The 72,089-nt window shown below is 39.4% G+C and overlaps 1 protein-coding gene across 1 annotated transcript; it reads right to left on the bottom strand.

Moving 5' to 3' along the window:
• Positions 1-17,424: 17,424 nt before the first annotated feature.
• On the bottom strand, positions 17,425-66,990 carry YES1 (YES proto-oncogene 1, Src family tyrosine kinase). Its single transcript, XM_058820765.1, has 12 exons — positions 66,654-66,990; positions 33,182-33,454; positions 28,880-28,979; positions 28,188-28,286; positions 25,086-25,189; positions 24,759-24,908; positions 24,389-24,544; positions 23,936-24,115; positions 21,648-21,724; positions 21,157-21,310; positions 20,496-20,627; positions 17,425-19,723 (listed from the first exon to the last, which is right to left on the bottom strand). Exons 2-12 carry the CDS (start codon positions 33,444-33,446, stop codon positions 19,515-19,517), a joined length of 1,626 nt encoding a protein of 541 aa, XP_058676748.1. The 5' UTR covers positions 33,447-33,454; positions 66,654-66,990; the 3' UTR covers positions 17,425-19,514.
• Positions 66,991-72,089: the final 5,099 nt, after the last annotated feature.

The raw sequence follows: 72,089 nt of genomic DNA, 5'->3' as shown, positions 1-72,089 counted from the left end.
AACATCACAGCAGAATTGGCCAGGTCCAAAAGAGATCTTAAAGATCTCCCAGAAGACTGTGATGATGAAATTACACATTGGTCCCATTCCAAAACCGTCGCTTTTACCATTCTGTTGCCGTGGGTATCAGTGGCGAAGTCTCTAGGTGAATTGGGCCGCCTAGAGTGTTGGGTGGTTAAGCAAGCCAATTTGACTTCGGCTGCTATATACGACCTCCTCACAGACGAGGAAATAACAAGGAAGGCGACACTCCAGAACAGGGCAGCAATAGATTTCCTATTGCTGCTCCATCATCATCAATGTGAGGAGTTTGAGGGCCTCTGCTGCATGAATTTGTCATCAAGAGCTGAGAACGTCAGACACACCATCCTGAAGATGAAAGACCAAGTCCATCGGATGGAGCAAGAAACATCAGATTGGCTGAGGGACATTTTTAAGGGCTGGGGCTTGGGCAGTTGGGCCAGTTCTGTTCTAGAATCGGTTATGAAAGTTGTTTTAGTTTTATTTTTACTTTTGATTTGCTTTTCGCTGGTCCGTGGGCTGGTCCAAAGACTCGTTAATAAGATCACAGCTCCAAGTGTCAACCAGGTGGTAGCGGGAGAATCTGCAGAGGGAGACACCTATCCTTCGGAGGCAGAGGAAACCGCAGATGAAGAAGAGCTCGCTGCGCCTCCCTTATACCACCAGGAGCTGTGTTTCGAAGAAGAAGACGCCTGGACTGATCAGCCCCGGAATCCAGCCTTTTGAACCTTTTAGTACAGATTTTTCCGTTCTTTTCAATTTTATTTAACAAAAAACGGGGAGATGTTGTGGTGTGTTGGTATGTTCTGTTTCTTCCCCCCCTTTGTTACGATGGTTCTGTCCTCCCAGTTTTCCCCACCCTAGTTTCTGTCTATTACTTAGTTGCTATGGTTGCCCCCATGTCATGTAATTTCCCCACCCTGTATCTCCTAATATGTATTATTTTCCCTCCTCCCTGGGCCCAGTCAATCACTCCCCACCACTCCCAGTCTTCCAGAATGTTCCTCTCAGTGGGAGTAGTGATTGGCTGAGGTCCCGGGGCCCCTCCTTTATAATGTATCGATTAGTTCTCCCTTACAGTCTATTATGTTAAGCACGTCCCCTGACTTCCCCTGATTGGTTTTTTGTAAATCCCACCTCCAGTTACCACCTCCCTTTATAATCCCATGCCCAACTTTTTTTTCTCGCGCGGTCACTCCCTGCTGGTCGCCCCCCGGGACATTAAACTCGTTTGACCCCAGAGAGTGTCCGGCTCTTTTCTGCTCCGCCCTATTCAGCAGCTCTACCCCGAGACCTCGTCCTGCAGGCACAGCCCAAGGCTATTACCGCCGAGGGGTGCTTGAAGCTGCCAGTCCTGGGGCCTTGCCACCGGGGCTGACACCCCCTGCTGCAGTGGGACTGTTGGCCACCTTCTCAGCTAGCCAGGTCACAGGGTCTCTGGCCAGTCATCGCTGCACTGTGTTCAGCACAAATCCAAAACACATCCATTGTAAAAAAATGAACTCTAGCCCGGCCAAAACCAGCACACCCTCCCAGCACAGGCCTTTGCCCAAACACTGAGTGTGACTGACCCCCTCACAAGGGGGACTTGATGATCTTCAGGGGCCATCTGAGGATCCCCACTTTGATCCCCACCCATAAGTCTGCCAAGGCTCTGGGGCTATAGTCTGCCTGAGCCCTCCACTTGGCTCCAACAATCCTTGTCCCTTTCCCATTTTCATGTCCCTGCCCTGGCTCTGTGTCCCCTACACCCCACAGCAACTGAATTCCCCTTCAGAGGAATCCCATCAGAGCCCCCTTACTTCTCTGTTGGGTGAGAGGATACATCTGTCTGGGAGGGAGCTCCAGGCAGGAGCAGCCCTGCTGCCCTGCCCAGCCTCGCTACAAGCCATCCCCCACCAACCCTGCCCTCAGACCCATCTCAGCTCAGGACATGGCCCCACATGGTCCCTGCCTGAGCTATCCCAGCTGTGATGGCAGCTGTGCAGTGCCATGGGCCTCACTGCTCTGGGCCCTGAGCCACAGGCTGAGCCCTGCCTGAGCTGGGCTTGACCTCATCACCATGGACAGGCTGGCAGTCCCTGGGCTCTGTCTGACCCTGGTCCCTGTCACTGGGACAGAGCTTGCCCTCAGAGCTGTCTTGGCAGCACAACCTTGTCTGGTAACCTTCCCAGTTCTGACTGTTCCCTCAGACCTGCCCTGCCAGCCATGCTCCTGGCTCCCCAGCCCTCCTGCACCCCTGGCAGTGCCTCTGGTACCACCGAGAGTACGACAGCATGATTTCCTGGAATGCTGATATTTACAGCTGAGTTAGGGCAGCACAAATAGAGCTGGTGCAGTTAGAGGAGCCTGGAACCTCCCCCCTCTAAACCCCGCTCTTTCATATAGCCACTGCAGAGTCGTGTCTACACATGTGCTGCTGTGCAGTGTTTTGCTTCAGCCAAACACTGGCTGCAGCACCAAAGCCGCAGAGCAAAATGAAAATGGGAGCTGGGTAATCATCCTTGTGCGACAGGGGATATCACTTTCATCAGCTCTACAGACCACACTGTCCAGCCTGCACTGCTCTGCACAGGTGTTATCCAGACTGTCTCATGGACCTGCAGTTTGCTCCACAGAGCAGCATGGACTTCATCTTTGTACCTTGCTTCTCTACCCTTCGTATGGGCAATCACAATCACAGGATGCATTCTTTCATATTTCTCACTGGTGTAGGAATATAAAATTTTAGCAATTACTTTCATAATAATAATGAAATCCCCCCCCTCCCCGCAGTTGTTTCCAGGTTGTTCACAGAAATTGTGTGAGAAGAATGAACCAGGGAGATAAGGTGAAGACAATCTTGGTAGGAAATAGCTGAAATAGAGACCAAGTAATTTTCAGCTTTAGTGTTTAACTTCACACAAAAGAGTTTTGGCACATACTCCAATAGTTATGCAGTAGATTCATTAAGCAAACAGTAATTAGGAAAAAGCCCAAAGCACTTACACATATACTCACATGTTCTCTGGTTGCTGCACCACTTCCTAGCACTGTTAAGGCCTGCAAGGAAATAAACATTCAAGACTTGCTTCTGGTTTTCTGAATTCCCAGTGGAGTTGCTCAGTAGCACAAAGGATGGAATATCAGGAATATGTTTTCTATGTGTTTTATAGAAAATGCAATACATGTTATAAAACTTTTTATTGATTTTTTTTTCTGCTTTCTCTTTTCCACAAGCAATGTTAAGAATTATATAACAGGGTGTGTGCAGCAGTAAAGAAATACACATACAGTAGATCTGGGGTTTTAACAGCACTGCTAAGTATAGCATGTTGAGAACAAAAATTCTGAATCAAACTTCCAATTTCACTGGAAACCACACATTAAAAAAAAAAGTCCATTCCCATTTCATACTAAATGTTGGCTGCCTTCCTTATGCAAGCATTGCAGTCCTTCAACATTTTTTTAGAAAGGAGCTATTTATTTAAACTTAAGGGAATACAGATGCAGAATATGTATTAAGATCCTGTAGGAAACACAATATTCTGAATCACTAGTTCAAAATGAACTCTGAATATGTGAAGGAACAGTATCAACATTACATCAGTACTGGAGTCACTGTATTATTATTGAAATAAAATATTAAATCTCGAGGCTTTGAAACAGTTGCATGTCCCATCTGGATATGTATATCCTCATTTGGAAAAGTTGGCTTCTTAATACATGAGGGTTTAAACCCAGCTGGTTCAGTGACCCACTGTATTGCTTCCTTTATTTCCCTGTTTTGCTTTGCATTCAGCATCTGGGATAAGAAAAATAATAATCAAATACAGTGAGGGTTTCTAGAGAGTTATTTTTTCCTGACAAACTGCAAAATTTTTATGAAGTGGTAGAAATTCAGGAAATAGAAAGCAAATGAAAACTTGGAATTGCTGTTCTGTCTGTATTGTAGTTTTGGCTATACTTATGCAGTGTTGCAATGACTATGTCAGTATCCAGACTAGGTTCAAACTAAGCAGATCAGGACCTGTAGGAAGTCGAGCAGTCTTCTGTGGGAATGAGTATATCTTTGGCAGCATATATTTAAGTAAAGCACTCTAAAATATAGTCATGGCTGCCTGAAATTTTCAGCAGAAAAGCTTCCTGACAAAAAAAAAAGTGCAATAGTTTAAATAAGATGAGTTTTTGAAGCAGCATTTCTCTCCCACACAAGGGAAATTTTTTTTCTATAAAAAATGAATCATCTGAAAATTACATCATAATTCCTCTGCCGGCTCTTCAGGTCCTTGCCATTCTATATTGACAGAGTTCGTGGTTCAGCATTCCATGATTTATGGCATCCCATGAAAGCTTTGTGCTGCACTGCAGCACCCAGAGTAGGTCAGCAGCTGTAGTGTCTCAGTGAACATATGGGGCAAAGAATCTGACCCACAGCAGTCAGCAAAGTAACCTTTCAAAGTAAAAATGAGTGGCTTCCATCTACTTTTTCATTTTCACTCAAATATTTTAGTTTGAATAACTTCTTTTTCAGCTTATTTTTGGCCAAATATCCGTTAAAAATTATTAACAGGCTTTACTCTGGTAGCCTCTCTGGATATAAAAGCCACTTTACATATTTTAGAAGACAATCCTGGTAGTGGGGCTCCCCCACAGACTCAAATTGCTGGCACAAAAATACAGGTTAAAATAGTAATACATCTACTTCAGTCATATCCAATATTGCTGTTTGTTGAAATATATCAACATTTGTTGATATCATTATTCAGGATTTGAAGAAGGAAAAACTCAATATTTGTCAATAAATGCATATAAGAGCTATTTAATTTAAAGGTTTTAAATAGAAAAATAACATAGTATAGTAGCAAAAAGTGATATTCACAGTTTTTATTCTGGCCAATCATTTCTTGCATAGATCTCAATCTGTAAATGTTATCCTGTAATAATCACCCACTTTTACTTTGAATGTATACGCATACTTGGAACATGGAATAGATCACTCCTGAATGATTAATGGGGCCATAAACTGGAACCCATAAAGTAGATTTTATAATTATAGCATGAGTGTCTTACAGAAAGAACTTCCTGGTTACTTCTCCTCCCTTGTGAGTGAGCTTCATCCTGCTCTGGCCATAAAGCGCCGATGGCATTTTGTAAGTCAGTGGGAGCGCGTTAATCTCCACTGGTGATCAGCCCTCAGCTTTCCCAAAAGCACCACTCCTGTTTTCCTGCAATGCAGCATCATGCAGCAGTGGAAGGGGGGAGTGTCTGGGAGAGATACAGAAGCAAAGTCATCACTGCCCGTGTCACAGACCTGCCCTGCAAGAATTAGACTAAGCCCAGTTTGTCCTTCCAAAGCATAAAACACAGAAGTAGAATACCCAATTCCAGCATTTATTGTATGTTATCCAGCCTTCTCTCAAGGCCTGTGTGTGCAACTGCAAGCAAAGTTAGGTCACTTGATTATGCATCTCCAAATAACTCCACCGCACTGCATCTAGAATAATATTAATTTACATGTAATTAGAATAAGCTTTTTATTTCTTCCTCACAAGTAGCTAGAAGAAACCATCAGAAAATGAGATCAGATATATCAGTAACATACAGCTGAACCAAACTCCTCATCCCAGCTAACTGTAACAAATAATACATTTTTCTAATCCATAACTTGGCAACAGTATTTCTAGGTATACCAAGGTGTATATTTTATGAAGGAAAAATACCCGCTATATTAACTTGATCTGACACCAATGAACTGAGACAGGGAGTCAAGCGCATGCAGCTCTCTCTGGCAATAGGCATGCTGTTTATGAAGGAAGCCAAGGGAAGCCAAGGGCCCTCTGCTGCTGACAGTTCCAAAGTATCCCTCAAAGAGATGGCAACCAGAATTTCTAGATTGAACCAGCATTTATCAAATTTTGAGGTTCATGTTGACTCTGAAGAAGATATCCTCATTTCTCATCCATGAAGTTACTGTGCTTCTCAATGTATCCATCCAAGCACGGATTTTATATACTTTCATTAACAGTCCTAATGATCATACTTTTGTAGCACTCCCCTGAGAATCCCTATGTACATAAGCCCCTTGCATAAACCAACAACAGCTGTAGCCATGCAAACTCACTGTTACACACAATATACCACAATTTCCATTTCTATGTTAGTTCTGTGGATATATCTTCGTTCATAAACACTCTGCCTAACTGGGAAAATCACTGAAATGCTACTAAGCCTACTTTTTTACCTCCCCAAATGGTAATGAGAGATTTTCAGTCAGTCCAGCAAAACTTGTAAGTGTTTAGGAGCAAGCAGTGAGAATTGATCGTCATCTGTTAGCATTTCCCACTTCACATACTATTTAAAACCTTATGGCTGTAAAATTGAACATTCAAGCCTGTTTTAACTGCTGATCTGGTTCTAGCCAGAAATAGGATCCTGAATAATCCAGATATCCATACTTTAACATTTTCTGGTCTGAAGCAGATAAGAATAATTATAAGTCAGGCTGTATTTTAGTCAACAGCATATTATTTTGTTAAATAATGCATCAAAGAATGTTATTTGCGAAAACTGAAGGATTGGAGATGTTTTTACTTCTTTATTTTTTCCCAAAACTTGGAATTTTAATCAAATAGATCAATTTGGCCAAATGAGCCCTTCCCTCTTCTCCCTAGCTATTTTATTGCAAAAGAACTGCAAGGCAGATAAATCCTTGGAAGAAGCTGAGGTCAGCGCAAGCTCCTTGCTAACCCAATGCAAAGAGTCACATGGCAAAACATCACCACTGTGGCACAAACCTGGTGTTTGACATTGCACTCCTGGGAAACACAAGAAGATGCCAGCAAACAACAGGCTTTGTCTCACACAGTCCCTTCCCACTCTCTGAGAGATGCAAAGAAACTGTTCCCATCAGGTGCAGATGTATTTAAGATCACACTTTTCTTTTTTTTCCCAAGCAAACCATTTTGGAGTATTCCTGTAGGGGAACAAGAATGAATATCAAATTACACATTGGATCAAATTCTCCTCACACTCCAGGTTTCATCATTACCATTGTTCCTCCAGCTTGTCAGTCTCACAGGCTGATGGTGTGTTCCTGACAGAGTTACTCCCATCAAAACTGATGAGACAAGTCCAGGATTGGGAAAATGGAGGGCACCAAAACTCCAGCTTTGAAGGAAAGATGACTTACCACAAGCTTCCTTCTCTGGTACCACACCAGTAATCTATCTGTGTTCCATGCAGAATAGCAAATGCTGGCAGCCTCCTTCAAGCATGACATATAAAATTAAAAAAAAGCCCATAGCATGATAAAACAGTATGATGAAGAAAAGATTGAGTAATGCTAGTCAGTTGGGTATTAGCTGGCAATCTTTCCCCCATTTTTCTGAAGCAAGCAGGGAGTGAAACAGCAGATATTCTAAACCTTCACACCCCCCTCCCTCATCAGCTTGTGTTGCACTGCCAAATGTGAGTTTGCCTAATTTCATGGCTGTGAGTAGTTGATAAAAAGCCCTTTTCAGCTTCTTTTTAAACTATATCCAAGCAGGAGTAAAAGATTAAACAGGAAAGCCAAGTCACACTATTTTAGCTGTCAAATTAAAACAGAGAAGCACCCCTATTCTCATATACCTCCTGCTCTCAGAAAAGGAAATACCTAGTTATTTTAGAACAGGATCTTTTAGATCTTAATACTGAAGGGAGTTACCCCCCAAAATGACAGTGATCACTTCAGCACTTCACAATGATCACTTCAGCAAACAGATCAACACATGAAGGCCAAGTGTTTACTAGCAGACCATGGTAGCACAGGCAATTAAATTACCAAGTTTGTAGTTTTCAGTGCGAAGTTGTTTTTGTGAAAAAGCGCCCAGCCATTAAAAAAATGAAAACAAACTCCCAATTATCCAGACTGAGAAAAAAGCAGCTTCTCGTCCAAACCCTAAACGAGGACCTACAGATTAAAGCACATTCTTTAAGTACTCAGCTTCCTTCAGCTGCAGACATCAGTCCTCACTGGCTGCGATGCAAGAGAGGGCAAAGACAGGCTGTAGAGTCTCCCCAGGAGAGGGGCTGGTTTGCATCTCTGCTCGAGATCAGACACTGGAAGAGGGAATGTTGGGAGGGAAGGACTTCCCTGTGCAGAAAGCAGCACTCCCTGCCAGTGACACAGCTTCTGTAAGACCATTTTAGTTTGGGTGCCAGGTGAAACATGTACTCTTCTAAAGGGGCCCAGTTACTTTTGACTTTCTGACCATGTCAACCTCCAACTTTCACATAAACTAGAAAACAAAACAAATTAAATAACTGGAGCAACAGTGATGCCTTAACACACAGAGGCTTTTTTCTTCATGATGAAATGTCACAAAATGCAAGTAACATTTACATTTGGCATGCAAAGTTAATTCCTGACACCAAAGCAAATTGGTTCTCAACACCAAGCAAGAACATTTGACACTTTCTCCTGAAAATCATTAAGGATTCAGTATCCTTCTTAACCTGGTTTCATTATGGAAGCAGTATTGGGAGAGTGATTATTAAAAAAGGTGAGGAGAGATAATGACTGTGGGTTTGTGGGAATCTGTAATTCAAGAGGACATGAAAGCTTTGCCCACTAAATTTCTTTCCTTTATTACAGATTACCACAAATATGACAAATATTGCCACTAGAAAACATATCTATGGTCAATAAAATGAACGAATATATATCAAGTTATTACAAATTTATATCTGCCATCAATAACACATATTATCAAACAAGAGCATGGTATCAATTAATAATTACATAAATTGGTACTGTGGTACAACCAATGACAGCAGCAGCCAATATTATCTATTATATATGATATATAGTACATTTATATACTATTTTAGATTACTGTTTATCACAAATGAAGCAAATTTATCAATGATACAACAGCAGAAATTTTTATTATTACTTATATTAATATTTATGCTATTGATATGAAGTGAACGAGCCAGAGTTCAAAAGCAGCAAAACCATCTCAAAAGGTGGGAACAACCTGGGGGACCAATCCTTCCTGAAAGAGAGGAGGACAGACCTAGACAGTAAGAGAACTGGTAGAGTCCCATTTTCAAAATGATCCATTTCACAGACTCTGTTTCAGCCAGCTGTCCCTGGGGAGAGCCCAAACGCTTATAGAAAGGTTGTGTGGGATTCAACCAAAAAGTTCTGAGGCTCAATTTTGGATAAACATAAGGTGTTTTAATAGAAGATAGTCATAAAAAGGAGTGGGACATTGATCAGCCAACAGATCCTGTTTAATTTCTATTTTTCACAGACAGTTAGGGATCCTGTTATCTGTTCCTTCAGAGCTATTATTTTTTTCAGACTGTTTTCCACCTTCATGTGACAAATTCTTGTTACAGTCTCATTGTTTGGTGCTTATCAGTGGTATCTGTGGATGTTTCTGGTTTCTAGGTACCTCAGCTGCACTTCAAAGAGGCCAGCTGCCCTTTTCAAGGGTGTTTTTCACTAGTGCACAGGGCTGGTTCCCAGGCTCGCAATTCCAGGGAGCTCTTTCTATGTCAGTCTTTTTTGAGCAGACATATATCTTTTGTTCACTAATTTGCCTTTCTAACCAGGCTGTCTTTATGGCACATCTCTACCTTAAAAGGCTATTTTTAATAAATAGTAACATGTTAAGTATGCAAGATTTGGTTCCCAGATCCACAGTATATTCAGCAGAGAAGGGCCTAAAAGGTGAAAATCTCAGATTAAAATATGTGAGGAAGAAAGATGAAATCAAGAGAGGGATATACAAAGAAACAGGACTTAGCAAAAATATTTTCTTCCAGAAATGCCAGAGCTCTACAAAATTACTCTGTAATGTTCCAACCAATTCCACCACTAAGCATTGTGCAGTGGCCTCAATTTTCCATCCTGCAAAAATGAAGCATCGGCAGAGTCTCCAAGAACTCAGCAATGATTGTATTTTATTTGATATTTTAATGCCAATCGTATGTACAGATTATTTCTAGATCAAGACCACGTGCAAATGTGGGCAACCAGGATCTCTCTGAGTTAATGAGCATTCTTACACTGAGGTCCCATGGGCATCACCTTTCCCTCTTGTTTGGCCCAGAGAACTTTCAGAACAGCAGCTATAGCCAGGTGAACAGTGCCCTTCTCTGGTCCAATCTACTGAACAAAAAGATGTAGAGCCCTCAGTGTCCTCCACAGTGGTTTGATACTCAGCTTCTGTTAAATGATATTTTGTTCTCCACGGTTTGAAAGATTGCATTGTTGATAACACAGCAAGGGAAAATGTCACTGATACTGGGGAAAAAACCCCAAAACAATTCACATTGTTTAAAAATTAGAAAAAAAGAAAAGGTGCAGAAATGTGCAACTTGTATAAAATACCTCCCTAGAATTCTGCTTGGTCACTTTCACACTGGCTTGTCTGAGAATCACATGTTCCCAATTTCTAAGAATGCAAATGGAATTATTTTGTGAAAATTCACAACTTACATGTTTGTTACAATCCTTTTCACAACTGCACCCTAAAATGTGTCTTACAGCAGAGTTGCCTGTTGCTGGTTAGCTCTCTGGAGAAGCCTTCAAAGTTGTTGACAATTTCTCCTGTGTCTCTATTGACCACATGAATAAAGAAAGCCTTGACAGCACATATGACTGCCAAACATAGCCGAATTTACTGCCTCATTACATCCAAATGCCTATAACAGAAGGACTGTGGGCCCTTTCCTCAGCTGGTACTTTGAGAATTAACCTTTTCAGACAGTCTCTGAATTTGAAGTATCAGCATGGAGCCATTCATTTTGTGCCCAGACCTGGGTGGCCACTGTCAATTCAGTTGAGTGGCCATGTTTCATCTTATGCTTCCTGTTTCCAGATGCTTACCCCTTCCTCAAAAAAAAAAAATAATAGTCACAAAGGGCTTTCAAGATGAAAGTTATTTGGTATCACCTCCCACTCCACAGAGGAAGAAAACAGCCACCCTGGACTGGCAGTCCAAAACACTGTTTAGGGGACAGAGGCCACCAGATCCCCTTATCCTGTGAGGAAAACAGCTTTTCTTCAAATTATGCACCCTTTACATACCATCTCTTTCCAGCCACTGCTGCATGTCCCTGAGTTGTTTTGGCACTTGCAGTCACATTTAAGTTCCCATTTCCTCGTAAGGCATTCTGTTTCTGGCAGTGAGGTAATGGCAGTTGTGCTCCAGCTGTTTCAAGTCCCCAAGACTCAGGGCTGTACCAGAATTGTTTCTTTCCAGTCCCACATACTACCACTCAATGTCAACATTTATTCCGAGCAAAGGGTTTTGCCAGGGTAAACCACATGCCAATCTTCTTCAGCAAACTGCAGAGTGTCAGAGAAAGAACAGACAGAGCATAAGCCTTTTGCCAGCCATCATTTCCTTCAGCAGCATGGAATAAATAGTCTTGAGAGTTAAGAGACAGTGACTCCAGCTCTGTGACTTCTCCCCTGCTTAGGGTATTTGCTTGAGGTACGAGTAACCAATGTCTAAAACAGTTTTGTGAGAACTCCTTTGCGTGATTCTGGCAAAGACATTTTCCTTGCCTCTGTCTCAGTTCCTCTGCTGTTGCCACCTTCGTTGTGGGAACAACATCCCATTCCACTTCTCTTGGATGTGATGAATCATGTACTCCGGTGCCTGAGGTCATTTATGTATCTAGGCAGGTTGTACTACGCACTTTTCACCCATGACGACGGGGAGGGATTTCAGCATCTTATAACAAACCAGGTGAAACACAGGCTCCAGTCTTAGGCTGACTAGAGATAATGGTTTGTTCCTGAAGAAGCTTAAAATAACTGAGTACATACTTGCTAGATCCTAAGTGAATAAAAAAGCCAAACAACAAATGAGACATTCCTGTGAGAAATTATTGCTGTGAGAAATAATTGCAGAGGTAGATTGAAGGAGGAAAAGGCATGATATCACAAAGTCAGAGGCTTTGTGGCTGTTAAGCTGAGTGCTTAGAGGGTTTTAACATATTTGAAGTGTTAGTGAAACAGACTGGAATGGCAAAGGAGGAAGTGCTCATTCTATGATCTAGGGCTGAAAGGGCACTGCTGCAAACCAGTGATGTCTTGAATCTACACCAAGGTGCAAGAAGGGAGCAATGAGAACTGTAGGGGAACTCGTGAACGTGCTCACAGTGCAGTGCTTGTGGAACAGTCACAGAAGCTGTGTCCTGTCCAAACTGCCTAACAAAAGCCTCCTGCCCCCTGGCTGTGTGTCTGAGATGTGGAAGCTCAGAGACCTGGGAAGGCAGATCCCACTAACGCACTGTCACTGCCTTTCTCAGAGGCCAAGGTCCAGCACTCACCCACATCTGGGCTGTCTGAAAGGTGGCTAGCTGCATCCCAGAACCACTGGGCAAGCCTCAGGCTAGAGATGCACACTCGACGTATTGGTACACTGGATTTGTAGCAGCCAAAGTGCTGTGCAGGACTGGGCCAACAGGTTTTATGCAAGTTTCTCTCTCTCTTGTTGGATTTTTTTTTTTAGTAGCTCAGGAGTCCATTGTGAACAATAATGGGAAATTACTGCAGCTTTTCTTCTCCACCAGGGGTCAAAGTTGGTGGGTGATGTTAAAAGTTGCCCATATGAAAGGAAATGTTCAATCAGCCAAATGCTAGATTCTGGCTGCTGCTTGATCATGGCCTTCAACTTGACCCTGGATGAGTCAAAACACCCCTTTTCCCCTTGCTAAAGGTTAATGACAGAGATAATGACACTGATCTCATTTGTTTGAGAGTGTGTGAGAAATGCTATGTATGAGGCAATAAGGGTTGTTGGCCAAAATGGTAACTGTCTCGGAAACCCTTGGGAGAGATGCTGCCCCTCAGTAGATTTCTGTTTATTGCCTGGCATAACAGTGTCTGTCTTGGAACAAAGAACAAATGAAGCCCAAGCTATTTGTCAATAGATCAAGAGCATTTCCACAAGACAGGCTGACCTTTCATAGTGGATGTGTATCCCACTGTCCTCCTGACTGCTCTTTGTCATTGCCAGGTTGCAAAAAGGGTCATTCCTTCCTACTTTACTGATCAATTGAAATCAGGGGCATATCTATTGCTAAGTGTATACACACTTGCTCTTCAGAACACTTAGTAGCAGTCTGAACAGGCTGGGGCCATTCTAATGACAGTGGCGCCAGAGCTCATATTTAGCCTACTTGTAATCTGCTCATTATAACCCTTAACTCACTGAGGCAATTGATTGAACCTCACTTCCATGTGGGAAAAAAAAATCCTCTCCTTGCAAATGGCAGTTCTTTGATAAAGATGTCAAGAAAATTCAATGGACAGATTTTGATGCACTTTAACAAGTGACACTGGACTAAAATGTAAATATGGAAATGGTTTCTATTGTACTTCTAGTCTTTTAGCACAATGGAAACAATATACATTTGTGGTAGTCATAAGCCACTTTGAAAAACAGAGTCATTCCAGAAATGAAGAGGGTAATATAGAACAAAATCAAAACTCCAGTGAAAGGGGTACAGATCTAACCTTGCTCTTATAAAGCTGCTTAATTTGCCAGGCACCCTTCTCTTAAAAAAGAGAAAACAACAACTGTGAATTCTCATATATGTTCATGCTATTACTGCACTGCCACGATGGAGAAATAAAAGCTGATTGGTTGTAAACACCCTGGCTGGAACTGAGAGGAGAGGAAGGTGGATAGAGACATTTAAGGAGCCCAAGTCACCTAGTCACCAGCTTTCACTCTCAGAAATGTAAACCAACACTTGCCTTTTCGTGGGAACTCTCTGGAAGGACAGAATCACTGACTTGGCCCCTTGGCAGGACTGAACAGGGGCCGCAATTTAGCACGGTCATTCCCTTTTCCACAGCACACCATGAGCTGCCCTGAGTGGCATTTTCTACCTTTGCTGGAGAAGCAGGGAAAAGTCCTCACTGTTCTCATGAAGCAGCAGTCAAATGATTAGATGCTTTCTTCACGTGTGGTACTTATATCATAGGAGTCATACTGAACTGAGATTTATCATATTCTGGTTTTGAAAGAGCAGAAATACTTCCTTGCCCTTCCTTATTTCAGCAAATACATCCCTGGCACTGCCAAACACTGAAGCCAAGAGAAGGATCAACAGTCATTTAGCCCCTGGAAGACTGCCCCAAATGTGAATAAACGTGTTTAATAAATGTGTGGGGAGAGGTATTGAAAGAATGGTGAATCCAGCAGCTTTCACCTGTGGAGGTGCAGGAAAAAAGGTGCAAGTTAGCACGCCTGGGATGGATTTTCAGGAGCAAAGGAAAAAAGCCCAGATTTATCCTTTTCCCAGTATGTACTTACCAGCATCCTCAACTAGAGACTCAATAAGCTAGCAGCAGGGCACAAAGGAAGTGCTCCTACTGGCAGTAGCTTTTTGATTAAAGAAAGGAATGCTTTCACAGCAGTCAGCTTTCCAGTTCATACATGACTAATTCATCATGACTGCTTGTATTCAGGTTTGCCTTTTAGATTTCCAGTCTGTTTCCAGACCCTGCTGAGTTTAACTGGTTATCTGTCCTGTCTTTAAGAACAAAACAAAAACAACACAATGGCCAACACCTTTCTCCTTGCCTACAGTAAATTAAATTCTAAGAGAAGATGGACAGTGTTCTGTAAAAATACACAAAAAAGAAATACTTTATACCCCAACAACAGTGGTTGTTACAATTTGACAAAACCTATGCCTTTAAAGAGTATGTTAAAAAAATATTATCAATGTACTACCTACAGAAGGCACGTTTGCATGCAGAACTAACAAAGAAAATAAGCTCAAAGAGCAGGACCAGAGAAGAACATGAGTCCCATGGGTAAAGTCTGAACTCTGTAAAGTTCCTAGGCACACCATATGGAGAGGAGACATGAAGAGGAGGGAAACCTGATAGAAAATCCTACATCCACATATACATTCACTAGGAAAGGAATGCTAAGCTACCTTCCAGAGTTTGATATGCTGTCTGTTTGGGATCCAGGGGCCCGTAACTCTCTTGTCAGGCTCTCAGTATCTTTTTTTTTTTTTTAATTTGCTAAGAGCTGATCAAGGTTCATTCTTAGAAATTTCTGAGAGCAAAACAATGCTTGAGACTCCCCAACTAATATGAAGCTGATCTGCTAGAAACCAGTCAGGGTGAGCTGCCCAGAGTTACCAGAGAGAACAGTAGCAGCACTTGGCATTAGCCTTGCTCCATTTCCACTGCGCACAAGGGAACAGATGCTCTTCAGTTCCTCTGCATTTCTACCTCCTTTTCAAAATATGACAGAGACAAGAACATATGACATCTGCCATGCCACACCCCTCAGCCTGCTTGCCTCTGCCCAGTGATGAAGTGTGGTACTTCAGCTGCTTGTCTCCATCCTTCCATCCCACCCACCCCTTTTCCTCCCCTATGCTAAGGGAGAAAGAAGCAGGGAAGCTGTTGCTGTTTCTGTAGCTAACACTCGCTCTGTGTCACTAGGAAAAGGTGCTGAAAAAATAATCTGGTCCTTGAGGAAATGCTAAAGTCTGCAGCAGAGGGCGAAGTTCCTCTGTGGGCTCTGCTTCCAACTCTCAACACCCTCATAACAGTCTCTCACAGCTGACACCCAGCTAGCCAGGATTCTTGATCAGAACCCAGGTTTTACACTCCAGGCTGTTACATCAAAAATAGATACAACCACCTCACTTCCGTCTCCTGACTCTTCCCAGCCTATCTTGGAGAGGTGTCTGTCAGAGATGTATAGCTGGGGGGATGCTCCCAGCCCCACACTGACAGTCACTCTGTCACTCTCCTGCAGTGCCTGGAAGGTCAAAGGCAGTTTTGTTCCTGTACTACAATGAGGTTGAAGTGGGAGCAAGATGTGTGTCTATGAAGGAACCTGCACTTTCATACATTTGCACAAGGCAATAGTTATTGGGTGAATCACAGTTCTGGATTGAGGCACTTATCCACCCAGACCTGCTTCTGGTGCCCAGATCAGCTGTTCCAATCTAGCCCTAAATTCCTTAAGCCAGGTGTGAGGATTTGAGTCTCCTGCTTGCAATGTACTGCTTAGCTTACATTGAGTGCTCCTGTGGTTTAAACCCAACCTGACTATGTAGCTCTAAGCGAAGTCTTGTCAGGGGAATGTTGCCACAAATACAAACATCTACAGCATCTCCATGGAAAACTTAAAAACTTAGAAGTTTATTGAACAGTTGAAAATAAATAACAAAAGCAGGGGCTCTAAGTTTACTTCTTTATACTCACTCCAGCTGCAGAAAACGTGTTTTAGAACAAACATTAGTATTGTAGATGAGTGTGGGTAAGGCAGCATTCTGCCTTGTTTCTGCCCATCAGCAAACTCTAGAAGTCTTTCTTTAAACAAAACAAAAAAACCCAACCAACCAAAATAACCCAGCAAACCCAACAAAAACCCCTCCAATCCTTTCCAAGGCTACTTTTCACTTTTAAGGCCTTCTCACAAGCCTAGTGAAATGACAATTCAGTGGTTGCAAGGATAAGAACACATAAGGTTCTTTTCATAATGCTTTATACTGAAGTAGGAATGTACTTTATCTAAATAGTAGGCTCGTACACATGTTTATGTTTGGAAGTTTACTCAAAAATACTATGAAAATATTCTTAAAATACTACAGCCTGAAACAATGCATGACAGAAACAGTCTGCAGGCCTAGCATGCAGAATGGGAATCACAAGGTTTGGATGGACAACAGGGAGGAGTACAGATTACCAGAAATTACATGACTGTTCTCATTAAAAATAGTAAAACATACATTACATTACAGGAAATACTAAAAATACAGTAAACTTTGCAGTTTGTAGGTTCTGTAAGAAGAATGGTTTTAGTGCTGTGTTATTGAAACTCAAACAGTACTAGCTCCTTGACCTACAGTGGCACTGTAGATACATGCCAGGATCTGCACTTTGAGAGTACTGGTCACTGAGACAGGTAACATTCAATGAGGTTGAGATAAAACATTGGCTGTCACAAGAACAAACATATAAAATTCCCTGAAAAATTAGACAGAAGTGAACAGTGGCTGTTAATCCCAGAGAAAGCAAGAGGGAGGATATGTGCTTGCCTTACAGCATGACAGTGACTGCCAGCTGAGAGTTGATGTTGGACTTGCTCTCACGAGAATCCCAAGTCTGTCTGTCCACCAGAAGGGTTTGTTTTATGCCCAGGCAGAATTGTTCTAACCCATTCCTGCCAAGGACCTGTGAACTGGTCTAGAAAATGTCTGTTTTAACAGCAATAATGCACAATGAACTCAAAATCCTGCACGGAAGTACAATTTACATAGGATAAAAAGAACCTCATGAATGTTTTATTCCCGTCCTTCTCCCCTCAATTTGAAGGCTACTCTGCTTTTGTCCCCCTCCCACCTTCTCCCCCCCCACCTCAAATAAGCAGATGCAATCAAGGTGAAATTTATTTTGAACCAATTCTGCAAAACAGTTCAACAATGCCATACTTTATAAAAATACTTAGTTACATAATTAAACTTATTACTATTTATATAAAAAGTGTGAATGTGAATTTTAAACTCTGTTAGGGTAAGAACCACATCAAGGTCTTCAGGTGAAACAAATATATTTTCATAAACATACAAACTCTTTTGGAGAAGTTTTATAATACACAACCATTTACAATGAACACGTTCATTAAGTTAGTGTTTTATTCCTTTACTATACAAGTGTTATTACAATGAACTGTTCCATTCAGTAATTAAAAATCCATACAATGCCAGTGTCATTGTTGGCATTTTTTGTTATGACTATTAATACATAAACTCATATGATTGTGTTATTATTTTAAAATATTTAGAAAAATTAAAATTTCATCATCTTTTTTGGGTTTTTTGTGTGTGTTTTTTGTTTTGTTTTTGTTTTTCTTACAGAAAGCCCTTTTAAAATTTGATAACCACAGATGTACAGTTGATGAGCAATGATGAGAGAAAATGAAAAATGATGGCACTGTTCCTACACAGATCTGTTTGGTAGTTGGATTCAATGTAGTGTAAACCCATGAATGTTAAGTTTAGTACCAGAACTATATTACCAGCTCTTCTGAATTCATTTGTTGGACAGCTTTACAATGATAATATGAATTCCAGGCCAGTAACTAAGTAAGAGTGTTTAAAAATTAAAGTACATAAGCTTGATCAGAAATTCAAGAACCTCATGCAAATTGTTGAGTAAAAGACATGACGTTATTGCTTGATATGTCAGTAGCCAAAGAAAATAAATCTAGATGTAGTGTCAGCTGGGCTGAACACCAGCAGATTTCATTACTTGGACAATATTAAATATATTTTATCCCTTTACTTTTTAAACTTTCACATTTTCTTTCGCTTATTTTTAGTTAAATAATTCTGTAGGAAGGGCAGAAGTGGGAAGAGCAATGGTGTGTGTGTCTTAATAGCCAAGAAAAGCAAAAGTGCAATCAAATCCCTGAACTAGTGACAGATAGCACTTGTGGCACCCACCCTTGATAACACTTGCAAGCCACATACAACAGTACCAAACCTGTCTCTGAAAAAGGACTAAAAGGTGGCCATTTACCAGCTTCAGTCTTGCTTTCCTGGTGAACTTTGTAACTTTGTTCAAGTAGTCTTCCCATACAAAAGCTCGCTGTTCCACTGGAGCTTAAAAGCTTAAAGGCTTTCCCCCCGTGATTGTATTACATAGCTTCAAGTTCAAATATCATCATACTTTATCAACACAATTTTATAAAATATTACCTCATTTTCTAGTTACCTTCATTATTCTTAATTAGCTATGCAGAAAGAAAAAAGGAAAAATCTCTCATGCTACTTTCCAGTTATATTAACACAAGTATTAACACAGTGCCTTATGCTCTCTAATCTCACTATTGAGGTCTACCGTTTAGATCAGGTTTCTCATTCACTGTTCCAATTTCTCTTTTTACCTGCCTACTCTAATTAAGTCCATGAAAGTGGAAGCTTAAAGATTGAGACTATGAATCAAATACAGTGAATCAAATCTTTTGTTTTGCGGGGGTGGGGGCACACACATGTAGTTTTAAACACAGGGAGTTCTACTGAACTGGAATAGAATTGCTTGGTCCCAACAAAGTTCTTCTGCTTTAAAAAGGCCTTACCCCAAGATCACAAATTCCAGACAATTCCCTCAATAGTACAATGATTAGCAAATACTGGGAGAATAAAGGATTTGAAACATTGGTTTTTCTGCTATTGTTCACACCAACACTCATTTTTTCTGCCCCACATTTTCAGTAAGCTTCCTTTGGACCCTGAAAATAAGTTGGGAAAGAGGAAAAAATAAAAAAAATGTCATTGGTAAATCAGAGTATAACACTTTAAAAGTGGTTTTGTGCAACTGCATTATGAAATTCCAGTTTGCCATTAAGAGCATGCAAAGTAGCGAAGATTTTCTTTCCTGTGATTCCTTAGAGACTTCAGGAATTCTTTGCAAGTCTTTTACATTTGGCAGATTTGTGCATGTTATACAGACTGTTGGCTTATAAATTGTCTCCAGGCTGGTACTGTGGTTCTGTAGCAGTAAAGTAGTCCTCCAAGAAAGACTGTATATACTCAAATGTTGGTCTCTCATCAGGGTCCTTCTTCCAACACAGTTTCATTAACTCATGAAGAGACTCTGGGCAGCCTTGAGGACAAGGCATCCTATACCCACGTTCCACTTGTTCCAGAACTTCTCGGTTCACCATTCCTAAAAGGAAGGCATATTAGCTCTGAATGACATTATGCAAAGAACAGTTTCCCAAAGTTTTTCAAGAACCTCTGCAGCTGCAATGCATGTGGTTCTACCAGAGCAGAACCTTTAATGAACACACTTTCTAGGGAATGAAATTTTCACATTTTGCATTAAATATATTTTCTGAAAATTACTTCAGTACACTGGTAATTTCTCAACACATAGTCCTTTTCCCTTTCTCCCTTTCCCATTGCCTTGGACCTGTCCTTTCATAGAGGAGACTCAAGTCCAAATAGCTTTTCCCTGCCTTAGGTTCTGCTCAAGGACAACTTAATCTGAAATCAGGCCAAGAAAAAGGCTTTATATATCCCTAACAGAACTGCCTTACACATTCCAGATCCAGCAAAATATCTGCTGAAAAATGTTTAGTTTCAAAAACTGGTTTAGCAGGTTCAGTGTAGTGGTGCTCTCTGTAGCCTGGGAAAATGTCAAAAGTAGGAACATCAGGAACAGACAGAGAGAAAACATAAGGATACCCACTAATCTGAAATAAACTGTCAGTCACATTTAGAAGTGCTATTATCTTAAACCATTTTAAAATATGCAAGATTTAACCTGAACATAAACCAAAGTATCTTTGTGAACAAAGGAACCAGTAAAGTGTGACTAAGTTTTCGTCTCTGCTTGTCAACTGTGGGCTCTGAATGAAGAGAAAAAGTACAAAAGGTAACTTCAGAGGCAAAGAATACAACAAAGAAAAGAAAAATCTATTAAATCTTCCTGTTACCTGGATATGGCACTCTCCCCTTAGTTACCAGCTCTGTCAGTAAAATTCCAAATGACCACACATCCGACTTGATTGTAAACCGACCATACAATGCTGCTTCTGGAGCGGTCCATTTAATTGGAAATTTAGCTCCTACAAACATTGGAAAGACAGATGCTCAATTTTCTCTTGCTAATCCACAACTTCAAAATATTTTGAAAAGAATAATGCACTAAAAATATTTTTATACTTTACTTTATGATAAAATTCAAGGTGGAATAGTATTTTAATGTTTCTCAAACTAGGACAGCAATTATTGGCTACATATCTGGAAGCACTGAAGACATTTGAGAGTCTTACTTAAATATGTTTCAAAAAGTGAAACTGATGAGCAACTTCTCTGCAATCTCATCTCTCTTCAAGCTGTAGCATGTTTGATCCCCCAAAAATAATTAAAAGTGCTTTTTGAAAACACAAACCAACTGCCACATAGGTTGGAACAAAGGAAGTTTACTAGGATTACACTTAGGCAAGGGGGTCACCTAAACAGAGCTGTGAAAGCACACTTCTATGCATGATCTTTATCCATGAACATAAAACACAAAGGCATGTTCTGCTAAATGTAATAGTTCTAAGCAATTGAAAGGCAACCAGTCTTATTAAATAAATTAACTGGCCTTACCTTGTCTTGCAGTATACTCATTGTCCTCTATTAACCTTGCTAAACCAAAATCTGCTATTTTACACACAAGATTGTCTCCTACAAGAATGTTAGCTGCCCGCAGGTCCCTGTGGATGTAGTTCATTCTTTCAATGTAAGCCATGCCATCTGCAATCTTAAAAAGAAAAGTGTTATAAAAGGTTATTTTTCATGGCTATATACATTTCTCCCAAGCATTAAGCTGCACCCCCTTATTTTAGCTCAATTCCCATTGTATAAGTATAGGAATTACATTATAGCAACCAAAAGCTTGGCACTGATTAGTGTGTCTGGCTGTGCAGTATCTGCTAATTGCAAACCAGACTGTTTCCTTTCTGACAAATTACAAACCCACAATAGAAGGTGTAAGAGAGCAGCACACAACAGCCAGAGCATTTGATATTTATGTTTAGTTGCTATGTGATGCCTCTTCTCTAGACACAAAATACAAGTTTACTAAGTTTTTTTGGTACCTGAGCAGCCATGTCAACCAGCTGTGGGAGTTTTAAGTATTTCCCTTCCCCTTCTTTAAGGAAGTCTAGTAAGCTGCCTGCAAAACAACACATTTTCAGGAAAAAAAAAAAAGAGGAAAAAACAAAAACATTAACTTGACCTGAAAACACAAATGAGATTTTCTTCTTAGACATTATGATTGACACATTTATCTCATGAAATCTGTATCTGAAAATCCATCATTTACTAGAATATGTGACCCAATGATCATGTCCATAGTTACCTCTGCACTGGTAACTAGTTAGTGCAAATCTATCCAAGTGGTTTGGAATCCACTTCAATAATGCAAATAACTAAATAATAACAAAACAGACTGCTGTTTCTGGCAATACAATGGAATTTTTCCGGTGTTGTTGGTATCAGGGCTCCTCCTAGCTGGACTTTCTTCTGCTGAGAGATTTATAATTGCAAAACAAAAAAACTCTATCCCTTACTTGCATTTTTCTGCCAGCCCCAATCATATACTAGAGAAATTATTCTGAAATTGTTGCTTTTTATTCTTACAGGGAAAACTATCTTCCATTCTTCACAATACCTTATTTTCTCCCATTTATATAATGCAATTGTACCCAGAACATTACATGAGCAGTATCTGAAACCAGTTCCAAGGAGTAGTGCTTCTGTTAACACTCCAACCTCTACTTGTGCAGTAAAGCTTTGTCTCTACAGAACAGTTTTCCCTACAGGTGGCATTATGTCACACGAGGTAAGAAATAGGATCTCTTTCCTAAGAAAGTGGTAAGACTGGTAACTAATCACTCTTGTCACTGTCCAAATTACAGTAACAAAATTACAAGTGTGGCCAAGGTGGGGAAAGAAATTACTTGACTGCATATCCTGAAGTGGATTCAGAGCTGTTCATAGCAGTGACTCTGAATTAGATTTCTTCAAAATAACTTTAGTGACTTGCTGTATTTTTGCACAGTGAAAGTAAAAAATGTGTCAGGTCAGACTCACACTGCTGCTGCTGTTTGCTCTGTGTGTTTGCACAGACTTTTTCTGACCTTGGTTCATGAGATCAAAGGACTGAGGAGGAGCAAAGATTTCACACTGATCTCTAGTAACCTGTCCACACTGCAAAAAACAGTTGGATACTTTTCAGTTTGTACCTGCTTCTCTTCCTTGTGAAAGGGGAAATAAAAATAAATTGTTCTAGTAGCTTAGAACAAGGAAATTCTGTGGGTTTTGTAAAATTTGAGAATTTTGTCAAAGGAAAGCTATAAAGAGAAGCTTCCAACAACATTTTGAATCCATAATTTAGACAAATTACAATAGTTCTGCTTTAAGGTAATCAAGTTCTGGTAGTAAACTTTGCTATTCTTTAGGCAGTTATAAATATTTTTTTCCTTACCGCCTTGCTGAAATCTGATTTCTGAACAATGAAAACTGACTTTGCATAGCTGGTATTATTTAGGAACAAAAATGCAGAAGGAAGTTTTTACATTTTCTGTTCATTTTTACCTTTTTGATCTTATACAACCCTTTAAAAACCCATCTAAACAGGAAAAAGTAAACCCATACATTTGTAGTGCACTACTGAACACAACTAGCCACTCCCTTGCTTCTGCAGCTTATGAGGATAGCAAAATTACTCTCTGAGTTGAACAGAAGTCTCCATTTTATACAAAATGGAATAATTGACTTGGAAATCTGCTGCTTCTGAACAGTCATATGCTTATGATGTTTATTTCTATATTCTGCCTAAATCTCTAAATCTCTGTTTCAGCAGCAGGGGGAGGGGGAAATGACACAGAGCAAAGGAAGAAGGATCAAAGACTGAAAACAAGGGGATAAAGGAGACAGTGTGGGAAAAAAAAAACACTCAACCTTTTTAAAATTTACTATTACACTGCTGGGAAAGAAACACTAAAAAAACCAAAGCACAACATGTTTTGTTGTTAGCATGACCTGTCTACAGGCAGGCATAATCTCACAATAATACTCCCAGCTATGCTGTTCCATTTAAATGTGATGGACAGTACACACTAAAAATGAGGAGGAAAAACCCCCCAGTCTTGTACTTGGAAGATTAGAAAGGGTGACACAGATGTGCAAAAGAATCATGCCTCTGCCCATAATCTAAATCAGGACTGCTCCAAGTAGGTCAAGCGTTGCTCATTTTAATTTAATCGAAATTAACACTTATACTCCATTTCGCTTATACCTAACATTAATTAAACATTTGATTTGTTGCTGAGGTCTTAAATAACCTTTCAAAGGTAGTATTTGTAACTATTGTGTCCCACACCTTTTGTCATGAATTCAGTGACGATGTAGATTGGTTCCTCAGAAACGACCGCGTACAGCGGAACAAGCTTGTCGTGTCGTAGCTTCTTCATGATCTGAGCCTCCTGCAGGAAAGCTTCTGGCATCATTGTACCAGGCTTTAGTGTCTTGATTGCTACTTTTGTGGTTCCATTCCATGTTCCTAGAGAAAGAGATCAGGTTTTATTCCCCATTGTAATACTGAAGAGATTTTCTGCTGAAATTTTTTTTGGCTTCTGTTTTCTTAGCTTAGATATAATCATAAACTAGAACTATATTGAATATTAACTTTACCATTACATGCATGATCGTAACTGGTATTTTTTCCCTTCATTTCTCTATGATATTATATTTTCAGATCCCAATACCGGATTTACTTAAAATACTATTAGAACATTCACAGGAACAACTGAAATGTGTCACATTAAGCTCTTACCCATCCACACTTCACCAAAACATCCTTGGCCCAACTTAACTTCCAGCCTCAAAGATTCTCTAGGAATTTCCCAAGCATCTTTTGCTAGTCCCTGTGTCTGTGGTTTCACAGTGGGACACACGGTTGTTAGCTTATGACACAGCCCATCTGCATGTTCTGGAAAACAGAAAAAATAGACAACAGCTTCACAGTTAAGCAAGGGTAAGACTGTAACAAAAGTAACATCTTACTGTTGATAAAAAACAATTAGTCCATTTCCTTTCTGTTGAAATCAGAAAGAAATCTTATAGTTGTGAATTTTAAGAATAAGCAGTCCTTCTTCCTCACAGTAGGCACAGGGTAACATTGGGACACTGGAACTTGGGCTTACCTCTGTAGTGTTTCACCAACTTCTGTAGAGATTCAAATTGTGCTCTGGTTGTGATATAGTATCCACCATTGTCAAGTTTCCTGATTTTGTAGTGTTTTACATTATCACCTCTGACCTCATCCCAGTCACGTATAGAAAGGGAATAAGCACCTAGGAAAAAAAATCACATCTGGCTCTTCACCAAAATATAAAAAGGTATTTAATGTTATCTCCCCCAAATGTCATGGCACACATACATGATGTGCACATTCATGTGTATCATGGGCCAGGCAGAAAAATGTTCACCTTGGTGCTGGGGAGAGCGGGGATACAGAGACACATACATACCTTTAGTGGTTTCACTCTCTCTTACTAAGAAAATACCACGCTGGTTCCCAGGATTTAAAAGTAGCCTTTCTGCATCCTTCCTGCCCATCTTACCAAAATACCACCTAGAAAATTTAAAAGGAAATGTGTAAATAAAAGCTTCCTATGATTTGATACTCATATAAGCAAAAGATTTAGAAATCTCGAGCACTGACAGGACTACTAATATTCCCAAGCAGTTGCTGGGCTAGAAGTATCCCAAAGCAGATAGAGATCAACAAAAGCAATGACATCCATATAGACAAAAGATTAAGATGACCTATTTCTGTTATTTACAAAATACATGTAAAGAGGCCTGTATCTGCAGACACTATGGTTTTCTGCTGCTTTAACAACAGACATCAACTGTTCTTAACATTGAAAGGAACACCCTCCTCAGGCTAAGTTTTCAGGCCAGGATGAATCAGATGACACACTTTGGTAGCACATTCAAAACTGCAGCAACTGAAATACCTTCCTTAAAAAGTTTGAGTTTTATGTTAGAAAACAATATTTAATGCAAAGTGAGTGTGCATAAATATCACTGGATGGCAGGTTTATTCAGGTTGGAAGGACCCTTGGAGTTCTCTAGTGCAGCCTCCTGCTGCAGGCAGGGTCAGCAGTGACATCACACCTAGTTGCTCAGGATGTAGTCCACTTCGGGCTTGAAAACCCTGAAGGACAGATCACCAACCTGGGCAACCGGTACCTCTTCCTGGCTGTCCTCAGGATAAAAATGTTTCTTCTATTCAGCTGGAAACTCTCCTGTTTCAATTTCTGTTGCCTCCCATCTTTCTCTACCTCAGTAGAGAGAGCCCTTTTTTCTACTGATCATGTCGCAACAACCCTATGGTAGATCTCATTTATTTTTTTGTGAGTAACATTACAAATTGCTGAATTATTCTGATACCAAAAAGAACACAGATGTTTTAGAAGACTTGCATTTTTTCTTGCCTTCAGCTCTTTCACATAAGGAGTTTTTTGTTCTATACTCCCGCAGCGTGCCCATCCTGATTAACATCCTGCACACAGTGCTGTCCTGAGCCAGTGATAATTTTAAGGTCCATCTTCCCATAAGTCCTCAGACTTTGGATGTGTTTATATGTATTTCTAACTATATCTGTTTTTATTAAATGCCTCAGAAGTTACAAATAATGTAAAGTGTAAATTTCAAACATTTTTGTCTGTCACTATCTTATCGTCAAGCTAATTTGGCTTCATGAGTGACGGGAAAAGTAGTACTGGAAACTGCTGCAAAACAATGGCTTTGTGGGTGAAATATTTTCTGGGGAAAAAATGTAGATAAAGAGGGATCACTTTGTTGGCCATGAACAGAACGGCCTGTGCAATCACAGGGGAATTTGAAACTTATTCTTACATTTTGTTGTATGTGAAGTTTGAGTGTTGAAGGAGATGTGCAAAGTTAGAAATGGATATGACGGTATACACACTGGAGACAATTTGGATGTAACCTAAAATCTTACAGAAGCAAACTTGAACCTAGTTCGTAACTTCACATAAAAATGCCTCTTCCTCAGACTACAACAATTTACAAACTATATTGTAAAGTGCTGTTTTATTTCACTGCCTATAAAATAATAGCTGGGTTTAATTGCTTTCTTTTTTAGAGACAATTAAACATTTATATTATAGTGTCATTAAAAAAAAGCACACAATATGGATCCTGTCAAAAGCAGTTTCTGCTATAAATACCTCCAGGCTCAGAAAAGGCCACAGACAAACTCTTAGCAACTTGGGGCTCTGTATGACATTTGCACTTTTATCTCTAATTGCAGTCACTGCACAAAATCTACAAACTATATCAAAGCACAGGGCTAACAAACTCTAAAGCAAATGAGCGGTATTCCAAATGCTGTGGGGATATTTCATAAAATTAGCACTGGTTTTTAGAAATAAACAGTTTTTAGAAGGTTCCTCATTTATCACCCTTTACTCTCACCTCTAGTCATCACATAAACCTATGACAAATCCCACCACTTTGTTCTGGCCAGTGTTTAGGAGCTATGCTTTCTTTGTAAAAGGCTATCATTTCCATTTTACCACCACTGCTGTAGTTGTAATAGCCTAAGCTTTTACTGCATAGTTCTAAAAAAAAGAAATCTTTGACTTTTTTTCCCCCAAAAAAGAAACAAAAGTTAATAATTTTAAAACCAGATGAAACTCAAGAGTGTAAAATAACAGAGCATCTTTGATGCAATCATTTTTTACTAGCACAGAGCTAAGTGAGAGCAGCAGCAGCAGCAACATGCTAAAGTCTCAGCTTGAGATTTAGCAAACATCTTGAAAATCAGGCACTATTCCCAGACATGCAGTAACAAACAGAGAAGTGCACAGATCACATATCAGTGAATTGCTGATTGGCAGTATCACTGAAACAAGAGCTGTGCAGCTTTATATTTCTAGTACAACAAATACAATCCCTTGGAACAAGGATAACCTAAAACTCTACTCCAACCTACAGGATCCACAGTCATTTTATGTGATTGTCTAACCACTCCAGGATGTTAGTAAATAAATGTAGGAAGTACTGGTACACAAGCAAGTATAATTTTCCAAATTCATAGCAGTCCTTAGCATATCAAACAATTCTGTCACCAAAAAGTTATTACAGATTAATAGATTAACAATAATTTGCACACAAATGCTTTTTTAGAATGTAAGGTAAGGTAATATCAAGTATATAGCTGACCTTGACTCAGGGTTTGGCAAGCAAAAATAGGGATAAAAACCTAGAATTGATGGTGTGTGAACTCTTTAGCTAAAACCCAAAAATTTTTGCTTTATATGATACACAAGGCATGCCCTCCAATTTTTATCATTATTGAATTCTCCCATCCTTTCCCCTTTAGCCCTGCATGTAGCAAGCAGTCAGAAAACATCTGCGTGAGTGTCCGCCCCATGCTTACTAATAATTACACCTTTGACATAATCTAAGTAGCACTGCTATCCTTTCATTAACAGTATTCTCCTACTTTACCCTTACATGTTACATATAATGACTTTCAAAATCAGTATCACCACAGAGTAGGAAGTGTGTAAAATTGACAGGATACAGTGTCTTACTCTTCTGCTTGAATGGAGTCTGCAGGAGCTACATAATTGCTTGGGATGTAGCCTGTCTTTCCCGTAGCAATGGATCTTGCTTCCCACCAGTCTCCTTCCCTGCAATGAAACATCATTACTTCTTCCACATATAAACACAACACATAATCCCATAGCACATAGAAAGACAGGTAGATTTAGGTAACGTGTTATTTTAATTATGAGGGCATCTCAAATAGTTTGTGCTGCACCTACATACATCTTGTGTTGTGAGCAACACAAATGCCCCTTAGCGGAATTTAATATTTTAAAGATTTGGGGCTTTTCTTTTTAATGTAAAACCAGAATGCTTTATGGCAGAGATGTGTAAGTAAATTTCTGAGTTATCTAGTCTTCATTTGCCTCTCCAGATCAGAGAGTAACTCCAGGTGCAGAGCCTGGGATGGAGCAGTGCCTGTCCCCACCTTTGCTGCCCCAAAGGGGGTAGCTGTGCCTTGCTGCTACAGTTCTACACCTGCACCCAAACCCTGATCTCAACCTGAAAAGTTATGGTATTAGCAGTATTATATATTTTAACCCCATGCTTGTTGAATATTGAACGTATTTTAAAAAAAAATTATCCTTTGTTGAAATAGGATACGTGGATTTGCAAAAGAACTAAGGATCTAATTATTTCAAACAACCCAGTGAGGTCTGTGAATGAGAACACTTACGTGTTATTTATTATCTGGAACCGTTCACCTTTCTTAAATGAAAGGTCATCTGTAGTTCTAGCTTCATAATCATATAAGGCCACAAATACAGTAACACCACCTTAGGAAAAAGAAAAAAAATCCTGTATAATATAGCAGTAATGTTGCAACACTTGATTTAAGGACTTGTCCATGAAACAATAAATCAGTTTTGATTTGGAAGCAACTGAACACTCTGGGTTGCATCTCATTCTGGAAGACAGATCAATAACCTGCTAACTTCTTAGGAGAGAGCTATGCCTATAAACAGACATTCTGAAAATATGCTTCCACACCACAAAAGGCCACTAGACACATCACTGGAACCACATTAATAATTACAGCACTTATATACAGAAACCTGCATGACGCATCATCAGTAAAAAACCCAAACCCTTGGCTTCTTTATTAAGCTTTCTTCTTGTTGAGAAATGCAATTCTGGAAGAACCTACACCACCACAATAGTGAGCCATCAGCCACGAATTTTCACAGAGGTGAAAATTCCTGCTGCACTTAGCTATAAATAACTGATGCATTCCCAACTTTTTGACGTTACACATCAAGACCTACCCAAGGAACTGAACCAGAAATTAAAGTATTCTTTTGGGGACAAAGACATTCCTCTGCTTTAGCACTGATGATTTTTTTGATGCCACCAAGTCTCTTCATTTGTGAAGCAGACCCTTGCTGAGGATGATCCATCAGTGCATTACTCCAGAGAACAAGGACCAAGACAGGTCACATGAGGAACAGCTGCACTCCACCAACCCTAAGGAATCTGCTTTCTCATCCCACTACTGGTATAGTGCAGCCTGTTGAACATGTCCCCTAAATAAGACAGATGTAAGAGAGGTGGATGGTAGGAAGGCTTCTACACTTAGCAACAGAAAACATTTTTCTATACTTCAAAGACTTAATCTATAAAACTGGGAAGACAGCAAAGAGGAAGAGGGAAAGGAGGAAAGGCTGTTTGAGATGTACAAGCTACTAGCAAAAATAAAGAACCATGTACCATAACCATGAGAAAGTTAAAATACAAAACTGCAAATAGACAATTCAGAAAGACTTTTTAAGCCCTAGAAATGCTATTTCTTAGTCTAATTAACATTTAGGAAGCCTAATGATTGTCCAACCAGTAACATATTTTTAAACATATAATACTACATCTCTAATGTGCACATGCACATATCAGGATATACATGAAAGCCCACCAAGAGAAACATGTTGCTTCTAATTTAGGTCTTAAAATTAGCATGATCATGATCAGAAAGGAAGAATACATAATGCAATGGGAAGTGTCTATATGCAATATTCTTTTGCAATGTGTACTTTCTGACATAAGAGCGCCTAATCACATAAAATAGTTTGATTTGGAGTCTTCCTGTGGTTACAGTCTCTCAGCAGGCCTCAGCTGGAAATGAATTTACAGTTCCGCTAGGAAAAACAGAACAAAATCCCCACAGGAGGTTAGAGTAATTGAGGGTTTTTTTTAAAGTGTGATTTATGAACTCAAAATGAATGAAAACATTCCTTAGAAGTTAGCAGCTCCTAATTTACGTTAAAAATCAAAACAATTATACCAATTTTTCTCTATATTACTACATTATTTTGATGACACAAACTGATAGGTGGAGCAAGAAAATTGTCAGGATACAAACAGTATTCACACAAACAGAAAGCAAGAGTTATGGAAATAAGCCATCCCCAGAAAGTTTTCTTCAGAAGATGAACACAATCAATACCCTCAAGTCACAGTATCGCAAGAGTTTTTAACTGCATATAAAGAAACTTGAAAAACTTCAGCTACCATAAAACCTCTTTTTATTCTCAGTCACAAATGTTATTTCTTCATAGCAAAGAATAAAAAAATAATTGAAGACAACATCATCAGCACAGACTGATTTAAACAAAGATACTGTCAAATGATATTTCAAATCTCTTGCAGCTGTTTTCTTTGTGAACCACTGTGAGGTGATCTAGTTTAGTTGCTCAAACTATCTGTAGCCACAAGACTTCCCTTAAAGATTTTCCTTTTATTAGGTCAGTATGCCATCCTCTAATCTATGACTGGTTTTGGAGAGAAGACTTTACCTTCTTGTTCAGCAAGGGGATTACAGAGCACTAGCACAGCTTCATGGAAGACAGGAACAGTAATCCATTTTTCTATTTTGATTTTCAGCAATATTCTATGAATTCAGAGTATCTGAAGACAGACAGTGTGTAATACAGGAGCAGTGTGACTAACTTAGATTTATTCTTCTTTTCTGCTCTAGAGGAATAAAAGATGGCTCAACTTTTCAGCCTCACTACAGGCCATGATGACAACCATATCATCCTCTTGTCACTCATCACTGATCAACTGGATAAGTATGACTGACATTTACATCCTGTTTGACAAGCCCATCTATTCTCCTCTCTTGTGAAACAAAGGGTGACAGAATGTGATCCAGTGTTTTATTGGTCACAAATACAAAAAGCTTACAGCAGATGAAGGCTATCTCATTTGCTCACAAAACCACCCAATTTTGATTGATTTGAAAGGCAGTACTGAATATACCAAATAACTGTTAGTGCAATTCTGTTTATGAATGTATGCATTTATGTATGTATATTTTTTGTGGATGGGCTGGTTTTACAGAACAAGGAGGAATAATTTCATATGCAGTATCATTTTGCCTAATTGCAAAACAATGGAAGCGTTCACACAAATCAGCCTGCCTGCTGATAACTGATTTCACACTGATGAGATATCAGACTCTCTTTTCATGAGAAATCTCTCTTGTTGATTCTGGTTCAAGATACAACATGCTTAACAACCAGCAGGAACAGGAACAGTCAAGAGAACATCCCTTCTGGTATATGCAGCAAAGGATTTGTGGTACCCAGTGGGGGGCTACATCCCTGATGTCTGGTTATGCCCAGGAGTGCCTGCATGCACTGCTGGAAATTCCTACATCACCAAAGAACCAGATCTAGTAAGAAGAAATATTCCAAGGTTCTTGGGGGAAATGAAATACAATAAACTTTCCTCAGCAGAGCTAATGAAAATAAATAAATGCTGCCCTTATTTAATTTCTGCATATGTTCAGCCAAAAGAGGGATTCACAGTTGACTCATAAACGATACAGGCTAGATGTTCATTTTAATTATTTGGTTTTTAATGTACTCTCAAGAAAAGGACCATGAGGTGATCATTACCTGACAATTCATACTTGGTTTCCTGAATTGCTTAATGCCAAGGTCAGAATGTGTTTTCATGGATCTCAGATTTCTTGTGTTTTTAAAAGACTTTAAATGCCACTAGAACAATGCAAACAGTTCAGCACTGTAATTGTGCCAGCATTAGAGGTTTGTGGGAAAATTCGAAATAGACTATTAAGGAATTATTTCTGTTTTCTGAAGAGACACTGTTTTCTGAAGTGTCTCTACAGAGCTTCTAGAATAAATCAGTCTGCCTTTTTAGTGTCTCTCAAAAAAAAAAAAAAAAGCACAGCTTCCTCTCAAAAATATCCAACAAAACGATGAAATTAGTTACATGGACAGAATCAGTATTTTTGTAAATTTTAAGATTTTAATATTAAGTGGCTTTATAACATCAAATATGCATATTGCTTTAAAATGCTGTATGTGCTGTACCTCAGCCAAAAAGCTGTCTGTGTACTGCAAATTCTATCTATACATTTTCCATTCTGGTTTTCATATGACCACCAAAAATGGGAATTCCACTCTTTCATTTCACACACATTGTTCCCACAGTAAATATAATATAGAATAATAGAATATAATTTGCATTATAATAGAATATAATGCAAATCCAGTTTAGCTTTATAAATTCATTTAATGTTGTATTAATGTAACTTAAAAGTAATCAGACTTAAAACCAGTTTAAAAAACCAATTTCCTGAATCTGAAGTGTTTTTCATTTGTACATCTCTCCAAGTTTAAAGCCATTATCCCATACACATCCTTTCAACAGCTTACAACTTCCAATGTAAATTTATCAACTATTCCTATTATTGTCTTTAGTAACTCTTAAATTTCTCTGTTTTGTGATCTTAACTGTCTCCACAAAAATAAAAGCCATAACACCCAACTTTCATGCCCCAGTCACTAGTGAATACAGGCTGAATTTTTACATGAGCAGTAAAGATACTGAAAATCAGGAATCTCTAAAAGGTAATTTATTTTAAATTTGCAATTTATTTCTGTGTGGCAAGGTGTCACAGTATTTTTTTGTGCATATAATACTAAATAATAATAGAATCATTTTATGTAACACTCACCTGTTAAAGTACTAGGATATGTACTTGGCACAGCTGAAAATGAAGATGATGCTCCTCCAAAAGGTGTCATTCCTGAAGGCCCTCCAAAAGGAGTCATGGAATGACTATTAAAATTAACTGCTGATCCCTTTATTGACGGTGACTGTGTTGCTTGGCTGGAATCTGATCCATAATGACTGACATGGGAAATAACAGGTTCTGGAGCATTTTCAGTTCTGTATTTCATGGCTGGGCCTTTACCTTCTTTGCTTTTAATGCACCCCATCGTTGCTTCTGTGAGGATGAAAGGGAAAAAAAGAAAAGGAGTTCACCTTCATGTGGTCTTAGGATAGCTAACACAGGATATTCCCGAAAAGTTATTCCAAATGTGAATTGATTACTTTTGAACCCCACGCAGAGTGTAAACTCTGATGAAAAAGTGTTCTGCAATAAAACCTAAACTATTACCAGGGAAGCCTTAATTATTTTCCCCTACAACTTCACATAATAACAGCACATTTGGATTATTCTTCATCCTGGTTACTTGACAGACTGTAAATAGTAACAAAGAAAAAAGGGAGAATCAGGCAACAGATGAGGAAAAGACACTGGAGTCTTCTACAGCAGGGTGGAGGGGGAAACAGATGTGACAAATCCAGACTCAATTATAGGAAGCAAATCCAAGCAATTTTACAAAGAAAATGCATGGGGCATTCCTGCTTTCTTTTTTAAGCATCTGCCAATGAAGTCTTGACCAACTGCTGACATCTTTATAGACATAGAGAAGTTTTCATCCATTGCCAGCCCCCCAAATACATCTCACAAACAAACCTCAGATATTCACAGCCAGAAGACAGGGTTAAGCTCTAGAGTAACTAAAATTGCAAAAACCCCAAAAGTAATTACAATATCCTAAGGGACTTAGAACCAGAACTGTGCCTGGCCAGGTGACAATTGATGGCCCAGGAGTGCCAGCAGCTCCCACTACAGGCAGACAGTGCCTGAGCTCTTCACCGTGGGGGCACCTATTACCTGCTGCTGAAGGGAATCAGAGAGGAGACCTGTCACCAGCAATTAACACCGACTGAGCCTTAAGAAGTCACCACCTGCCATTTATCAGGTGGTGTGACAACTGGTAGCAGGCATTTTCTGGCTTACCCACTTAGGAAACAAATCAGGAAGAAAACAGCAGTGTCTATTACATGCAGCACTAGTCTGGCATTAAAACCCCTGTGTTATTTGCAGGAGGGGGTTTAAAAATCTACTTTAACTACAAAAGTAAAACCTCTACAGACACAGGAAATCAACTGCTCGACATTTGCTAATGAATCAATCAAAAAAAAAAAAGAAACAGCAGGAGATTGAAAGCATGAAAACCACATATTGTGAAAAGTACAAAAACAATTTTATGGACTCTAACTAACAATTAGGGAAACAAAATATACCTCCCAATGTGCCTAATTCTTTTTTCCTTCTCAATCCCTCCTTACCTTTTTAACTATTAGATATAAAAATATGGAACGAAGTAAATTTTACTAAACAAATACTGCTGTAATCCAGTCACACTGAGAGAAAATAGCACCCTCTGTATAACTAACCGTTACAATAATAAAGATACTGTAATTTCCTCAAGAACCATGAATCAGAGTTCCTGGAAGGAACAAGGTCCACAGACAGTGAAACACCCTATATAATTTAATGCTCAAAAACATAATATTCACCCTGTCATTTCAGCCTCTAATACTGCAATGTAATACAATTACTGATGCAGAAACAAGCAGCAACAAAGTCAAATAACTGCCCTTTTACAAATCACATTTAAGGTTTTCCACAGAATAATGAATCATCACAAAGCACACCTTTTCAATTATTTTTACTTCTTATACTATTATTGCCAACTTATTAATTATGAGCAAATGTTAACAGAGCAAGGCTCAAATATGTGAATAAGAATGCAATGTGCCTAAATACTTTACAAAAACCACATTACTATACACAGTAGAAAAGCCAGTTATAAATTCACAATAGAAGTCAAACATCCAGAATCACATCCTTTTAATTTCTCTACTGCTGCAAACAGACACTATAATCCCAAATATTTTCTTTTGGCCATGTGGCTGCCTATTGTGAATTCTTGTCTTCCTCTGAGGCCTACTTGACTATTTTTAAAAAAACTTGAATTCTGTTTTCTGCTAGCATTGAATAAAAATCCTACCACCTTTACAAAAATGTCTTTTCTAATAGCACTGATTCCTTGCCTTTGGCTGGAAGTTGAGCACACAATTCAAAAGTCCAGCACACTACTAATGTTAATCAAGTAGATTAAAAGGGAAGCACACGGACATCTGTCCAAATGTCCATCACAAATGTATTTCTGTCCTTGTGCCATTTGCCTAACTTGTAGCAGGCTGATAAGACCTCAAGATTAAAAAAAAAAAAAAGTAATAAAAAAATAGATAGTAAACAATTTACCAAGTCCAGTAAAACTGCTGGATCCTGCCCAAGGAATTGCTGATTTGATCAAATGGCTGGTAACTACTATCACCCGTGTGTCACAAAGAAAAGCCCTTACTGAAGACCTGAATTCATTCGAGAAAAACAGCATCAGCTTCTCCCTTGCTTCTCCCCTCCCCAGCCACTTCACTGTTAAGGTAATCTTCTTTCAGGGGTTAAAGAGATTAACAGTAGAGATTCAATCAGCACTTCAAAGAGAAAGACACTCAGAAATAAGCAGACAAAAATGTAAACACTTTTATAACTGTATACCCACAAAAGAAAGTTGAGCAACCTCCCAAGCTTTCAAAAGCAAAAAAATATAGGTGCAAACTGCAGTAAAATTCTCCATATGCGTTTGTGAAGACAAGTTAGAAGCATGAGGGGAGGGAAGATGATATAAACCAAGAGCAAGTAGTAAAAAATCCCTGACTGCCCATCCTGTGGGGGAAAACCCCCAACGACTTAGTACTGTTTAGTCTTATAATAAATTGCTGGATAAAGAACAAAAAATCCCTAAGCAGCTGGTGTGCAATGCTGGATTTGATTATTCTGGTACTACATTTGTTATCAAAAATGTATGTAAGTGAAACAACTTTACACCTATTTTTACCAACCTTTGCCTGGCCAGCAAAAACATATTAAGGAATACATTTTTGTCATAAAAAGCTAACAGCTCTCTATCCGATGCACTGAACTCTTTAAAACAGATTCAGATGGGAAATTCCTATTTTCACTGCAGAAGTCAATCTATTTAAAGCAATGCTGGCCCAAGGTATCTCATTCACAAGTCTCTGACTTCCCACTAATTAGATCATTGTTTCATGCCAGACTGGTGTCTGAGGCAATTTATTTGAGTAACTTCAGCACCTTGTTCTTTCTATTGATTCTGATCACTGTGCCCACACATTTTGGGTGGGAGAGGGTGGCAGTCAGCTTGCTGGAGGTCTATCAGGAAACCATGTTCAGAAAGGCATAGATTATAAGTCCAGCCATCTTGTTCTGCCTTCTAGTTGAAAACAAACCTATGTTAGAATGTTCTCAAGTAGAAACAGAAACTAAAATTATCATTGTTAATGACAGTTGAAGCTTAACAGGATGCCTGGAAAAATCAACAGAAGAATGAGAGTACCCCAGGAACTTGGAACCAAATGAAATTTTAGTAGCATCTCACTGGATTTGTGCTTTTTGGAGAAGTATATAAAGAGCAACAGGATAATTGTCATTCAATACCCTACAAACACCTCACACAATGAAGACCTTTAATAAACACTCTGACAAGATGAGAGCTCCAAGAAAGTCAATGCTGCCCCCTTACTTTCCCAACTCCTTTTTACAGCAGAGTGCCAGATGAGAGGAAAGCTTTGTTCAACAACAATTGAAAAGTGTGGCCAGTAAAGTCTTTGTGTTGGCATTTTTCTGCTTTCCTTTAAGGGTGAGCTACCAGACCAAGAAAAACAAGTTCTTCTTCTAAAGCCATTGTATCTTAGCATACTGACAAATTCCCTCAGGGTGTCTGCAGCCTTGTCCATCCAGCCCAGAGAGGTGGGTGTCATAAAGAACCTACTCTTGATCTAATGTGTCTTTGCTCCTTCCAGTTGATAGTTACAGAAGTTACTCCTTGGTTCCTTGGGACACAGGACTGCCAGGAGTGCTTCAATGAAGGTCTGCTACTGGCATGAAGGAAGATTAGATAAAGTTTTCATTGAAAGAAGGGATTTCAACTCGGGTGGATAAACTGACTGTGTTCCAGCCACATGCCTTAGAGCAAAGCAGCCTGCAAATGCCTCTAAACCCTGCACTGCCTTTCCCCCACACTCCACCCATCAGCACAGAGGTTTTGAGGGCTGGGTGTTAGCATCCAAAACCATGAACCAAAGGGCTGGAAGAGGCTCATGTTTGTTTCACTTGCTGTAATGCATTTGATAAGAAGAGCCATCACTATTAAAAAAAACTCCAAAAAACCAAAACAACAAACCAAAACAAAAGACATCAAAAAAAACCCTGCTGTTTCCTTTTGGGGCCAACTGAATACCTCTCTGATTTTGCTCTTGTGTTACAATGCAGCATGTCCCAGTTGCCTTCTGGAGACTTCATCTTGAGTAAGGCCAGGAGTGACAGTCACATGTAGCAGTTTCAAGGCACCACAAAGGGAAAGATGCTCTAGGGACTTCCTCTCTTTTTAACCTCTCATATAAACCAGGTACTGTACCATAACTAAGAGGAATAGCAAAAGAAAACCACTAAGGGAAGGGCAGTTTGCAACATTTTGATTATATTACTTCTGATTACTGAAAGTGTCCATACAGCTAAAAAAGAGCATAGAAGTGATTTTTCACTACAAAGAGTAAGTTAGAACAAGCAAATCAAGTCTCTTTCCAGAAGGATAAGGCAAGACTGCAAATATTTTCCCACCTAAAATACACAGAAAAATCATCTAACTAAAAAGTAACTCCCCATGCTACCTAATACAGAAAAATAATTTGAGATTCACAAATGGCTAATAAAAACATGAAAAAAATTGAAGATTTCCACTGCTACTGTAGCTTCACTTCTCAGTGTTAGCATAAAAAAGAAATTGTTTCTGTCAAAAAAAGACATGCCTTCACTTCTGTGAAACAAATGCCTTCCAAAAAGGTCTTCCAAAAAGGTCTTCTTAACTTTCAACTAAAGTAATGATTAAAAGTTATTAAAATTTCATGCAGTGATAAAGACAGGATATTCTGTGGGAAGTTTGCTAATGGATCCATTAGCTGGCAGCTGTCTATTTGCTCAAACAAGTGTAGAGCTGATTCCACATGTCAACAGAGACACAGAACCTATACTGGCTTTTTGTACACTGGACAAACAGCATAGAGCATCTGCCAAACAGCTGGCTTCAGCTGGTGGTATTGAAAAATCACTTATTAGATGTGACACAGACTGAAAAAACTGAAAACCACTAGTAAAGAGGCTAAGATGTCTTTGGCCCCTACAATAATATCCAGCTAATTCAGTCCATTTTTAACAGGTCACTGTTTTGGTATGAAAACAAGAGTGGGCTCTCTTGTCTACAAAACAACCTGCTTTGTTTATAAAGGACAGTATACTAAAGAATTACCCTGTGTTCTTTGCAGAGTACATACACTTTTAAAAAATTACACTGTTTTTATCATGGGATATAATTTATCTTTTATAAGCTGTCATAAATTGCAGGGTTTGCTTATTTTACCATGAACAATCCATGACATTTCAAAGAATGATGTTCTACTGTATTCAGTTTTATAATTAGCAGCAACATTAGTGTAATGAGGCCTTAGAGAGTCTGCATTATTATGCATTTAAAGTGCAACTGACATGACCTTGCAATTAACGATCGAATAAGGAACAAAAAGTGAAGATAAAGGAAGAAACATTAAAAAAACCCCACTGAAGCAAGCATTCATGTTACTTGAATTTCAATGTTTACCATACACCTTTGTGGAGTTCTACACCAAAAAACAACTACAAATCAGTACTATTAGACCTCATCTTGCCCATACACTAAAACAGATATTTAAAACCATCCTCTTTATTACTAAGGCAATCTGAAGTTTTGAATCCTAATGGTTGTACAGACCTAGTGCTTCTTTGATTGTGACTACAGAAATATATTAAACAAAAAAATCTGGGGCTGCTGTGATAATGATTTTGATTTCACAGCAACAGAACAGACTCCAGATTGTTTTCTAATAAAGCTACAGCTAGCAAACCCATTGTAGCAAACAGGATTCTGTATAGAGAAAAAACTGAGTATAAAAATACTTTTTAGGTGAACATTTTGCATTTCAGAGTCAAAAGATATCGGAAATATTACATATTGCTATTCTGGTTTGTGTTTTTTACAGGACTCAGAATTTTGAATTTGCTTTAAATTAATGATTGATACTGATCCTTCAAATGGAGGAACCAGTTAACTGGCTTACAAGATCACAAAGGAATACTGAAGTAACTAGAGATTTCAAAATGCTACCTGAAAAACAAGTAAAAGCAGAAATTGCTAAAAGAAGAAGGACCTTCAATCCTTCACATCTTTCCCTGATTTCCTGACTTTTTTTTTCCAATGGAAGAAGTTCAATGGAAGTTTGTTTCCTCTGAGGTTTGAACGGCTTAGAGATGGGAGATTTACCCAGATGTATCAGACTTTGAACATTGTACCTATGCAGGAGTCTAAGGATTTGCAGTCCTCCAATTTGGATTGTCCCACACAAAGGCTTCTCTATTGAAGAAACACTTATTGTCCTTGTTGGATCTAACAGGTAGGAGATGGAACTGCCCCAGCAGGCAATACAATCCTCACAACAGTGCACAACAGGCCCTAGCAATCCAACTGCAAGGTCCCATAGGATGCTAGGTTGCAAAGTTGAAGGAAAAATTGACTATGGCAAAGAAAAGTACTAAAAACAAAAGTGGAATTAAGGGTTATCAGTAAGGCAAAGTAAGGAGAGATGTGAACACTCTCTTATTTTTTATCTGTTACATTCTTCCTTTTATCTGGGTCAAACACATGCAGGATCTCCTCCCACTTCCATGTACCTGGACAGCTGAATCTGTAGATACAGATTTGTGTACCTCTAAAGTGCCTTTCAATTTAGAGACAGGCAAAGGCTTCAAGAGCATACTGGAGACAATGACCATGTCATGGATGATACCCAGCTGGCTCTGCAAAACACACTTATTCATAAATTCGTGCTCATTTATAGTCAGAGTTTCACCTACACTATTTAGGGTAGTAGGTTTTCTTTGACTAGATGTTATATATAAGAAAAGGTGGTGCTTCCAATCAGACTAGGAAGTGGGCAAGAATGACAGACTAGAGGTAGAGGAAAGCAAGCCTACTGTGATTTTTAACACACTTCTAGTCGAAGAAGATCTACCTTGTTTATTCTGCCTCCAATAGTGGCCTTTGCCTCTAATCAGGAGTTCTACCCTTTACTGTGGGTCTGGACTCTGACATAAAATAAGGCTTTTCTTTTTTTATGGAAAGCCATTAGCACGGGATGCCTTGGAACACGAGACATGCAGGATGAGGGCAGACTGCTCTGACCTCCACCAACCTGTAGCTCAGAAATTCCACTCAAAGACTAAGGACTCAGCTACCTGAAGAAAACTCCAACAGCTATGTCCCAACTTATGAATTTAAACTAACGTAATTATGTTAATGCAACATCTGCACAGGATTTGCATTCTAGTATGTCTTCACTTGAATTGTTTTATGATTACTGGTTAAAGTCAGAATAATCTTATCCAAGAAAACAGAAGTAGTTATTACTATACTGATGCTGACTTAAACATCAGAAACATTCTGATCTAGACAAGGCTCAGGAAAACCCACAGGGGGTGAGTGTCACTGCCAGGGCCAGGACTAAGATCTTGCAAGAGCAACTGTGGCAGCCTGACTTTTAGTCTGATACATCAGCGCAAGGCTGCCTCATCCAAAATGCTCAACACCAGAATAAGCACATTCCCACCATCAACCTCCTTATCTTCCAGCTGCCCACAGAAGCAATCTCCACTTCAGCTGAAAGCTGCCTACCTTGTGTGCAAGACAATGGAAAGCAAAAAGAAAGAAGTTACTGGATGGGAAAAAGTCCCAAGCAAACAGAAAAGTACCTAAAACCCCAAACCCAGCTGCAGCAGGCACAGAGCCTAGCTGGGGTACCTGACTCACATCAAAAGGGAGCCGTTTCTAACTTCCAAAGCAGAGCAGAGAAAATACGGCAAAGTTAAATAGTTAATTTTTAAAACCCCTACCAACTGCCAAATAGAGCTTCTACATAAAGAAAGTTTGTTTTTGAGATGTATACTAAATTTTGAGTGAAGTCAACATATTTTTCACTTTCAAAAAGGGTGAAAAGGCAGACAATGCAAAATACCTAACACTGGTGGATTAATTTTCTTTATTCCAACAATCAAGATCACAAGGGAGAGACTAACTAAAGTATCAGAATTGCAAAAGCAGTTTAATGTGATGAAATACATAATACATATACATGAGACCATTTCTAAAATTTAGAGTTACAACGTCTAGCCATACAACTTCAAGCCCTTACCACACAAAGACCATTTTCTCTGACAACAGATGATACTAGAGACAAAACAACCAATATATTGTCTAGACAATATTACTGCTGCAGTATTGTCTTGAACATTTAAGTAGATAGTCAATAAATAAATGCAGAAAAGAACAATTCTGCTGGGTTTTTTTTAATAGTGCAATGGCTATTTTTATTGACATGCAAATAATTACAAGTATCTTAAAAGCTAAAAGTTGGGTATGTTTAAAAAGCCTGGTCAAAAGATTGTTTCAGATTTTAAGGCACATCATACCTTGTCAAAGTTATCCAGGATATTTTAGACAGGATGCTGGAATCAATTTGTAAATAGAAATATTTTGTTTTCATTGAATTTTATTTGGAAAACAACAAACCTATGCTTGGTATCATAGACCATTTTCAATCAGTTTTCAGACATTCCATTTAAAGAAAGTATCCAAAAGTTATTTAAAAAGCAACGTTTAAATTCTGTTTATCAAATTAAACTAACATTGGCTTTCTGAGTCTCGCAGCATGAAGCATGCAAAACATGTTCCCAAGGGACATCTGCCTTACAGAAAAACCAGCATAAAACTTACATGGTAGAAGAACAAATTGCACTTTTGTTCTCAAAAGATAATTTAAGAAGCAATTTCTTTCAAAGTTCAACTATGAACTACATATGAAAAAGGGATGACAATATTTGCAAGCTCCCAGAATCTCAGAGCCACTGAAATTCTTATGAATAATTTTCATCTTGTCAGATGGGCATACTTTAAGATGACAGAGGAATTCAATATCAGCAAGAATCCTCTTGCAACTTCATTAGTCAACTTAGAAATATAAAGGAAAGGAACAGTTGCAGCAACTTAAAGTGATAAATCAATGAAAGACCCTATAATGTCATATCCATTCAAATTATAGCACATGGTCACTGATAAGAAACCTGATGGAACTTAGGACATTATTTATTTGCTGTGTGTTTGATACACCGTACTTTATACTTGCACATTCCTGCTTTGCAGACATGAATTTCCCATCTACTCTTTGCCAAACATCACCCTAAGCTGAATGCAGATTCTCCTTTATTTTCAATGCTGTTTTATCCTAATATGCTTGATATTATTACCATGTTAAGAAAAATCAGTAAATAAAGTGTTTAAGTCCAATTATTAAGTCAAATTACTGACAAAATGTTGCAGCTCATTTATTCAAGGACCATACACCCAGACCTCCTTCAATTAGCTCTCTTCTGAACAACAGCAAAGATTCCAAGAAGACAGCTGGAAAATATCAACCTTTGAACTAAAACAAAAAGTTAAAGTATGTATAAACAATTACAAATACATATGTACATTGTTCTTCATTAATCAATAGCTTTAATCAATAGTGTCTTTCCTTTGTACATTAAAAAAGTGAAGAGTACAATTAAATTGTAAAGATATTCAAAATTAAACAAAAAAGATGGCATCTGCTAAATAACACCGTTATGAAAAGAGCTGGGTGATTTTTAAACAAGAATTATTACCCTAATAGCTATCATTAGTGCTGTTCTATTGTTTCTCTACTGACAGCTATAATAGTGTTCATAGGCAAGAAGACCAGGAAAAATTATCTTAATTAGCTAGTCAGGCATCTTGCACAATAGAGGCTACAGGGCTGCCCTACATTAATTTTTCCTTTTATGGTCCTGAATGTACACACATGCCCAAACTCATTTGAAATGACTGTTATGGAAAGCTCACCCACAGTCTGGGCAAGTCCTGCATTTTGAGCACAGTAACCACTAAAAGTACATGCCTCACATCCCATCTGAATTTAATGGCAACATCCAGAAAACACCTTTGCCTTGGAGCCCTACCTTGTCCCTGTTTCCAGTGTAATAAAGATCACAGTTTGCTTAAACCTTCTCTTTGACAAGACTCATGCAGTCCCACTAGGCTCCAGCCTATCAAGCGGCTCTTCAGTCACTCAATCACCTCATCAAATCCCCTCCAAGATCCCTCAGTTTTTTCAGAAACTCCCATTAACAGTGATCATTAGGAACAGACATGGCATTCAAGGTAGGGGATATTCCTTAATCCTTCTTACATATAATCACAGAATGTTTTGGATTGGGAAGGATCTTCTAAGACCATCTAGTTCCAGCCCACGAGCCTGAGCAGGGATATCTTTCACATTGAGCAGGACCCCATGCAACCTGGCTGAGGATGGGGCATCTACAACAACTCTGAGTGATTTGCTACAGTGTCTCATCACCCTCATCCTGAAATATTTCTCACTTGCATGGGATACCAAGCTATGGTCTTTCAGTCTAAAACTGCTAACCCTTGATCTGTCACTACAGGCCCTGGTAAAAGTCCCTCTCTGTGCTTTTTATATACTCAAAGTCCACAATAACTCTTCCTGGAGCCACTTCCTCTCCAGACTGAGCAATCCAAACCCTGTCAGCCTGTCCTCATGCCCCAGCCCTCTGCTCATCTTTGTGGTTTCCTCTGGACCGGCTCTAACATTTCTACATTGTCCTTATGGTCAGGGCCCCAGAGCAGGACACAGCACCCCAAGTGGGGTCTCACCAGAGCAGAGGGGCAGAATCACCTCCCTTGACCTACTGGCCACACTTCTGATGCTGCCCAGGACATGGTCACCTCATGCCTAATTTTTCATCCACCAACATAGATCTTTTTCTTTGCAAGGCTGCTTTCAATTATTTCCTCCTCCAGTCCGTATTGCTACTGGGGATTTTCCTGATCCAGGAGAAGGACTTTGCACTTCGTGGAAAATCATGATCCTCCCTGGGCCCATTTGAGATCTTTAGTATTTATTTTGACAGCAGCATTATGATTCTTCGGTCTTTTTCAGCAGTGCTCTTGAACAGAATTTTCCATACCCTGAAAGCATGGTGCACATCCTTCTTGCTGAAAGTAAATAATAATTTTTCTGTATTAAACAGACACGACTCTCAGTTAATCCAGGTAACTCTAATCCTGAAGCCGCAGGACAAATTTGAAAAAAAAAATCAAAATTCTATCACTCATCTGAAAGCAGAGACAAAAGGACACAGTAAGAGTCTCACCACTACTCTATACAGAGTTTCTTATGCTTATCTCCAAGACTGCATTGCCTTGTTCATCATCTGCCCTGCAAGCACCTGGCACTGTGTTTTGCATTGTGCATGGAGCTCAGCTATGCAGCACTTCTACCTTCCAAGTTCATCTGCTTCTGCAGGATGAAGACATAGCTGCTGCACCTCAGCAAGCATACCACCACAGGAAAGCACTCACATTCTTCCTGTCTTTGTAAGCAAGACTGGCTTATTTGTAGGTTACAGCCATTTGTCCTAAACAAGGGCTGGTTCCTGCAAGTAGGTGTATCCTGTGTCTCCAGCAGAAAAGTTTTGCTCCAAATGCAGTCACTTCAACTAGTGATTTCATTAACTTGCTTGAAAAAAAAAATCAATCTTTGCTTTCTAAAACTAGGATACTACCTTCCCTTACATTCATGTTGTTTCATTTGCTTTAGGGATCAAAATATTCAACCCTTTCCAGCTCCAGTCTAGCAATCAGAGACTTGTACCAAGCATACCAAGCCTGCAATGACGGCATGTAACATGGAACAACATAGTGTTTGCTTCCTGTTTGCTTTTGTTTCAACTCATCTTCTGCTGATTGTCACTCTACCACTTAAAACCACTGAAAGGGCTTTAAACACAGTTCATAAAAGCGTTTCTGCAGAAGATGTCAAAGACTAGCTTTTCCTGAGGGTGTTCTATTTGATGGAGTGAAACAGAGGGAAACCATCTTAGTATTTCCTGTGATGCAGAGCTTTATCAACATACAGCTCAAAAACAATGTTGAAGTTTTGTAATGATATTTGAGAGATGACATCAGTTTTGTTTCCCTTTTTAAAAGATTTTCCATATTAGTCAATGGGCCTTCCCTCTGACATAGTTCCCTCTAATATATGTTCCAAGCATGGACTGGCCAACAACACCTAACACACATCACCAGTCACTACTCCCTGAACACGAGCAAAGTGAACAAAACAGATAACTTCGGTAAGTTTTAGCCATGGTACAGGATATCAAATAAAACAGTAATACAGAAGGGTGAGTAAAGGAGAGAAGAGATGCTGGAAGAATTAGAGGGCTGAAAGTTATCTTTAAAAGAGAAACAAACTACTAATAATCAAAGAGCAATAGGAAATAGTTTTGACTTATTTCATGTAAGTAAATACTGTTAACTTCCAAAAGGGTACATCACAGCACAAAGATACCCTTCAGTTTTTATTGACCAGCTCAGGCAATGTTTTTCTAAATAGGTAAGTAAAGCCTTGGCCATTTTGTATTTTCAATCACTCTGGTACCTTGTTTTCAGAAGTAAACAAAGTATGTTAAAGAATTCTCTTTAGGCTAATTAACTGCTGTTTAGTAACAACTTTTCTTGTTCATAACCAGTAAGCAGGGCTTTTAGCAATATTCTTTTGACTCTAGAAGCACTGCCAGAAGGAAGGACAATTTCCATTTCAATTAAATGTTAAATTGAAGGGTGGAAGGAAGTTGTTAGGGATTTAGCAGAAGCATGCACGCCAAACAACTTACTCCTCAGTAACCTGCATGAGTTTTTAAAATTTTGGTCACAGGTCAGAATGATCTCAGTCATGAGTAACAAGGAAACAACAAATTTACACTATTCAAAAAGAACTAATATTGCCTGATAGAGATATTTCAATGACAGAACTGCTGATCTTCAAAAATAAGCAGCATGATTAAAACAGCTTAAATGAAAACCATTTTGCTGCAGATTCGAATGTCTGACTGAAAATTTCAATAAACCCAAGGATTTATTGAAAACAAAATAAAAATATAAGCATTTAAAATAACTTATATAATAATTTTATCATGTCACCATAAAACAAGAAAAAGGAAGACGTCTTCCCATTGTTCTATGTTTCTTCTGGAATGTAGGGGAGACATATTTTATGTAGCTTTCTTACTTATTCCAGTGTTTTAATTCTTATTATACTGATGGTTTACAGATGTGTAAAAACTTGCATTTGTCACTTCTCATAAGTTGAAGAAAAAAGATGTATCTGAGAGAAAGTTATCTGTCATCCCTATCCAGCAGAAATGGGATTTCCTTGCTAAGCTCCTAAACTTCCAAAATTCCTTAAATCCTTACCAGCTTTATAAACTTAATACTTCTAAACGTCATCTTTCTAGCAGGAAGCAATGCAATACTATCATTCCACAGGTTAGCCTTAAGAATTAATTTTGCATATTTTTGAACACTGCCTTTTGGACTAAACACAAAATGGATCTGCTGAAAAATGGGTCCAGCTGTTTGGCACAATCTGTGGACTGTTGGCCAGAATCCACTGGCCAGCAGTCCACAGATTCTATTCACAAAGAGTAGTACTAAGAGGGATAACTCTGAGCCTGAACAGAATTAGAGGTAAATGCCTGGACCTGCAGCCGCCAAAGGAGTGACACAGTTCATTGGTGACTGGTCTAAGGTAAGATAGACACAATACAACACTAAACCCCAACTACACAGTAAGAAGAAAGGAGAAATACACGGAAGGAAGTAACTCCTTTGCAGCTGTCTACAGGGGAGCAGTAGGTAGCACTTCGTATTTCTACCAAGTACTGGTAGAAGCACTCAACAGGAAGAAGGGATATTGTCCCCAAGCAAAGTCCTATTCAACATCCAATGGAGAGCTCAGCAATTGCTCCTTATCACACAAACAGGTTTGCATTATCTGCTCACACAACACCCAGCATTAAACTGCCAGGCTAGGAAAAGGAAGAATTACCCAGCCACTCCCAACTGGTAGAGACTAATGGGCTTTTTTATGTCCCAGCTTAGAGGGGATATTGTTTTCTAAAAGTGCCTAGCAATCTCTATTTGATAAATTCTCTGCTAGTGCTAAGGGCTGGTGATTTGTTTTACCTGCCCTCATATCTTTCCATAGCTTGACATAGCTACTACTGACTTTTGCTATTTTTGTTCAGAGAGTCGAGAACTGCTTTACATACTTGTCAGTACAAGTAAGGAGCCCAAACAATATCTGTACAACATCCATTCTCCCAGTTAGGAACATCAATAACCTTTTGGGTCCAAGTTCCCAGCCTCTGATTTCCTCTAAGCTCTGAGTGAGGAACTCTCCCCACCATGGTTGTACTTGGTGGAGTAAGATGTTCAAAGGATAAATTTTTCTATTATATACATAACCTCAAATGCTCTTGTGATTTTTTTAACTCCAATCTACTTTTCTAGAACCTTCAGGCTGATGTAGGAACTAAAAAATTTCAAAGAAAAAAACAACTCATTTCGATGCAAAAAAACTCCCCAAACCCAAGAGACCTGACAGAATTCTACCATCCTTGATATATAACTGGATATAAGAATAGTAAATGGTATAGGAAAATAAAAGTGGTACAATAGCAATGGGATTGTAATAATTCTTTATATTTGATTCAAGTATTAGGATAGGATCTGATGGTAGGACTTGATCAGTGTGATCAGACGAGGAAAAAGTTGCCACAAATCATGACACAAAAAGCAGTGTTTCCAAAAGGGGAAAAAAAAGGACTAGGAGATTGCCCATGACAGGAAAGGAATCAAGATGTGTAAACAGGAAAAATGAATGGGGGGAGGGGGGTGATAGAATTCTGTGTGTGTAAGCATGGCACAGCATGAAAAGTATTTTAAAAGAATACCAGTCATACCAAGTGTCTGTTCCAGATAAACAGAAACAAAAAAGGTATTTGCACTGCCTACCTTTTCTTCCTGGTAATTTGAAGGCTGGATCACCTCACACAAATTTAGAGTACAACCACTGTAGAGACACAGGGTCCTGTAGAGGAGCAATGATTTTAAGGACACTGGATTTTTTTTTTTCTTAAATTCCTAACATTTAGCAGAAAGTTACAAGCAGAAAGACATCTTTCTGACAACAGGGACTAGCATAATGAGAAGAGCAGGGCACATAACCCTGTTGTCATCTCCTTACACCAGCAATCATATCAGTTGTCAGGAAGAGTCAGACAGCCTAGGAGAGTTAGATACTTAGAAATTAAGGAATGTGAATATATCTGACTTGTAACTTTCAAATCTGCTGTAAAGGCAGAACATCTCCAAACAACACAAAATATGAAACAGGCTTCAGAGTGCTGATTTTAAACCTCTGAAACACAATTCATGTAAGAAAAAAAGACTTCTACTCAATTGTTGTGTCAGTCAAGCTAGTGCCCTTTAAAAATAATTCCCTAGTTTAAACTAATGACATTTATATTCAGTAATGGACTTCAGGTGGAATTCATCTTCCAAATTTAGACATCCATCTGGGGGTGAGATGAATCATGCAGTGAAAGTGCTTATTTCTCTCCACTGACTATAACGGGAGCCTACAGAACCAGCTCATGTACAGGCAGCCAAAGCTGGTGTTAACCAACCTGTCTCCTGACAGCTAATGCACAAGTTTAGGTGGCATGGCATGCCTAATGGTCATCTCCTTCCACAGTCTCAAAAAATTAGGCTAGAAAAGTTGTCCTTCAACAGGGTGAGAAGCAGCACTGCCACAAATAAGCTAATTCCAGTAGCTAAAGTCATGTGTATATATTAGCACCCATTATTTTCCCCCCGCATCGCAGACAGGAGTTTGTTCATGGAAAAATAATCACACCTTTCAAATAAAATCACACATGCTTCTGACATCTTTGTACAAATCTTGATATTTGCTGAATATAAAATAATTATTTTAAAATAAGGAAACTATACAAGGAAAGCTATCAGGAAATCCATATCTTCAGATAATGATGTGTAACTGGTTGAAAATATTTCACGAAGTCTACTAATTCCTTAACCTCAGCCTAAAATTCAAAAATGTTTCTACAGAAAGCAGAAACTAAATAAGCAGCTACATAGTAAAGTATACTATTAAATTAAAATAATCCATTATGATTGAACCAAACAGTTATAACCAGTTATTTGCAGAGCTGCCATCTTCACAAAAAGAACAGGGCAGCTGCACTAAATAGCAGTCTCTTGTTTCAAATAGTGTGAAGATTCTCAGATGGAATATTGCCATCCAACACAGTATTACTTCTTTATTTACAAGTAGCAAGATTTCTTGATTATTTCAATAGTCATGAGAGACACAGAGAAGTATATTTTTACCAATAAGCATGTCTGGAGGAGGAAGTGCAATACAAAATCACCGCAACAGAGTCAGAAGGGAGAGCAGAAATTATCTGCCTACAGTCAGCCCAGGCCATGCATTTGTTCGACCTATACACACACAAAACCACCTCTTCCTTAGAACATCCATTATATGACCAAAATGTTCTATGCACCAGTAAGAGGATAAAGTCTTATGAAATTAAGCCATTGACTGACACGTACCTGCAGTCCTATCCCTGGTCTGAACATGATCAGATTTTATATTTTGGAGATTTTATATTTTGGTTGCACGCACAAGGTCTCACAAAGAAAAGAATATGTAACCAGTGGCCTTAAAACCCTCCTTTAATATCTCAGCACCCCACCGTGGGCTAAAGTTTGAGTACTACTATTAGAAAGGATTCTGGAAAACTAATAACAGAAATAAAAATAAAAAAGGGGCAGGCTTTGAAACAAAGTGATGGCTATACTAAGTAAGATCCAGAGGTCCATGTCCATTCAAATAGCCTCTCACTAATGGCAGCCAAGAGTGGAGCATGCAAGAATACAGTAATTGCACAGCAGTGTTTCCCAAGAATATTCTTTGATCCCCCAATGGTTTGTAGAAGCAGGATTTCCTAAACAAGAATAGATAGGTAATTGATGATTCTTCCACGAAACAGCAGTTTCCCTCTACAGTGATGTAATGTTTAGACTCCTTAAATTCCTGAGGCAAGAAATTCTATAGCCTAATTACACGTTCTGTTGGGAACACCTCCTTTTGTCTGTTTTCAATTCCTAGCTGCTATTTTCATTAGATTCCTCTTAGCGTGCGTGCACTAAAAAAAGACATTGAATAAACACCCCCTATTTTTGTCTCATTAGTTGCGGAACACTTAACAGGATGCTGTCACACCAGTTTTGGTCACCTTTTCCACCTTAACAAATTCATGCTGCTCCTCTTACAGAAACTGTCCCATATTTCAGATTTTCTCTTCCTTGAAACTTTAACTATGTTCTTTTTACAGCAATGACAGGGATAGGTGTAAGCAGGGGAAAACTGTATAAGATGATTAAATTTCTTAGAAGTTATAATCCTTATTCTCCCTTTCCTTCCTAACCATTTCTAGTGGCAATAGTCAGCTTTGAAGTCATCTTTTTAGACGAGAAGGCAAGCTTGTTCTTCCCCACCTCCAAATAGAACACACGAAGTAATTTATGAGAAATTTCATCTCCCATTTTAATGTCTGGTTGCTGAGCAATGTCAGGTCCCTGTGTAATGCTAGGGTCTGCCTTTGCATCTGCTACCCATCAGTGAAGTCTGTGAGCTCAGTTTTCTTCTATACACCTTATTAACTTGAACATGCTGCATTAACATAACCCTGGAGAATTATTACCTGAGGCCCCTCTCTACTCTATTTACTCCAACCCTTCTCTTATATTTTAGTCATTAATTTAACTGCATAAAATCCTTTCCCTCTATCCTGTGCCCACTTGTTTCTTCAAAAATTCTTTGGTGGTGGCCCTTGTCAAATGCTTGCTGGACATCCAAGGGAACCACTTCTGTCAGATCCTGCTTATTCATGTACTTGCCTTCAAAAAACCTCCAGCGAGTTTGCAAAACATGACATCCCTTCACAGCAGGCTTCCAACTCTTCCTCAATACATCATGTTTATCCATGTTAGTTTCATTATTATTATTTTCACTGATATACTTGGAGCAGATGTCAGGCTTAGTAATCTGTACTTGCCCAGATCTGTCCTGAAGCCTTTTTTAAAAATAGTGTCACATACAGATGAGGACACTATAGATCACACACACACGGATTTAGATCTCAGCTAGGTGTTATATTTGTTGCTTACTGTCTACAGTACAATGATGCTTGCTTGCTTGCTGTTTGGAAAGCTGTACTTCTAAAGTGCAAAGCAGGCACTGTTCTTAAATATATGAAAGTGGTTTTCATTTTTTCAATAGAAAGTTTAAGCATTATCTTTAGGAAGAGCAGTACATAATAAACATTTACTGTAACAGTAACACTACAAATATTTAATTGCATCAAAAAGTCACTGTCATCTTTACAGTCTGTAAATATATGTTCCATAAATATATGCTCCTATGCAGCAGTGGCCATTCAACTATGTAATAGCTGTCCCAATTACCAGAAAATACAAATGAGCTTGTGAAGACACACTTACTCATTTGCAAATGAGACAGCATTTAAAGAGAAGTAAAACTTCTAACATCTTTCTGGATCTGAGAACTTCTGTGGAAATTACAACCAACAAGCAGGCAACTCAAAATAAGGACTAAAATACGTAGACAAGTGTTCTTAGGCTCAGCGATTTTGTGTGAAGTTGAAGTTTTAAAACACAAAGTTTTTAAGTGCCATTTAAGTTTCAGGTTTTCATTCACACAAATTTTCTTCAACATAGTGCCAACTTTCATCTCTTTTAACTCACATATCCAAAGACAGAGTTGAAAATTAGTCTTACAAACGGATGAAGTGCTTTCTGTGGTGCAAGATCAAATGCTAGGTTCATTGTGACTGTATTTCTACTGGCAGGATGTTACAGATACACATAACAGAGTGTTTAAATCCATATGCAACTGCTTCATCTCCTTCTTCACCTCTGTATTTTGCATCAGTCTAACAGAAGCTTGTAGCTCCAATACCAACAGAAGAGCAGCATGGGTGAATCAATTCAGTATGTTTAAATCAAATGTAAGGAGAAAATAAAATTAAAAACCACCATAAAATTTGGTAAAAAGACCATTGGAGCAAGCATAGTGTTCACATCCTATGTTTTTACATTATGAAGAAGAAAAAAAAAATTACCCTAATTACAGATGTTGAGAAAACATCTTTCCAGATATGAGATGAAAACTCTTCCTTGTCTTAAAGCCTCTGGTGGTGCACAGTGTTCTGGGCAGCAGGAAAGCTAACAGTAGCCTCACTGCTGCTGCTGCAGGAGTGAGAGGACACAGCTGACAATAAAGCCATACACAGCCTTGGTATTAATAGCAGAAAGCTAAGACACCCAACAGAACAACACAGTTGCAAAGAGTTCTCTCCCCTCTTCCCAAGCTGTCGAAAAAAAGCTGGGAAGAACAAACAGACAAACAAACTTGTCTGTGAATACAAAGAAAAATATTCTGCCTTTCAACACCTGTATTTAGTTTCATTTCAACTGCCACAATTATTGGTTTGGCCCTCTTAAATAATTTACTGAAAATCACAGAACAGCTGAAACTGGAAGGGACATCTGGAGGATGCCTACCCCAACCCCCTTGCTCAAAGCATGTCAATGACAGCAACTTGCTCAGGGCTGTGTCCAGCTGGGTTTTGAGTTATTGCCAAGGATGGAGAATCCAAAACATTTTTTGGACCACCTGTTCCAGCAATCTATCACCCTTAACATAAAAAACCTCTCTTTTTTTCTGATGTTTAAATGGAATTTCCTGTATTACAATTTGTGCCCATTACTTCATCCACTATCAGTGGAAACTAGGGAGAGCAGTCTGACTCTATCCTCTTTATTCCACCCCATTAGGTTATTTACACACATAGGGTGCCCCTGAGCATTCTTTTCTCCAGGCTGAGTAATCCTAGCTTTCTCAGCTTCTCCTCATAAGAGAAATTCTCCAGACCCTTAGCCATCTTAGTGGCCTTTTGTTGGAGTCTCTCCAGCATATCCATGTTTCCCTTGTAAAGGGAAGCCCAGAAGCACACAGCACGTGAAGCGTGGCCTAACTTCTCTTAATGTATCCAGAACACTTCTGGCCTTCTTCGTTGCAAGTGCACATTGATGGCTCACACAAATCTTTCCCACCAGGACCTGTGGGTCCTTTTCTGCACTTTCTTCTCAGCTGATTGGACCCTACCACATACTGGAGCCTGGAGTTGTTCCTCCCCAGGATCACTGAATTTTCCTTTACTGAATTTCTGGAGGCTCCTATCAGACAATTCCTCTGTCAATGTCCCTCTGGATATCAGCACAACCCTCTTTGGTCTATCAGTTCCTCCTGCAAGCTTGGTGAGGTTGCACCTCTGTGGGACCCCCAGGTCAGTAGCAAAGGTGTTAAACAGAATTGTCCCTGGTACTGGGCCCCAGGGTACACTGCTAGTGACTGGCTGTCCTGGTTTAGGCAGGACACTGGCCACCAGCTTTTGAGCCACTTGTGACGTTGTGCCACTGATGCCAACCCTCTGAGCCCATCAGATCAGACAGTTTCCAGTTCCTTTCACAGTTCACCCACCTGGCATGAACTTTATCAGTTTGTTTAAAAGGATGCTACAGGAGACATCAATGACAGCCTCACTGAAGACAAGATAAACAATGTTCACTGGTCTTCTCTCATCTACCCAGCCAATCTCATCACACAAGGTGGTTAAACATGATCTCTTCTCCATGCTATGCTGACAGATCCAAATCAACATCTTGTCTTTCATATTTGAAAATTATTCTAGCTCCTGTTCTTCATCTTCTCCAATCTAAGCTTTTATTTTGGTTTTTTTCTTTTGATGTCTACAGTACACTTACTAACAGTTGCACATCTACTAATGGAGATGTCCCTAAAACAACTAACAATCTCTGCTTAACAAACTGTCCCTAAAACAACTACAGCACTGCTTAAAAAACTATTATTCCAGCCAGGCACTGAAACAACAATGCTTCTTTTTTCTCCACAAATGTATGTCAGCTAGTAGCAATGTTGTTGCAGCTGTAATGGCCTAATGACCTCAGAGAAGCAAGGAAAACACCCTCCTCCCTGCCCCCAAATATACTCACTACTCGCTGCCATGCCCCTAAGAAATTTTCTCTCCTTTAAACTGAGTATTTTGTTAACAGCATCCTTTCTACACGTTTAGGATAATAATGACATTTTGTCAGGCTCTTGACAGAAATAACTTATTTTCTCAGATTTCCTGGCCTCCCTGAAAAAGAAACATGAGGAATTTCAGGTGCTGAGATCCCACATCAGGAAGCATCTTCTCCACACGTTTTTTTCTTAATTTTTTCACCCTCTCTCTTCCCCTCCAAAGTGCAGTGAAGAAATATCAGGACCCAAATTATGCTTAGGAAAAGTCGATCCTTACACTATCAAGCACAGCACTAAACCCTCTGCACTCAAGTGATGGTGTACCTAGAAGGTATGCATCATTTCAACCTGCACTAAAACTAAAAATGTATAAAAAAATTTTAGTCACCAAAGCAGCGATGCAATTTTCATAAATTCTGTCCATTTTCACACAATTCCAGGTAATGGATAATCCAAGTAGCTGGCTTGGCTAAATAGCAGCTCAGGTCTGTAGGCACTACAGTAATGACAGGCTACAGTTGTGGTTTTACACTGTATTATACACCCAGTATAAACTAAGTGTTTCAACACATGCTGTGGCATTAAATGGAACTGGAAGAGCAGATTACAACATAAATCCTGTATTCTTTCACCAATTTAGTGATGTACTGCCAAAAAGGAGTCCATTTTAAAAGCTGTATTGTACATTCAGCCAGGAAACGTCTGCTACAGTTCTGACAGGCCACGGGTGACTGTCTGACAACCACTTCTAGGGTACTAATGCTCTCTGCAGCCTAATGATTGACTAAAATATTTTGAACAAATTTTGATGTGAAATCAGATTATAACAATTATCACAATTTTCAAGCAACTAGTGCTCTGGGCCAATGCTAGTTGACAGCACCCATTTAAAAACTCTTTCACACCCATACCAAGTTAAATCAACTTGGCACTCTCTCTCTGGTAGACAATTGTCTCCTTAAAGTATGAGCACTATTCATCCAAGTGAATTGCTGCATTAAGGGGGCAGTTGGCTGGCATGGGGAGGACTGGACTGATTGACAATGAATCTCAGTCACAAAGAAGTTGCAGCAAGAGTTTCTAAAAACCAAAAAGCAGTCAGGACCATGAATAGATGAGGCATGCTGAAGACACAAAAGTACAGGATGTATCCAGGAAGATGCCGGTGCTTCAATAAGCTTCCTAACTATGACTAATCTTAGAACAGTTCTCGTGTCTTGTTTTGTAAATTTAGCATTTCAAGCGTTTCAGAGAGTTTAAATTTACTACTTAACCCCTTAAAACCAGCCAAATAGTGCAGCAACAGTTATTTGAGGAGGATTTTTTTCAGAGCTATGTATGCTAAACAGCAAAGAGCCCTGTGAAGCTTCCTAGAGAGCAGATTTTATTAACCTCTGAAATGTTAATAAAGAAATGCGGGGCAGCATTTAAGGGCCCATTCTCAAATTATTCTAAGGAGATTACAATACTTCCATCCCCCTTCCCCTTGTGAAATTTCAAAGAGGAATTACAAGAAACCCATACAGAAATTGCTCAGGTCATAATCATCACAAACAGTCGAATTAATTCCTGATTCCAACAGATACCAAAAGCACCAGAAGAAAAACTTGATGCGCAAGAGTGCAAATGATACATTTTATGAGAAGTATAGAAGTTATTACATACGTAATCACTACATTTGAGTTCATTTGTCAAATATTATTTCTTCACCATTAGGGTAGACAAAGCAGATACTGTTGTGTAAAGCATTAGTGGAAGATGCCAAAGGCACTACTGTCTTCTGTGGAACTCAATGGGATTACTCCAAACACCACCAGTAAACACAGGAGATAACATCCAGTTCAATTTTCGGTGTGAATGAACTATCCACTTCTCATCTCAGCAAGACTACATAAAGACACTCAAGAAGCCAGCCTGAGGCTGAAAATACAAACAAGGCTCCCCAAACCTCACACAAGTTGTCATATAAAGCCTAAATTTAAACAGCAATTCAAACAGATTCCTTTCATCTACTTAAGGATAAACTCCTCAAAAGTTTGCTTAACATTTACCAAGCGATAATTCTTACACCACAAAAAAAGGTTCATAAAGAGATTCTAGTTTCTGTAAAATATTTGTAGTCAAGATTAAGTGACATATGTTATTCACTGCTCAATGCAGTGAAGTATTATAACTACAATCTAATTGAAAAAGGGCTAAAATCTTTGATTCAACTGCTAAATTAACCTAGCTGTTTGAGCTAACAGATCCAATTTCACTGCCTGTTAAGGAAGGCTACATTTTTTTGTCTTCATTTTATACTCTAATGAAGTCTACTTCAATAGAGTTGCCTCCACGTATCCCAGAGGATGATTTAGTTCTTTTGTGTACAGCTAATCCAGCTCTCCCTGAAGTCAAGGGGAATTTTGCACTTGACTTCAGTGTGAAAAAGGATCACATCCTAGAATAGCAACACTAAAACATTTGTGAATAAAAGCAGGTTCAGATTTTCCAGTTCCTAATTAGCAAAAAAATGTCCCAGACAAACAAACAAACTATCCTAAAACAAACCTTTTAAAAAATCAAAAAAATCTAATTTCCATTTCAATTTAGAGCATGTAAGAAGTTATTTTACATGGCAATGTTTTTAAAGAGAATTATCCCATTCAGATATTCTGACAGTAAAACTGTATTATCTGCACCTGCTTTGGCTTTCAGTTTCAGGGGAACTCGAGGGAAAAGTAAAAATCCATCAAATCTAGGAATTTTAAGAGAAGCAACAGTTTAATGGCATGATTTCCAAGCTGCAGAAATCCTGCAGCAGTAACACTAACAAAATTTTCAATTTTCCATTAGAGCAATCAGGGTTTCCTCAAGAACTTCTTACGCTGTGATAAATCAACAGGCTTAGAAGTTTTTGCAGGTTACTCTTTGTTGGCCTAAATATTATTTGATTCCATCACATAAATTATCGGGTTACCTGGCTACACTGTATTGCACATAATGTAGCAAACAATGTTTACTTCTATTTGTATAACAGCAAAAATAGAGTACAACAGACATATGGAGCCAAATTAAGTCATACACAGACTGACTACACGTCATATATAAGTATAATACTAAGTAAGTTACCCTTCTGATGGCATTTTTTTAATATTTAATGTGGAGGAAAAAAAAATTTAACTGAAATTTCTAGAAAGACACAGGTTTACTTTTAGGAAAACCTATACTGAGTTTTAAAACATACTCAAACTATGTTGCTAGCCACCAAAACTTTAAACAAATTTAAATCACCAAACTGGCAGAGCTAATACATAACCACCTGAAATCAGAATCTGAATACCCAAATATATAAAGTAACGTAAAGCTGTTGCGAGTGTAAAGAATATTCCACCCCTCAATGTTATCTAGATACTGGTTCACTAGAATCTTAGACATATTTAGGGAAGACAAGTTTAACTGAAAGAGGAGAGATTTGTTTCTATTTTCGAAGAAAATAAAAACTTGAAAGTATGGGATCTACCTATTCTAATGCCTTAGAGGTTGTAGTGACCAAAAATTATTCACAAACTAAAGCTAATATTCTCTTTTGTAAATAAATCTAGCAGATTTAAAGGAAAATGTGGTTTGCACTAGAGTTACTACCCTCTATATCCTTATCTAGGAAGCAACACATTAATCTGTACTTTAAAATGTAACACTGGTTATTTATATGGGTTTCAATCAGAACTTCCATTCAAATGCCACTGAACACACACTAGGAAGAAATAAAAATGTCTTCCATAGAAATTGCAGTGTCATTGCTTAAATAATTATGCATATAGCTTAAGAGAATTATTAAGATACTTTACTATTACATTAAATATACACACAGAGAATCCATGCCCCTGGCAAAAAGCTAACAGGATTAGTGCAAACCTAATATGGAGAGTCAATATAGTTTACTGACTAGTAAGGCTCAACCTCTTTCTTTGGGAAAAGAACGAAGAAGCCCGAGTGTAAATCTGAGGTAAAATAGTAATTTAAAATAACCATATAAAACAAAGGTGTCACGCTTGTTAATATAAGTCACATATTATTTGGCTGTGACTTCACCATGTATGCACCAGATTTAAATAGTACTCTGATGATATGTCAGACCTAAGCAAAAGGGAAGGGGAGGTAATCAAAGAGCCCTAGATTTCATAACCAATGCAAATGAATTCCAGAATATTTAAATACACCTACTATGCATGAACAAGTCAAACGTTTCCAGGGAAATAATTTTTCATCTATAAACTAACACTTGTCTCATTTTACGTACATCATGATAGCCTGAATCAATCAGTTCTACGAGTTCTCCAGCGTACAAGATAAGAAATAATTCCTAAAATGAAAAAGATTTATATCTTTAGCAAATTACATAACGTGCAATTATTCAGCAAGATATTTTGAAAGCTTATCACTTTAAATAGCCTCAATCACTACGATTTATGAATTGTGTTTTAAGTGTGTAGCTGTGCTTAAAATACAGTACAGAATTGTACTTGAAAGTAAAAAAAAGGTACCCATATTACTATTGCTTCCTAGCCATATACAGTTAGCATTTAATTTTTGTGTGATCTGAAGCTGAAAATTTTGTACTTGCATTTTGCTCTCTCACTTAGAACCACAGAAAAACAGCAAAAAAAAAGCCAAAAAACACCTCTTAAACCCCACCAAATAAATACATATAACTCTTTTTTTTTCACCAACTACAGAATGTTAATACAATGCCTACTTCTCAGGCTTGAGAAAACAAATATTACTCAAGAAAATTTCCCCAATCGACTAGTAGTAACATCTCAGGAATTACCCTTGTTTTCTCTTCTCTTTTCTTCATGGATAATTGTTTTCCAAAGTAATAGTATTTTGCTCTATGCTCTAAGTGTTCCTGAACAGAATAACTTTACTACGAAAAAAGAATTAAACATGGCTGTCTACAGTGAGACTAATATACCCTTTTCCTCTTACCAGTGAATGTTTGTCAGTTAGGTATGGACAAGCTGATGAGGCCAATGCTATTATAACCTTTAATCATCCACTAAACAAATATTTAACACCAGCATCAGCTAAACGAGCCCATCCTCTCTTTGCTTTAAGGGTTTTGTCGTTCTATAATGCAACTTATACTCAAAAATATATGACAGGGAGAATCCCAAAAAAATAAAACCAAAGAAAATATTTTGGCAAAAATCTCACATATCAATGTCTCAGAAGCCAGAGAGCAGAGTCATATTTTAAAACACTGCTGTTGGAAAAAACCTGAATACTCTTTATTTTGAACAGGCAGAATAAGAAGTACCATCTGTTGCTCAAAGAACCCATTCTGAAAATTAGCCTCTAACTAAACTTCCAAGAACTTCCAGTTGAGACATTAAGAATTTATCCAGAATGAAGTGGATTGAAAAAAAGACAGCAGATATTTGCCTAGATAGACTTCTGGTCTGATTTACATCAACTCCTCTTTCAGTGAGCTTCAGCTGAAGCACATGTGCATCAAAGAGAAGCTTTGTTCAGATTTAGGATAAAAATCCTCAAACAATCAAGAAAACTAAAAGTCTTCCATCCCCGTTCAGTAAGGGAGAGTCTCCTTTTTAGAATGTACACAACTCACCTGGGCTAGTCTTCACACAGAGCAGAGAATGGTCTTTGCCTTGCAAAACTTATTTAAGCCTTGCATAACTTTGCATTAGGAGAAAAGAAGACAAAAATCTGTATTTTCACATTCACCTGTCAGTGAAGTATTGCAGGATTTTCTATTAGGAGAGATTACCTATGAGCCCTTTAGATGCATCACTAAGTATGTTCACAGCCTCATCAGAGCATCATTACAAGTTCACACCTCTAAGGAAACGTGAAGTGTTTCAACTGAACTACTGCAATTGGAGCTGGTCACAAACATTAAATACCAGGGATCAACAAAACACCACAAGTCGCAAAATGCTCCACTGGCATGGTCTGTTTTCAGCTCAAGGTACAGGAAGAAGGACATAAACCACTTGGTTTTATCACCATAAGCTTTCCTCCCATTTCATCTCACCCTTACTTAGTCTTCACATGAATATAAATGCCGTGACTCTACAGATTTTTAAAATGTGAACTTTGCTACTAGGTTTGGTGCAGATCTGTAATTTTTTAAGATGTTTGGACTCTCCTGTTTTATACAAATTTCAGACACAAATGTCACATTAAACTCTGTGTTTCGCACAGACTAAGTCTGATCAACTTCTAACTGAAGCACTACATATTTTTTCTGTTAATATTCTTCTGAAGATGTCAGTTTGGGAATCAGTAATATAAGGTTTTCATCTCAAACTGCAGACCTCCAGAAAAACACATCAAAATCAAGGCAAAGAAAGGAGGCACAAGAGCACTAAAAAGATGTATGACTAATTGTGGTGATTTGCTTTTAACACTTTACAATGAAATACAGAACTTTCATATATATATTTACATTTCCTCCCTCAATCTCAGTTCTGATAATGTTTTCTTTTCTAAGTTTGGCAAACAAATGCTAGTTTCATATAAATGTGCACTTTGAAAACAAGAATATTTTCTAAATGTTAATTCTATATTCATTTTTCAGTGAAGAATACTTTAAAAACCTTAAAAGCATTGTTCATCTGTGAGGCACATGTTAAGTTAAGCCTACTGAAAGGCCAGTTTTTATAAATTAGACCAGAAGCCCAACAAGCCCAAAGACCTCTGAGTCAGACCAGAAGTTCCCCATGGGCCCCAACCATCTGAAATGCTGGGCAATACTGGATGCTCAGGAAGGGAGCCTGAGAATTAGGAAAGCCTGTGGTCATGGAGTCCTTGGTGCAGCCTTTTAGCTTCTGGATTTGGGGTACTATTACTGGCAAAAGAAAGTATTTATGTTGAACAGGCTGAGCTGGTAAAAATCAACAAGAAACAGGAAGAGTATGTAAAGAAAGAGAAGGACTTTGGAGGGTTTTACTTTTACTCTTCTGTGGTTACAAGTGTCAGTAATGATATTAGTTTCCAGTTAAATGTTCTTGAAAAGCAAGAAGATACACATAACAACTGAGACCTGTTTTTTCTCTGTCACACTTCAAGCATAAATATTAATGTTGTTATCTAACCATACTTAAAATAACTTATTAAAACTGGATTGTTCACTATTAATTTGTTTTAAGTCTCCCTTTCCTGGCTGACTGCCAAAACAGTTATAATGCTATACAATTGTAATACACAAGAGATCCATAGCACCCTCTAATTACTCTTTAAATACCTCACACAAGCACTGCCTTCTCTTACAATTGTGAGACCATTAGGTAGGGTGGAAATTTCAAAATCTTTAGCCCAGATACTTGATTTCTGAAGTTTGCATGCAATATGAAAATGTTTGCCTGAACTATGGGCAAACATTTGGAACATGAACACCATCTTCCACTCCAACCCTTCTTTTCTACAGGGGCTGTCAGTCCTGGGAAGCATACCTGAGGCCTGACTGCATTTATTCACATCATGAATAAAACACTACTACTGTCTCAGTTTTGCAACACTACAGAGTACTTTGGGCATGTGCAAAGGAACTTAACCCTACTAAATCAAACCCCTCCAATATAAAGACTGAGTTTAAATGTGTGATTAATGCCACAAAATTCTCCTGAAAGTTTCTCTAAAACAAAGTTAAAGGCCCTGATCTATAAAGATTTACTTATGTGGATGTGTTTACTCAACTTCAGTGTCAATGGAATTAAACAAAGTTATTCATTCTTGTAAGCTTGGTCTAGATAACTCTAAAATTTCAACTAAAAGGGCTCATCACTTCTGAAGAATCATTTATTTTTCCCAGACTTCTCTAGACCTCTGGTGTGAAGAAAACCACAGAAACATTTTAAGCCATATAAGTTTTTCATCTACCTGAAGTTCAGACAAGTTGAAAGACAAATTATTTGATGTTCAGTATCACCATCAGAATTCAAAATTTACATAAACATTTAAGACATAGGCGCAGTCAATATCGTTACTTACTGAAGTCTCATGTAACATTACTATAAAAGCATTTGCCTTCCAAAAATACAAAGATAAAACACAGCCAGGTTAACAAAAAAAGTTATCCAATTCCCTACTCAACAACTAACAGTGTTCAAAAAGCTAGAATACAAATTATTTTGTATTAAGCTGAGGAGGTTTTACTTCCTCAGCATTCTCCAACCATGCCCTATAACATTACCTAATACTACAGTAAAGAAAAATCGAAACAAAACCCCAGTCTTGGCCACAACAGTCAACACAGCCTTAAATGCAGTTAGTGATAATCTGTACAGCAGTAGCCCACTGAGCTGTGGGGCTGGGATATAAGCCAGGGCTAGCCAGAAGTCCAGCTTGAGGGCTTGATTTCAGCTGTGCATGGCTTTGGTGCACTGACTTAGGGGACACAGCATGAAACCCAGTGCTCTATGCAGTCCCTATCCAAAATGACACTAGAGAGCGTTTTCTATCCTTTTTCCAGCCACCCTTTACATTTTCAAAGAATATGTGTTTAAAAGGAACAAAACTCATGCATAAGTAATAGTGTTTACTTACTCAATTTCTAGCATTAAAGTTACTATCATCTTGATCTCTGATCCTGCAATCAGCCATGTGTGTTAACTTTACCTAAGGGTGCAGTCCCACTCATTTCAATTACTTTGGTGCCAGTATCTGTTTTGATGCACAGGCACCATCAAGGATAAACCCCCATAAATGCAAAAGGCAGTAAGAATGACCTCTTATAAGCTAAAATTAAACTTGTCCTACAGTTAGTTGACAGCATCTTTTCAGTATATTTTCTCTACTAAACTAAGCATACACATGGGAAGTTATCCAGGTTTACCTTCAAAACCTGGCAATTGGTGGTACAATCTGGAACCCTACAGCTCTAATCATTGGTGTGAATGCAGCCAGGGACTGTACTGATTGAAAGAAGTTCCCATATGGCAACTGTAAAGCAGCTAGTATTTAAAAAAAAAAACATAAAAATAGTGATTATCACATAATAAAATCCATCACTATAAAACAGCCTCCTACTGCCACTCTCAAGGAGAATAGAAGTGAAAGAAATCCTGAGACTAGAGTTACCTACTTGTATTTGGAGGTGGCTCCTCCAAGACAAAAACTAACCCATTCTGTTACAGTAGGTAGAGAAACTACAGTTCTCCCTCATGGATCAATCTGTTCCAGCCACAGGCACAGGACTCGCAGCACCAGAAGCCTGAAACCTTTCAGGAGGACTTCACAGAAGCCACAGGCTGTGTACATACGCACAGAACACGTCCTACCTGAAAAAGGCTGCTTGATGCGACACAGCAGAGTAAGGACGCGTTCCTAAAGTCATTTTTGTGTTAGTACTGACACCAATTTTTAAATTAACATCAAGGTACCTTACTCAAACTGTGATCAAAGTATACAGCAAAACAGCTGGATGCAAGTAGGGAATATGAATGAAAGAATGTATTTCTTTTAACTAATGTCTTGAACACAAGGAATTATCTGTTGAAAATGTACAGCTTTTGTCCACAGGTAGCACATATGGAAAAGTAGAACCATGTAGCCAGTTTGTTCATAAAGTAAACTTTGACCACATAATCTGATATGTGCCACACTGCAGACTTTTGCATCGCTGTCACATGACAGCCATGATTTATCAGACTGAACAGAGTGACAATTTCATTCTTCAGGAGCTGCAGAAGTGCACAAAGCACAAAATAAAGAGCATTTCTTTGGAGCACAAGAATAGTTCTCTGCTCTGCTGTGTGAATATTGATAAGAACCCCTATAATGTGAAGTTTTTCAATAATTGTATTACAGTAGAATTATTACAGTATGCAGCACACCAAAAATGTATTAAGTATTTTTCCAGCTATTTCAAAATAATACAGCAATTTAAGTATACTTTCAGTTCCACTCATATGTTTTGTACCCTAAGAACTGTCGTTGAGTAACAAGAATTTCCTTGAAAATCTCTCATGGTAATACAAAATATAGATTAAAGCTACCTTGGGCTCACCAGCCTCATTCCAGATAGAATGGTACAGGGGTTCAGTTATTAAATAACTATTGAAAACTGGACCAGCAGCTCTGCAAGCAGCAAAACCAGGGAGGCCCCATTTCCTGCCGCAATTTCCAGCTTGAGGTAAGTGTTGCTGTGAACTCTCTGGTGTGTAGGTTAAATGCACCGTTCTACCTGGCTTCCTTACTTCCAGAAATTTTGTAGAAACTGCTCACCTGGGAGACCTCTGCTGCCAAATTTATTTGAAATCTTCTAACAGCCAAAAGAGTTATTAGAGAGACTGAAGGCACACAGATTATAGCTCTATTTGAGCTGCACCTGTTAAAGAAATAAAGCTAATAAAGCGCATGGAATAATTAATTACTGGCAATTGCTGTTACTAACTACTGTCACACCTGGTACCAGAGGATCTTCTTCTTTGAAATTCAGCGGAAGCACAGTGCCCATGCTGCTGTCCCTGTTGCCATCACAGATGCTACCTTGTCCCAAAATTAACCACAACACCCTGGCTGTGCAGAACACACAGAGTCTCCACTCTGTGCTTATGCTCAGTAGGAACCTGCTATAACTAAATTTACAGATACACATCAGAAATAAGAGTGGAAGTGCGAGGTTTTGTTGTTTGGAAAGGATATGTTCTTACTTCTATGAAGCCAACAAAAACATGGCTATGGGTGAACTATACCTACAAACAGAGGTACTGCAAAGGTAACTTACAAGGCAATTCTATCCCTCTTCAATGCTTACTTTCCAAAAAGGAAAGAAAAAGACTCTAAAGTAAATTTTCATATCTGGCTCCCGACTTAAGATCAATTTCATTTGCAAAATCTGCCTGAAAAATCATTCAGCTATCTATGAGTTATATTAATTGAAACCATTACACTTTCCGTGTGAACGTACTCCAACCTTCAAAACTGGTTTTGGAACATTCTGCCACTTAAAATAAATCCAAACACCTAATTTTTGATTAATGACTGGCCTCTGCCTAGGGTTAAATCCAGAAGGTACATCTGAATATACCTTTACAACATGAGCTTCAGAAATATTTCTGTCCTAGTTTTCCCAGTGCCAAGACGATCATAATCACATGCATACACGACACGTAGTAGCCAATATATTAATATAATAAATAACCATATCATAAACTTCACATATTTGTAATACTGAATACTGGAGAAGTCACACTAGCCTTGGTCTGAGCACACAACTTTAAGCACATCAAGCCTGCGGGTCCAGAGAGAGCAGAAAGTTATGTGCAGCCTCCGCAGGAACAGGGGCCTGTGTGTGTCCAACACATTTTTTTCTAATTGTAAGGAAGACAAGGAGCCTTGATGAAGTGTGATGATTGAACATTTAAATTAATGACTCAGAAACGTACAGCGGTCATGTTTCAGGCTCGATAATAGGATATAAACCAGAACAGTGGGGCGGGGGGAAGAAAAACTAATAGAATATAAAACCACGCAGGCCAAGCTACAGGCGACTCCTGAATTTTGCCCTTTTACATCCTCCGTCCCCGCGCCCGGGAGCGGCTCACGCCGAGCACCAGCCCGCGCGGCGAACGCCGCCTCCGCCGGGGGACGAGCAGCCGGCCCGCAGCGCCCGCGGCAGCGCGGCGGGCAGGGGCCGGGAGGGGCCCGGGCCGCGCAGGGGTCACGGGGCCCTCCCCCACAAACTTACAGCCCGCAGCCCGCCCAGCCCAGCGCGGCTCCCGCCCGCCCGACCCCTCGGCCCCGCGGGCAGGAGCTCGGGCCCGGGAGAAAGTTGCCGAGAAAGTTTCTGCGGAGGAGAAGGGGCCGGGGGTGCGGGAAGCCCCCCGCCCCCGGGGCGCGGCGGCGGGGCGAGGCCGGGGGCGGGCGGCCGGGGCCTAGCGCCTCCATCGCCGCCGCCATCGCGGCCGCCGCTCCCGTGGGGCGGCGGAGCGGGGACGCGGCCGGGGCCTCACCTGCCTCTCCTCGGCGTGGCGGGTGGGAGAAGGAGGGGGGGAGGAAAGGAAGCGGGGGCCCCCCCGCTCCTCCCGGAGCCGCGGCGACCCGGGGAGGGAAGCGGGGAGGAGGGGAAGGGAGGAGGGACGAGGAGGAGGGAGCCGAGCGCTCCGGTGCGTGCGGGGAGCTGGAGCCTCGCTGCGGGAGGAGGAGGAGGAGGAGGAGACTCCCCGCCCCTATGGCCGGGATCTCCGGTGGGCACCGCGGCCCCTCCTCCGCACCGCGTTTCCCTCCATGCGCTCCGGGTCGGGATTGTCGCGCCTGCCGGCCGGGGCAGCGCCTCCGCGCTCGAACCGGAGGCCGCGGGGAGGAGCCGGGCGGCCCCCGCGGAGCCGGGCTGGCGGCTGCGGTCCCTCCTCCGCGCCGCTGCGCACCGAGACAACATGGTGGAGGCGTGCGGGGCGGCGCGGGGGCGGCGGGGAGGGAGCCGGGGCTTGCCCTGCCCCGCGGCTCGCCCGAGGGCGGCCGCCTACTCCCGGCCTTGGGTCGCGGGGACCCCGGTCGGGGTAGGTCCTCCGGCCGTGCCGTGCCGGGCTGGTGAGCTCGGTGAGGCTCTCTTGCCAGAGAAGCTGAACATGAAAGATTCCGGCAGCGGAGCCCTTCGGCGTCGTGCGTGAAAAGCGAACAAAAATAACTTTTAAAACTCCTCGCCTGGGTGTCTTCAGGTGGGCCACGGCTTAGGCTCGGTGCATTTGATTTCCCGTGGGTCAGACAGGAGCAAGATGGCCCTCCGGCAGTGCGGGGGCAGCGCCGGCAGCTCGGGAGTGCCCAGGGCGGAACAGACCTGCCGCCGAACACCGAGCAATGAACCAGCCTGTAAATTACGCATCAGGAACTCCGGGGAATTCTACGTTACGGGTTTCCCACTCGTCGCGGTTCCATTAGTCAGTGTTTGGTATTTTAAGAAATAAAAAATTAGGTTTCTGTCAAGGTGGGCTTCATGGGAAAAGGTGGTTCAAATGCATCTAGCCTTCAGAGCTGCAGGCTGCCGGAAGGAGTGGAAGAACATTTAAAAAATGAACCTAAAGACCCGAAGTTTATATGGGCAAATCGGCAGTCCTCATTCAGCATTATTTTTTATTTTTCTCAGCTCTCTAATAATCAACTTTACATCTCCCCCCGTTTTATTTTCTTTAAAGGCTGACCAGATAACAGTAGTTGTGTTGGTCACTAATGATAACTTCATATAGTTCGTTCTTAAGAAAAATAATTGAGTCAGGATGTCCAGTTTATTTTGCAGGCAATGCTGCAGAGTAAAGCCGTTTGTGTTTTTTAATTTCAAATAAAGAAAATACATGTATTTGCTCTTAGAGGACCATAGATACACTTAAACAGTTAAAAAAATACAAAAAAAAAGTGTTCTAGATTTGGAGACTCAATACCATAAATTCTTCTCATGTAACCTTCTTTGAGTTGTGGAATTGATCATATCCTGTTCAGTCAGAAATCTAACTCACGTTATACAGAATTTATTTTTAATTTAAACAGCAATTGTAAATTTTACAAATTGACTTTGGCAATGAATTACTTAACAGTTTGCAGCCTGGTTGAAGCTCTGGGTCAGCCACGGCTTCACGACTCCAACTGGGTCTTGAGTGAGAGCGAAGTTTGAATTCCAGTATCATTTGTGGTGTTTTGTATACTCAGGCAAGTGTTGCTGATTGGTTCGTTCTACAGCACAATGGTAAAATTTGCATACCTGAAAACCACGAGACTTAATTGTGTTGTCATCTTCATGACGTTTCAGAATGACTCACATAAGAAATTTTGTGGCATTGGGCTAAAGCTTCATAGTTAGAGACATCCTGGCTCTTGCCAGCTGTCGCTGTAATTTGATGTCTGGGTTTCAGGTTCGGTGTTCAGGGGTGGGATTATATAGTAGTCCTTTCTCACGGCACCTGGCGATGCCCGTGTGGTACCGAAAGGTTTGTTGGGATTCTCAGTTCATCACACCTCTCCTGTTGCTTTCTCTCCTAAAGACCAGTGTAAGGAATGATTTGGTGAGTTTCTGAAAGGCTGAGTGACTAACTGTCGTCTGCTCTCTGTCTTTCGTGTATGTGTGCTATTGGCTGCCACAGACAGTACTGGGGCTGCACCAGTGATTGACTCGATCGGTAGTGGAGAGACTGTCACGCTTAATTTCAAGCACAGTGTGATTAAAATAGCAGAGCAGTTGGGGAGAAGGCGAGCTGACCAGTCCCATAGCTGAGAGCAGGCTCAGACTCACACCATATGGGTGTGAAAGAATAGATGAGGGTCTGAGTTGGGAGTCTTGGAGGCTAGACATGCTTTCATTGCAGTGGAAAAACTGGCTGCTTCTTAAATTGTCTTGCACTTGTCACTGATAGTCTGAGTGTTCCTCACAGTGTTCCTTTTATAAGGAAATGTTGAGCAGGTGACTTAAAACGATGAAACTGTTGGTAGTTCAGCCTGATTAATCCTGCACAGGATGGGACTCAAAGTGTCATTGCCACCTTTTGCCTGCCAGTCAGGCAGCCTGCAAAATGTCTGCCACATGATACCTGGGTAAAGCTCCCTTTCCATGGCCATTCCTGACTGGGATCTCTGATGTGTTGCACTGCAGGTGGACTGACGCTGCTTGGTATTCGCTCAGGAGACTGAGCGGATCAGCCAAAACTACCAGTCTCACCTACTAGTCAGGCAAGGCCAGTGCCAGCTTCTAGGAATTTCCCCTCTCTTTCATTCTTTTGTTTGAAATTAATATTTTTGACCTTGTGAGGGAAGGAGGAGGGAGGAGCTGCCCTTGAATGCTTTAGCATGGCTGGAATATAGTGTAAGAACTACTAATGCAGGGATTCATTGCTGCCATTTGCTGAACACAGTTTCCCAAATAGCCCTTCACAGTATTCACTAACTCCTCATCTGTGTGTTATTAATTTAATTTTGAAGATTTATGCAAATAGCCTATGTTTAGGCAAGCATTCTCCATGCACTATCCTTGAAAATTCTCATATATTTTAATTACTTTCTAAAGTGATCACTTATACAATCCTTAATGTGTTTGAGTAATTTGAAAAACCCAAAAATATATGATAGAATCAAATACATATTATGCCAAATAAAGTATTTTTAGGGTGATGTGGGGGAATACAGGTGTAAGAGCAGGAAGAAGGAGGAACAGAGGAATAGAGATGGAGACAGGCAGACTAAAATATTTCAAACACTGATGTGGGTTCAGTGGTTTGTAATTGGGGCATACAGGACTTGCATCCTGAGATATTGAAGGAGATGGACAGATTGATTCCCTGAAGAGCTTTGTCAGTACATGCCAAAAGTTAATCTATGGTACACATGGTAGTAACCTGAAAACATCAACACATTATTGAAAACACTTGGTGGGATTCTGCAATTCAGAGTAAGTAAAAAAAACCAAATCATTACAGTGGTTCATGGATAAACAATTTTTTTCTTTTGAAAGGAAAAAAAATATTTCTGGACCTAAATGAATTTCCTCTTTATGAGAAATAACTGAGGTAGTCAAGGCCTCATCGTAGCTATTGCTCTTTGAAAGTGTAGAAAACAATGGTATTTTATAGCAGCACCTCCTAAAATTCATGTCCAAATTTCCCATTGCTCGTTGTATTGTGTGATCATATTACAAAAAAGCAGTTCATCTTGGAAATAGTATTAGTTGCTCACTTTGAAGCTCTTGGATCACTATTTTAAGAACATGGTGTTTAGCAAAACATAGGTTTTTCTTTTTAATCCCAAATACATTTCTTTTGAATAGTCTAAGCATTAGTTGAATAAGTGGGTAGTTTTTGTCACGTTAATTTCTATTTAATATTCCAGAAGCTATTAATAAAATCATTGATGTTTAAAAGTGAAAGATCTTCCTTAGATATAATGCAAATTACATACCACTATAGTAGTTCAGTAAGGAAATGGAGTGCTAAGTCACTGTGTGGTTGGTCTGTAATTATTTCCTATTCTGAAGCAAGTTTCCTATTTAAGCCTCATGTTAAACTTGTCCCATTTTGCCTTAAAATGCATCTGCATCTCCAAATGGCCAGGATCTTTGTGTTTGGTGCCTGCATCTATTTGTGAGGTTAAATATTCCGTTCTTTTTCAAATAGCACTTCTGTTTGATCTTGCATAGCATCTCTAATTATTTATGCATATTTTACTTCTAGCAAGTATGCGGAGGGTTCTTTTTGAAAAACATTGTTTCAAAGATTGTTTTTGAACTTACTAAAAGTTGTGCTTAAAAGCTTGTAAACCCCGTGTTCCCAAACCTGTTGCTATTTACATTTGTGTCACATCCAGTTACATCAGACACGCTGGATTACATTGTATAATGAAAGCCGTATTGCTGTACTCTAATCTTTATCTCTTTATATCCGATCTCCTTTGAATTGCACATGAGTATTGCTTATGGTTACTTAAAATAACTACTGCTTTTGTTTCAAGGGCAGTGCTATATATGATGAACACTTAACACTCAACCCTGCTTTGGGAGTGACTTCACATCCTGTGTCTTTGGTTCTTGCATGATTTAATTGGGAAGCTTGCGCACATTCTTTTTTTATTTTTCATTTAAATTTCATAGTTGAAAAATCTGAAACCTGTGAAATCATACATGTTCAGAAAAAATTAATATATTTACCTGTGCCACTGTGCTCTTCTGAGAGATTTGGAATGTATGCCTTCCTCTTCACAAAACAGGTCGTGTACTCTTAGGGAGAGTGGAAAAGGACAAAGAGTAGGAGGAAAAGAAGTTTGTGCAGTAAAGCTGACCTGAAGTGGGGTTGGTTTTGACATCACTGCCAGAGTAATTCATAGCCTGTAAGAGATTTCTGACCTCATTTGATAGCCAGTAAAAAGAAGCAATTTCTGCTGACTTTGGGAGACTTGCACACGTACATACTGGTTATATGTATTTTGTTTTTCTTGAAGTGACTACCTAAGACATTATTGTGTGAGTAATGTTTAATAATGTTAGTAGCTGCAGAATCCAAGTTAAAATGGCATTTAGGGAGCACTGGAAGGGGATTCTGCATCTAAATTTCCTCTTTTCCAGGGCATCCTGAATTTTTACTCTTGAACACACATGCTGTTGTGGTGCTTTTATGTATGACTTCATGCAACAAAGCCAAGTGGAATAGAATGGAAAAAAAAAAAAAGAAATCTTACTCTCCTGTCATCAGTAGTTAAACCTTACTTGGAACTCTGTATGGTTTTTCCTCTCAGCTACCACCTCGCTTAAAGGTGAGCAAATTCCTCAGGCTGTGTGTGTGCCCTTCATTATACTTTGATGCTTAACAGATCTTTTGAATTTTCTGTGACAGGTTGTTTTTCCTGCCCTAATGTTTTGAGGATGATTGTTGGTCAGAACTTTGAGGATAAGAAAACCTTCCTTCTTAATTTAGAGATTA

Source organism: Ammospiza caudacuta, chromosome 1, assembly GCF_027887145.1.
Source record: "Ammospiza caudacuta isolate bAmmCau1 chromosome 1, bAmmCau1.pri, whole genome shotgun sequence".
Lineage (NCBI taxonomy): Eukaryota > Metazoa > Chordata > Aves > Passeriformes > Passerellidae > Ammospiza > Ammospiza caudacuta.
Note: the sequence above shows the minus strand (reverse complement) of the source record. Positions and strands in the feature narration are given on the sequence as shown.

Excerpts from the sequence above, each read along its gene's own strand:
- YES1 (XM_058820765.1), bottom strand. The coding sequence starts at position 33,446 with ATGGGGTGCATTAAAAGCAAAGAAGGTAAAGGCCCAGCCATGAAATAC. Across the intron at positions 21,725-23,935 it reads CACTGAATTCATGACAAAAG|GCAGCTTACTAGACTTCCTT; the intron begins GTGTGGGACACA and ends GTTGTTTTGCAG. Across the intron at positions 21,311-21,647 it reads TGGTTGACATGGCTGCTCAG|ATTGCAGATGGCATGGCTTA; the intron begins GTACCAAAAAAA and ends TTTCTTTTTAAG.